At 37.9% G+C, this 72,089-nt stretch overlaps 1 protein-coding gene and 2 pseudogenes across 1 annotated transcript; all 3 read left to right on the top strand.

Annotated features, from left to right (window-relative positions):
• Positions 1 to 24,310: 24,310 nt before the first annotated feature.
• LOC138983929 (arylacetamide deacetylase-like) lies at positions 24,311 to 38,776 on the top strand. Its single transcript, XM_070383064.1, has 4 exons — positions 24,311 to 24,501; positions 30,135 to 30,437; positions 34,080 to 34,145; positions 37,227 to 38,776. Exons 1-4 carry the CDS (start codon positions 24,361 to 24,363, stop codon positions 37,236 to 37,238), a joined length of 522 nt encoding a protein of 173 aa, XP_070239165.1. The 5' UTR covers positions 24,311 to 24,360; the 3' UTR covers positions 37,239 to 38,776.
• Positions 38,777 to 46,031: 7,255 nt separating this feature from the next.
• On the top strand, positions 46,032 to 62,797 carry LOC102285982 (arylacetamide deacetylase-like; annotated as a pseudogene).
• On the top strand, positions 60,618 to 61,212 carry LOC102286837 (S-adenosylmethionine decarboxylase proenzyme pseudogene; annotated as a pseudogene).
• Positions 62,798 to 72,089: the final 9,292 nt, after the last annotated feature.

The following is a 72,089-nucleotide window of genomic DNA, read 5'->3' as shown; positions in this document are numbered from 1 at the left end:
TATTTTTGCTTTTATTTCCAATACTCTGGGAGGTGGGTCATAGAGGATTATGCTGTGATTTATGTCAGAGAGTGTTTTGCCTATGTTTCCCCCTAGGAGTTTTATAGTTTCTGGCACTCTTGTCAAAGATTAGTTGACTGTAGATACATGAGTTAATTTTTGGACTCTGTATTCTGTTCCATCGGCTTATATGTTTATTTTTAGGTAAGTATGGTGTTGATTTAGTTATAGTAGCTTTACAGTATATTTTGAAATCAGGAAGTCTGTTGCTTTCAGCCATTTTTTTTTTTTCTCAAGATTTCTTTGGCTAGTCTGGATCTTTTATTTTCCATGTGAATTTTAATATTTTTTTCTATATCTATAAGAAATGCCATGGGATTTTGATGGGAATATCATTGAATCTATAGATCACTTTGGGTAGTATGGACATTTGAACAATATTAAGTCTTTCAATCCATGAACAAAGGCTATCTTCCCATTTATTTGAGTCTTCCTTAATTTACTTCAGGAAAGTATTGCAGTTTTCAGTGCTGATTTTTTTTTCTTTCTTGGTTAAGTTTATTGCTAAATATTTTATTCTTTTTGATACTATTGTAGATGGAATTGTTTTCTTAATTTTCTTTTCAAATAGTTAAAATTTTTCATCTTTTTTATCTTATTGAAGTACAGTTGATTTACAGCATTGGGTTAATTTCTGATGTATAGCAAAGTTATTAAGTTATATGTATATATACATTTTTTTCTCATTTTATTTTCCATTAGGTAGTTCATTGTTAGTATGCAAAAAGATAACTTATTTTTATACAGTGATTTTGTATCCTGCAACCTTACTGAATTTGTTTAAGAGTTTTTTGGCAGAGTCTTTATCATTTGCTTAGAAGGTAACTATAGATATATGAAAAAATACCCAACATTACTAATCAAAGAAATGCAAATCAAAACCACAGTGAGATGTCACCTCACACATACTAGGATGACAAAACACAAGTGTTGGTGAGGATGAGTAAAAATTGGAACCAATGTACACTGTTAGTGAGAATGCAAAGTAGTGCAGCTTCTGTCAAAATAGTATGGAAATTCTAGAAAAAAAGTTAAAATAGAACTGCTTTATAACCCGGCATTCCACTCTTGGGTATATATTAAAATTCTTGAAGCCAGAATCTCAAAAAGATATCTGCACTTTTGTGTTCATTATAGTATTGTTCACAGTAGTCAAGATATAGGGACAACACAAATGTGCATCTACAGATAGATGGATAAAGAAAATAATGATACATATATAAATGGAATGTTATTCAGCCTTAAAAAAGGAGGAAATCTTACTGTTTGCAGTAATATGAGTGGCTCTGAGAGACATTATCTTAACTAATAAATCAGTGTTCAGTTCAGTTCAGTCACTCAGTCGTATCCGACTCTTTGGGACCCCATGGACTGCAGCATGTCAGGCCTCCCTGTCCATCACCAACTCCCAGAGTTTACTCAAACTCATGTCCATTGTATCAGTGATGCCATCCAACCATCTCATCCTCTGTCATCCCCTTCTCCTCCTGCCTTCACTCTTTCTCAGCATCAGGGTCTTTTCAAATGAGTCAGTTCTTCGTATCAAGTGGCCACAGTATTGGAGTTTCAGCTTTAGCATCAGTCCTTCAATGGATATTCAGGACAGATATCCTTTAGGATTGACTGGTTTGATCTTCCTGCAGTCCAAGGGAGAAGTCAAGAGTCTTCTCCAACACCACAGTTCAAAAGCATCAATTCTTCAATGCTCAGCTTTCTTTATTGTCTAACTTTCACATCCATACATGACTTTTGGAAAAAAACCATAGCTTTGACTAGACAGACCTTTGTTGGCAAAGTAATGTCTCTGCTTTCTAATATGCTGTCTAGGTTAGTAATAACTTTTCTTCCAAGGAGCAAGTGTCTTTTAATTTCATGGCTGCTGTCACAATCTGCAGTGATTTTGGAGCCCCCTAAAATAAAGTCTGTCACTGTTTCCCTATCTATTTGTCATGAAGTGATGGGACCAGATGCCATAATCTTAGTTTTCTGAATGTTGAGTTATAAGCCAACTTTTTCACTCTCCAGGACAAATACTGCATGAGTTCACTTATATGAATAAGCAGAAAATTGTCAATATTATAAAAATAGAGTATAGAATGATAGTTTTTAGAAATGGGGGCAGGGGAATTGAGAGGTATTGTTCAGTGGGTATAAAATTGCAGTTGTACAAGACAGATTAAATTCTAGAGATCTGTTGTGCAACAGTGTCTATAGTTTAAAATATGGTGTTGTGCACTTGATAGTTGTTTAAAGGGTAAATCTCATGTTAAAATATTCTTTACACACACACAGCAAAGGGCACAGCAAAATGACACAAGGAAGCTTTTGGTGGTAATTATTATGTTTATCACCTTGAGTGTGGTGATGGTATATGGTGTATGAATATGTCCAAAGTCATCAAATTGTATAAATATGTGCAAGTTTTTTTTTTATATCAACTGTCCCTCAATAAGGCTGTTAAAAGATGTATCCAACTTTACCACTGAATGCCCTGTTCTTTCCCCAAGACCTTTATCATTTCTCCTCAGCACCTTTTGAAGGCTTGGCTTGCATAATTTTTTATTTTTAATACTACTTGTTTTCCAAAAGGAAGAATATGACCCATGTGTACTGGTCAAAGTTGGACCACACAATTCATGTTTATGAGCAAGCTGTATTCCTTTATTTTAATTTTACTTGTTTATTTTTGTTTGTGCTGGGTCTTCATTTCTGTATATGGGCTTTGTCTAGTTGTGGTGAGCAGAGGCTGCTCTCTACCTGTGGTGCACGGGCTTCTTATTGAGGTGACTTCTCTTGTTGCAGAGCGTAGATTCTAGGGTGCACAAGCAAGGCATGTGGAATCTTGCTGGACCGGGGAATGAACCTGCATCCCCTGCTTTGGTAAGTGGATTCCTAGCCACTGGACCACCAGGGAAGTCCTACACTCTTTTAAGATCTTAAAGTTCTGCTTGGAAGGGCTAATTTGTACATTATCTCTTTTGTCTGTGAAATTATAAAAAGATTGTTTCATAAGGAACAAAGAAATAGGCTTTGACACTCACTGTTCTCTGTTTCTCTCCCATGTCCCTTTCTGCCCTATGTAAACATGACCTTTCCAATTCTTAAAACAAATTCTGAATGGCCCTACAATATCTTTAAATGACTTACATTAAAATGCTGAATTTCCAGGTACCTCAGTTCCTAAGTATGGGCAGCAGCATGGGGAAATAAAATGGGTATGGGTACAGACATAGCTGGGCTTAAATCTTGATTGTGTCCTTTTCTTACTTTAAAAACAATAATATTAGTGAGATAAACAGCAGTAATGACATTAACTACGATACTACATTTATTAAGGGCTACTTGTGTGTCAATAGGAGAAGGCAATGGCACCCCTCTCCAGTACTCTTGCCTGCAAAATCCCATGGACGGAAGAGCCCGGTGGGCTGAAGGCCATGGGGTCGCAAAGAGTCGGATACGACTGAGCGACTTCACTTTCACTTTTCACTTTCATGCATTGGAGAAGGAAATGGCAACCCACTCCAGTGTTCTTGCCTGGAGAATCCCAGGGACAGGGAAGCCTGGTGGGCTGCCGTCTCTGGGGTTGCACAGAGTCGGACACGACTGAAGCGACTTAGCAGCAGCAGCAGCAGCAGTGTGTCAATAACCTATGCTAAGCTCTTCTTTTACTGATATATATTATTTTTTATTTTATAGTTAATTTTCAATATTGTGCTAGTTTCAGGTGTACAGTAAAGTGATTCTGTTTTATATACATATATGTTTTCTCAGATTCTTTTCCATTATACGTTTTACATGGTACTGAATATAGTTCTCATGCTGTATAGTAAAGCCTTGTTATTTATTATGTATATATAGTGGTGTGTCTCTGTTAATCCCATACTTCTAATTTACCACCCCCCCTTTACCCTTTGGTAATCATATGTTTTGTGAATCTGTTTCTGTTTTGTAAATAAATTCCTTTATATTATTTTTTATATTCCACATGTAAGTGATCTATTTGTCTTTCTCTGTTTGACTTCACTCAGCATGTTAATCTCTTGGACCATCCATGTTGCTGCAAATGGCAACATTTCATTCTTTTTTTTATGACTAATATTCCACTGTATGTATGTATGTATGTATGTATGTATGCTATACCACATCTTCATTATCTGTTCATCTACCAACAGGTCATTTAGGTTGCTTCTTTGTCTTAACTATTATAAACAATGTGGCTATGAACGCTGGGGTGCATATGTCTTTTTTAAAATATAAATTTATTTATTTTAATTGGAGGCTGATTACTTTACAATATTGTATTGGTTTTGCCATACATCAACATGAATCTGCCACGGGTGTATACATGTTCCCCATCCTAAATGCCCCTCCTACCTCCCTCCCCATACCATACCTCTGGGTCATCCCAGTACACCAGCCCCGAGCATCCTGTATCATGCATCAAACCTGGACTGGCGATTCGTTTCACATATGATATCATACATGTTTCAATGCCATTCTCCCAAATCATCCCACCCTCTCCCTCTCCCACAGAGTCCAAAAGACTGTTCTATACATCTGTGCCTCTTTTGCTGTCTCACATACAGGGTTATCATTACCATCTTTCTAAATTCCATATATATGCATTAGTATACTGTATTGGAGTTTTTCTTTCTGGCTTCCTTCACTGTGTATAATAGGCTCTAGTTTCATCCACCTCATTAGAACTGATTCAAATGCATTCTTTTTAATGGCTGAGTAATACTCCATTGTGTATTTCTTATCCATTCATCTGCTGATGGACATCTAGGTTGCTTCCATGTCCTAGCTATTATAAACAGTGCTGCAATGAACACTGGGGTATCTGTCTCTTTCAGTTCTGGTTTCCTCGGTGTGTATGCCCAACAGTGGGATTGCTGGGTCATATGGCAGTTCTATTTCTAGTTTTTAAAGGAATCTCCACACTGTTCTCCACAGTGGCTGTACTAGTTTGCATTCCCACCAACAGTGTAATAGGGTTCCCTTTTCTCCACACCCTCTCCAGCAAGTATTGCTTGTAGACTTTTTGATAGCAGCCATTCTGACTGGCATGAAATGGTACCTCATTGTGGTTTTGATTTGCATTTCTCTGATAATGAGTGATGCTGAGCATCTTTTCATGTGTTTGTTAGCCATCTGTATGTCTTCTTTGGAGAAATGTCTGCTTAATTCTTTGGCCCATTTTTTGATTGGGTCATTTATTTTTCTGGAATTGAGCTGTAGGAGTTGCTTGTATATTTTTGATATTAGTTGTTTGTCAGCTGCTTCATTTGCTATTATTTTCTCCCATTCTGAAGGCTGTCTTTTCACCTTGCTTATAGTTTCCTTTGTTATGTAGAAGCTTTTAATTTTAATTAGATCCCATTTGTTATTTTTGCTTTTATTTCCAATATTCTGGGAGGTGGGTCATAGAGGATCCTGCTGTGATTTATGTAAGAGAGTGTTTTGCCTATGTTTTCCTCTAGGAGTTTTATATTTTCTGGTCTTACATTTAGATCTTTAATCCATTTTGAGTTTATTTTTGTGTATGGTGTTAGAAAGTATTCTAGTTTCATTCTTTTACAAGTGGTTGACCAGTTTTCCCAGCACCACTTGTTAAAGAGATTGTCTTTTCTCCATTGTATATTCTTGCCTCCTTTGTCAAAGATAAGGTGTACATAGGTGCATGGATTTATCTCTGGGCTTTCTATTTTGTTCCATTGATCTATATTTCTGTCTTTGTGCCAATACCATGCTGTCTTGATGACTGTGGCTTTGTAGTAGAGCCTGAAGTCAGATAGGTTGATTCCTCCAGTTCCATTCTTCTTTCTCAAGATTGCTTTGGCTATTTGAGGTTTTTTGTATTTCCATACAAGTTGTGAAATTATTTGTTCTAGCTCTGTGAAAAATACCGTTGGTAGCTTGATATTGTATTGAATTGATTGTATTGAATCTATAGATTGCTTTGATTAGTATACTCATTTTCACTATATTGATTCTTCTGATCCATGAACACGGTATATTTCTCCATCTATTAGTGTCCTCTTTGATTTCTTTCATCAGTGTTTTATAATTTTCTATATATACTTAGGAATATATCTACTAAAGAAACAAAAGACCTATATAGAAAACTATAAAACACTGATGAAAGAAATCAAAGTGAAGTCACTCCACACGACTGAGATATATTCCTAAGTATTTTATTCTTTTTGTTGCAATGGTGACTGGAATTGTTTCCTTAATTTCTCTTTTTATTTTCTCATTATTAGTGTATAGGAATTCAAGGTATTTGTGTGTTGATTTTATATCCTGCAACTTTACTATATTCATTGATTAGTAATTTTCTGGTGGAGTCTTTAGGATTTTCTATGTAGAGGATCATGTCATCTGCAAAGAGTGAGAGTTTACTTCTTCTTTTCCAATTTGGATTCCTTTTATTTCTTTTTCTGCTCTGATTGCTGTGGCCAAAACTTCCAAAACTATGTTGAGTAGTAATGGTGAAAGTGGGCACCCTTGTCTTGTTCCTGATTTTAGAGGAAATGCTTTCAATTTTTCGCCATTGAGGATAATGTTTGCTGTGAGTTTCTCATATATAGCTTTTATTATGTTGAGGTATGTTTCTTCTATTCCTGCTTTCTGGAGAGTTTTTATCATAAATGGATGTTGAAATTTGTCAAAGTCTTTCTCTGCATCTATTAAGATAATCCATGGCTTTTATTTTTCAATTTGTTAATGTGGTGTATTACATTGATTGATTTGCGGATATTGAAGAATGCCTGCAACTCTGGGATAAAGCCCACTTGGTCATGATGTATGATCTTTTTAAAGTGTTGTTGGATTCTGATTGCTAGAATTTTGTTCAGAATTTTTGCATCTATGTTCATCAGTGATATTGGCCTGTACTTTTCTTTCTTTCTTTCTTTCTTTCTTTTTTTTTTTTTGTGTGGCTTCTTTGTCAGGTTTTGGTATTAGGGTGATGGTGGCCTCATAGAATGAGTTTGGAAGTTTACCTTCCTCTGCAATTTTCTGGAAGAGTTTGAGTAGGATGGGTGTTAGCTCTTCTCTAAATTTTTGTTAGGATTCAGCTGTGAAGCCGTCTGGACCTGGGCTTTTGTTTGCTGGAAGATTTCTGATTACAATTTCAATTTATGTGCTTTTGATGAGTCTGTTAAGATTTTCTATTTCTTCCTGGTTCAGTTTTGGAAAGTTGTACTTTTCTCAGAATTTTTCCATTTCTTCCAAGTTGTCCATTTTATTGGTATATAATTGCTGATAGTAGTCTCTTATGATCCTTTGTATTTCTGTGTTGTCTGTTGTGATCTCTCTATTTTCATTTCTAATTTTATTTATTTGATTTTTCTCCCTTTGTTTTTTTGATGAGTCTGGCTAATGGTTTGTCAATTTTATTTATCCTCTCAAAGAACCAGCTTTTGGCTTTGTTGATTTTTGCTATGGTCTCTTTTGTTTCTTTTGCATTTATTTCTGCCCTAATTTTTAAGATTTATTTCCTTCTACTAACCCTGGGGTTCTTCATTTCTTCCTTTTCTAGTTGGTTTAGGTGTAGAGTTAGGTTATTTATTTGACTTTTTTCTTATTTCTTGAGGTATGCCTGTATTGCTATGAACCTTCCCCTTAGCACCACTTTTACAGTGTCCCATAGGTTTTGGGTTGTTGTGTTTTCATTTTCATTCGTTTCTATGCATATTTTGATTTCTTTTTTATTTTTTCTGTGATTTGTTGGTTATTCAGCAACGTGTTGTTCAGCCTCCATATGTTGGAATTTTTAATAGTTTTTCTCCTGTAATTGAGATCTAATCTTATTGCATTGTTGTTAGAAAAGATGCTTGGATGATTTTTTTTTTTTTTTTTTTTTTGAATTTACTAAGGCTAGCTCTATGGCTCAGGATGTGATCTCTCCTGAAGAAGATTCCGTGTACGCTTGAGAAAAAGGTGAAATTCATTGTTTTGGGGTGAAGTGTCCTATAGATATCAATTAGGTCTAACTGGTCTAGTGTATCATTTAAAGTTTGTGTTTACTTGTTAATTTTCTGTTTAGTTGATCTATCTATAGGTGTGAGTGAGGTATTAAAGTCTCCCACTATTATTGTGTTATTGTTAATTTCCCCTTTCATACTTGTTAGCATTTGTCTTACATATTGTGGTGCTCCTATGTTGGGTGCATATATATTTGTAATTGTTATATCTTCTTGGATTGATCCTTTGATCATTATGTAGTGTTCTCCTTTGTCTCTTTAAACAGCCTTTGTTTTAAAGTTTATTTTATCTGATATGAGTATTGCTACTCCTGCTTTCTTTTGGTCTCCATCTGCTTGGAATATCTTTTTCCAGCCCTTCACTTTCAGTCTGTATGTGTCCCTTGTTTTGACGTGGGTCTCTTGTAGACAACATATATAGGGGTCTTGTTTTTGTATCCATTCAGCCAGTCTTTGTCTTTTGGTTGGGGTATTCAACCCATTTATGTTTAAGGTAACTATTGATAAGTATGATCCCATTGCCATTTACTTTATTGTTTTGGGTTTGAGTTTATACACCCTTTTTGTGTTTCCTATCTAGAGAAGATCCTTTAGCATTTGTTGGAGAGCTGGTTTGGTGGTGCTGAATTCTCTCAGCTTTTGCTTTCCTGTAAAGCTTTTGATTTCTCCTTCATATTTGAACGAGATCCTTGCTGGGTAGTGTAATCTGGGCTATAGGTTATTTTCTTTCATCACTTTAAGTATGTCCTGCCTTTCCCTCCTAGCCTGAAGAGTTTCTATTGAAAGATCAGCTGTTATCCTTATGGGAATCCCCTTGTGTGTTATTTGTTGTTTTCCCCTTGCTGCTTTTAATATTTGTTCTTTGTGTTTGATCTTTGTTAATTTGAATAATATGTGTCTTGGGGTGTTTTGCCTTGGGTTTATCTTATTTGGGACTCTCTGGATTTCTTGGACTTGGGTGATTATTTCCTTCCGCATTTTCAGGAAGTTTTCAACTATTATCTCCTCTAATATTTTCTCATGGTCTTTCTTTTTGTTTTCTTCTTCTGGGACTCCTATGATTCGAATGTTGGGGGCATTTAACATTGTCCCAGAGGTCTCTGAGATTGTCCTCATTTCTTTTAATTCTTTTTTTTTTTTCCACCTCTCTGATTCATTTATTTCTACCATTCTATCTTCTACCTCACTAATACTACCTTCTGCTTCCATTATTCTACTCTTTGTTCCCTCCAGAGTGTTTTTGATCTCATGTATTGCATGATTCATTATATATTGACTCTTTTTTATTTCTTCTAGGTCCTTGTTAAACCTTTCTTGCATCTTCTCAATCCTTGCCTCTAGGCTATTTATCTGGGATTCCATTTTGTTTTTGAGATTTTGGATCATTTTCACTATCGTTATTTGGAATTCTTTATCAGGTAGATTCCCTATTTCTTCCTCTTTTGTTTGGTTTGGTGGGCATTTATTCTGTTCCTTTACCTGATGGGTATTCCTCTGTCTCTTCATCTTGTTTATATTGTGTGCTTGGGGCAGGCTTTCTGTATTCTGGCAGTTTGTGGAGTCTTTATTGTGGAGTTTCCTCACTGTGGGTGGGGTTGTACGGGTGGCTTGTCAAGGTTTCCTGGTTAGGGAAGCTTGTGTTGGTGTTCTGGTGGGTGGAGCTGATTTCTTCTCTCTGGAGTGCAATGAAGTGTCCAATAATGAGTTATGAGATGTCAATGGGTTTGGAGTGACTTTGGGAAGCTGGTATATTGAAGCTCAGGCCTGTGTTCCTCTGTTGCTGGAGAATTTGCATGGTATGTCTTGCTCTGGAACTTGTTGGCCCTTGGGTGGTGCTTGGTTTCATGGTTTCTCTTGAGAAACGTATATGCAGGTCAGAAGCAACAGTTAGAACTGGACGTGGAACAACAGGCTGGTTCCAAATAGGAAAAGGAGTATGTCAAGGCTGTATATTGTCACCCTGTTTATTTAACTTATAAGCAGAGTACATCTTGAGAAACGCTGGGCTGAAAGAAGCACAAGCTGGAATCAAGATTGCTTGGAGAAATATCAATAACCTCAGATATGCAGATGACATCACCCTTATGGAAGAAACTGAAGAGGAACTAAAAAGCCTCTTGATGAAAGTGAAAGTGGAGAGTGAAAAAGTTGGTTTAAAGCTCAACATTCAGAAAATGAAGATCATGGCATCTGGTCCCATCACTTCATGGGAAATAGATGGGGAAACAGTGGAAACAATGCCAGACTTTATTCTTTTGGACTCCAAAATCACTGCAGATGGTGACTTCAGCCCTGAAATTAAAAGACGCTTACTCCTTGGAAAGAAAGTTATGTCCAACCTAGATAGCATATTCAAAAGCAAAGACATTACTTTGCCAACAAAGGTCCGTCTAGTCAAGGCTATGGTTTTTCCAGTGGTCATGTATGGATGTGAGAGTTGGACTGTGAAGAAGGCTGAGCGCCAAAGAATTGATGCTTTTGAACTGTGGTGTTGGAGAAGACTCTTGAGAGTCCCTTGGACTGCAAGGAGATCCAACCAGTCCATTCTGAAGGAGATCAGCCCTGGGATATCTTTGGAAGGAATGATGCTAAAGCTGAAACTCCAGTACTTTGGCCATCTCATGTGAAGAGTTGACTCATTGGAAAGGACTCTGATAATTGGGAGGGATTGGGGGCAAGAGGAGAAGGGGACAACAGAGGATGAGATGGCTGGATGGCATCACTGACTCGAGGGACGTGAGTCTGAGTAAACTCCAGGAGTTGGTGATGGACAGGGAGGCCTGGCGTGCTGCGATTCATGGGGTTGCAAAGAGTCGGACGCGACTGAGCGACTGAACTGAACTGAACTGAACTGAATGGAGGCATTTGATGAGCTCCTGTCAATTAATGTTCCCTGTAGTCAGGAGTTCTCTGGTGTTCTCAGGATTTGGACTTAAGCCTCTTGCTTCTGGTTTTCAATCTTATTTTTACAGTAGCCTCAAGACTTCTCCATCTATACAGCACCATTTATAAAACATCTAGGTTAAAGATGAAAAGTTTCTCCACAGTGAGGAACACCCAGAGAGGTTCACAGAGTTACATGGAGAAGAAAAGAGGGAGGAGGGAGTTAGAGGTGACCCGAATGTGATGAGGTGGAATCAAAAGAGGAGAGAGCAAGCTAGCCAGTAATCATTTCCTTATGTGCAGTAATCACTTCCTTATGTGCACGTCAATGTCTGGACTGCTCAGAGATGTTCATGGAATTATACAGAGAAGAGAAGAGGGAGGAAGGAGACAGAGGTGGCCAGGAGGATAAAGGGGTGAATCAAAAGGAGAGAGAGAGATCCAGCCAGTAATCAGTTACCTAAGTGTTCTCCACAGTCTGGAACACACAAAGAGATTCACAGAGTTAGGTAGAGAAGAGAAGGGGGAAGGAGGAGATAGAAGCGACCTGGTGGAGAAAAAGGGGAGTCCAAAGGGGGAGAGAGCAGTCAAGCCAGTAATCTCACTCCCAAGTAAAAATGGGTACTGAATATTGGGTTCTTAAAGGTACAAAATTGATAACAAATACCAAAAAGCAAAGATTAAAAATCTAGAGTAGAGGTTGGATTTTCAAAAATACAATATTAAAGACAAAAAAGTCACAGAAATTATTATATATATATATATGAAATTTGCTTTAAAAAATCAGATCAGATCACATCAGTGGCTCAATCGTGTCCGACTCTTTGCAACCCCATGAATCGCAGCACGCCAGGCCTCCCTGTCCATCACGAACTTCCGGAGTTCACTCAGACTCACGTCCATCAAGTCAGTGAAGCCATCCAGCCATCTCATTCTCTGTTGTCCCCTTCTCCTCTTGCCCCCAATCCCTCCCAGCATCAGAGTCTTTTCCAATGGGTCAACTCTTCACATGAGGTGGCCAAAGTACTGGAGTTTCAGCTTTAGCATCATTCCTTCCAAAGAAATCCCAGGGCTAATCTCCTTCAGAATGGACTAGATGGATCTCCTTGCAGTCCAAGGGACTCTCAAGAGTCTTCTCCAACACCACAGTTCAAAATCATCAATTCTTCGGTGCTCATCCTTCTTCACAGTCCAACTCTCACATCCATACATGACCACAGGAAAAACCATAGCCTTGACTAGACGAACCTTTGTTGGCAAAGTAATGTCTTTGCTTTTGAATATGCTATCTAGGTTGGTCCTAACTTTCTTTCCAAGGAGTAAGCGTCTTTTAATTTCAGAGCTGAAGTCACCATCTGTAGTGATTTTGGGCCCAGAAAAATAAAGTCTGGCATTGTTTCCACTGTTTCCCCATCTATTTCCCATGAAGTGATGGGACCAGATGCCATGATCTTCGTTTTCTGAATGTTGAGCTTTAAACCTTCTTTTTCACTCTCCACTTCACTTTCATCAAGAGGCTCTTTAGTTCCTCTTCAGTTTCTTCCATAAGGGTGACGTCATCTGCATATCTGAGGTTATTGATATTTCTCCCGGCAAACTTGATTCCAGCTTGTGCTTCATTCAGCCCAGCGTTTCTCAAGATGTACTCTGCATATAAGTTAAATAAACAGGGTGACAATATACAGCCTTGACATACTCCTTTTCCTATTTGGAACCAGTCTGTTGTTCCATGTCCAGTTCTAACTGTTGCTTCCTGACCTGCATACAAATTTCTCAAGAGGCAGATCAGGTGGTCTGGTATTCCCATCTCTTTCAGAATTTTCCACAGTTTCTTGTGATCCACACAGTCAAAGGCTTTGGCATAGTCAATAAAGCAGAAATAGATGTTTTTCTGGAACTCTCTTGCTTTTTTGATAATACAGAGGATGTTGGCAATTTGATCTCTGGTTCCTCTGCCTTTTCTAAAACCAACTTGAACATCAGGAAGTTCACGGTTCACATATTGCTGAAGCCTGGCTTGGAGAATTTTGAGCATTACTTTACTAGTGTGTGAGATGAGTGCAATTGTGCAGTAGTTTGAGCATTCTTTGGCATTGCCTTTCTTTGGAATTGGAATGAAAACTGACCTTTTCCAGTCCAGTGGCCACTGCTGAGTTTTCCAAATTTGCTGGCATATTGAGTGCAGCACTTTCACAGCATCATCTTTCAGGATTTGGAATAGCTCAACTGCAATTCCATCACCTCCACTAGCTTTGTTCGTAGTGAAGCTTTCTAAGGCCCACTTGACTTCACATTCCAGGATGTCTGGCTCTAGGTGAGTGATCACACCATCGTGATTATCTGGGTCATGAAGATCTTTTTGTACAGTTCTTCTGTGTATCCTTGCCAACTCTTCTTAATATCTTCTGCTTCTGTTAGGTCCATACCATTTATGTCCTTTATCGAGCCCATCTTTGCACGAAATGTTCCTTTGGTATCTCTGGTTTTCTTGAAGAGATCTCTAGTCTGTCCCATTCTGTTGTTTTCCTCTATTTCTTTGCATTGATCACTGAAGAAGGCTTTCTTCTTGCTATTCTTTGGAACTTTGCATTCAGATGTTTATATCTTTCCTTTTCTCCTTTGCTTTTCGCTTCTCTTCTTTTCACAGCTATTTGTAAGGCCTTCCCAGACAGCTTTAAAAAACAAGGTCTCTCTTTTTTTTTCTTGCAAAGTAGAATAGGTTATAAAAATGAAAATTAAAGGAGTAGTAGAGGACTTAAACAATTTTTAAAAATTAAAAAAATAAAGAATGATAGTAAAAATAGTAGAAATATTTCTAGGACTTTCTCTGGTGTTGTGGGCAGTGTGGCGTCAGTTCAGTTTCAGATCGTTCCTTGATCCGGCTTATATTTCTCAAGATCTATAGGCCCCTTCCTATGTATTCGGTACTAACTACAGGGTTTTAATCTATTGCACCTGTCACGTCCAAGGAGGTTCGCTCTATTTTAGCTTCTTCTGTTTGCTGGTCTCTTCAGTGTCTAATTTCCACCCTGTCACAAGGGGGCGGTGGTGGACACTTTCTAGGCTCACTTGTTCCATCGTGCTGTGTGGAGGGAGGGACACTGCCAGCAGATAACACTGGCGTGTGCTCGCAGTGACTCGGCCACACTGGGTTTTCCCCCGCTCACAGTGTGTGTGCTTTCCCTGTCTACACTGCTTAGGCTCTAGGTTGCTCAGCCAGGAACTGTCTGATGCTGGCCCTGGGTTGTGTGCACTTCCCAGGTCTAAGCCGCTCAGGTTTGGGTACTCGGGTAGTCCTCAGAGGCGCAGACTCGTTTGGGCCTGCGTTTTGTGCCCTTCCCAGGTCCGAGCAGCTTAGGTGACCAGGTGTTTGGCGAGTGCAGTCGCTGTGACTTATTGCCTCCCCCAATTGCCTCCCCCGTCCCTGCCACTCGGTTTTCTGTGTGTACAACCGGCTTGGCTTCTCAGGCAGATGTTGACCATCCAGAATCCCAAGGAGTCTTAGTTAGCAACGAAGCCTGCTTGCAGTTTGGTAGATAATGGCTCTCTGGGGCCGTGATTGCCCCTTTCTGGCTCTGGCTGCCTGTCACTGGAGGGGGATGGTCTGTAGCTGGCTAGCCCTGCTCAGTCCTTTGTTCTGTGAGTGGGCCTGGCAGTGTCTTAGGTTAGGGCTTTTCGTGTGGTAGCTATCCCAAAGTCTGGTGTGCTAGCCCAAGTTAGTTCCCTCAGATTGCCCTCTGGGCATTCACGCCCAGCCCTTACTCTAAGCAATGCAGCCCTCTCCTCCCTGCCCAGCCCCCACTTGCTAGTGGCGGATGCAGGCATCTGTGCTACTTCTCTGCTGGGGGAGTTACCACTGGGCACGTAATCTGTGGGTTTTAATTATTTATTTATTTTTCCTCCCAATTATGTTGCCCTCTGTGGTTCCAAGGCTCATGACAGAATAGGCAGTGAGAGTGCTTCCTGGTGTTTGGAAACTTCTCTCTTTTTAAAGACTCCCTTCCTGGGATGGAGCTCCATCCCTACCTCTTTTGTCTCTCTTTTTGTCTTTTATATTTTTTCCTACCTCCCTTCGAAGACAATGGGCTGCTTTTCTCGGCACCTGATGTCCTCTGCCAGCATTCAAAAGTTGTTTTGTGGAATTTACTCAGTGTTCAAATGTTCTTTTGATGAATTTGTGGGGGAGAAAGTGATCTCCCTGTCCTATTCCTCTGCCATCTTAGGGCCGCCTGTCTTTTTGAATTAGAGTTTTTTTCTTTTCTAGATGTATTCCCAGGAGTGGGATTGCTGGATCATATGGTATCTCTATTTTTAGTTTTTTAAGGAACCTCCATGGGGCTTCCCTGATGGCTCAGTGGTAAAGAATCTGCCTGCCAATGCCTGGGTAAGGAAGATATTCTGGAGAAGGTAATGGCAACCCACCCCAGTATTTTTGCCTGAGAAATCCATGGGCAGAGAAGCCTGAAAGGCTACAGTTCATGGGGCTGCAAGAGTCAGCTACTACTTAGCTATTAAAACAACAACAACCAAGGAATGTCCATACTGTTTTCCGTAGTGGTTGCACAAATTTACATTCCCACGCAAACAGTGTAGAAGGGTTTCTTTTTCTCCACACACCTTGTAGCACTTATTATCTGTAGACTTTTTGATGATGTATGCCAAGCTTTCTAAGTTCATCACCTAATTTAACCCAAAAAATACCATGAAAGAGAAGTATTAGCACAGCTGTACTTTTGATGAAGTAATTATGTCAAGAATCTTTATTATGGTCATATAGCTAGTAATTATGTAAATTTCAGTTAACTCACCAGTAAAATGCTCAAAATAAAATTATAATGCAAGACTTTTGTTTCAGACACCAAACACATTCATTAGTGGGATAAAATGTAATGGAGGTTTTATTTGGTTCTCTAGGTCTTGGGTCCTGATTTTCCTTAGAACTCAAGTTCCCTATTTTCCTAACACAGTTGGGCAGGTCACAAAGTGACATTTGTAAGGAGCTCATCTTTCTGGAAATGATTCTTTCTGGTTGCTGATGTTAATATTCTTTCATCATATTGCTTCTGAATTTATCTTCACAGATTTACATTAAAAAACTCATTTCCAAATTTGTAATATTATATTAAAATAGAACTTACAGATGAAGAATTAAATTTTCATATATCTCTTTTCACTGAACAAGGTATAGGATTAAACTTATAGCTAACTATGAATTTCTGTTAACTGTGGAATATTACAGATGTTTTATTCTGATTTTTTAAATTAAATTTTGTTCACAATATACTCAAAACAAGTCAAAAAGAGGTTTTGTTTTGCTTAAAATATTATATTAATTATAATATAATACTTAAAGTATCATATTAATATTAGTTTCAGTTGCACAAAATTGTGATTTAATATTTTTATACAGTGGTGATCATTGATGATCATTGTGAAATGATCACCACAATAGTTTCAGTTTTGGTCTGTCACCTTGCAAAGTTAATGCAATATTATTGACAGTATTTTCCATGCTGTACATTGCATTCCATAACTTATTTATCTTATAACTGCAAGGGAAACAAAAGCAAAAATCAACAAATGAGACTGCATCACACTAAAATTTGTGTATCTTGAAGGAAACCATTGAATATGAGATGATAGAAATAAAATATTTGATAAGGGATTAATATACAAAGTATATTGAGAACCCACACAACTCAATAACAAAAAAACACAATCTGATTTTAAAATGGGCAAAGAATCTGAATAGACCTTTTTAAGCTTTTTATATTTAAGAACTTTTAAATTTCTTTCTTCCAAAACTGTGTATTTTTTTTTTTTTTTAACAATAGGATCGTCTAGAAAAACACTTAGAAACAAATTAAGGGACACTCATACTACTTTATGTGATTAGGAAACAAAAGGTTGCCCAACCTTAAGGATGTCTTTTTTTTCTTGTTGTCCAAACTTCCTTTGACAAATTTAGGGAAGACTTTCAAAATTTTATTTATGCAATAACATGTTCTTAAAAACATTTTATTCCTTAGAAGGAAAGTTATGACCAACTAGACAGCATATTATAAAGCAGAAACATTACTTTGCCAACAAAGGTCCGTCTAGTCAAGGCTATGGTTTTTCCAGTGGTCAGGTATGGATGTGAGAGTTGGACTATAAAGAAAGCTGAGCACCAAAGAGTTGATGCTTTTGAACTGTGGTGTTGAAGAAGAGTCTCGTGAGTATCTTGGACTGCAAGGAGATCCAACCAGTCCATCCTAAAGGAGATCAGTCCTGGGTCCTCATTGGAAGGATTGATGTTGAAGCTGAAACTCCAATACTTTGGCCACCTGATGCAAAGAGCTGACTCATTTAAAAAGACCCTGATGCTTGGAAAGATTGGGGGAAGGAGGAGAAGGGAACGACAGAGGATGAGATGGTTGGATGGCATCACTGACTCAGTGGACATGAGTTTGGGTAAACTCCGGAAGTTGGTGATGGACAGGGAGGCCTGGCGTGCTGTGGTTCATGGGGTCACAAAGAGTCAGACACAACTGAGAAACTGAACTGAAAAACATTTGACTGATACCTTTATACCACTTCCCATTTTCTGATCTCTTATCAAGATTTTTGCCTCCTGCTAGGTCTAAGTTAGACCTATTTAAATAAGAGTGTTTCCACAGAGGCAAGTCAGTATAAAGTAGCTATTCTTAACATGAGAGAAGGGACTGTGTCAGAACTAGTTAAGAGATTAAAATAAAAAAATCTTTATGGTCCTCCCCATCCCTACCCTCTTGCCTTCACCATTAAAATTTGATGCCCTACTCAAGAGATAACTTGAACTTCTCAGTTAAATATAATCCCCACTGTGAATCATCACTGATAATAGAATCCTATATCCCTTAACTATGTTGAGGCTGAATGAGGATAGAAAACCACTGAAGTTAAAGAAAGATAAGGAATTTTGTAGCCAAACATATTATATAGTTTTACACCATGATTCTTAGGAGAGTCAAGCACTAGGAATCATGACTATTTAACAAACCTCTTGTTTACTACCTGACCTTGACTAAAGTACTTATTCCTCGTTGATGCTCACTTTCCTTATTGGCAAAAATAATACATAACTCAGAGTAGCTGTAAAAATTGAATGAGAAAACTGTTGTAAAGCCCATAGCACAGAACCTGGCATGCTGATATGCATTCTTCAAGTGTTACTTTGATTTGTCTGGGTCTTAAAAAGTCATTTAATTCTGACTATTACTCTTCCCAAGTGAATACACACAGAAAAGTTTTTAAAAGAGAAGTTTATTACAAGACAAGAAAACCAGCTAGTTTTCTGAGGGGAAAATGCCAAAGTCCAAGTTTTTAAGTACTAGAAAGGAAGGGGATAATGTTTCATGGAGGTAATGGTGAAGTGAAAGTGTTAGTCGCTCAGTCGTGTCCAGCTCTTTGTGACCCCATAGACTGCAACCCACCAGGCTCTTCTGTCCATGGGATTCTCCAGGCAAGATTACTGGAGTGAATTGACATTCCCTTCTCCAGGGGATCATCCCGACCAAGGAATCGAACCGGGTCTCTGGCATTGCAGGCAGATTTTTTAGCATCTGAGCCATAATGGTAATTAATGATTAATTAATTATAGCTATTTATAGCTTACAGGGTAGGACAAATGAGTCCACAGATCTTGGTTAAAACATGTCTCATTGTTCTTTGATCTGGAATAAACTGCAGTTATGTTCAATAAGAATCTGACTTAGCAAGATTATTAAGGTCATGATGAGGATTAGCAGTACAATTGTGAAATGCAGCATTTAGCAAGTAATACTGCAAGTTGAAATTTTTCATTTTGCATCACCCTTCCCATGCAGGAATCCCTTTAGCAATGCAGAAGGATGTGCAATTTTTAGACAGTAAACACACACATATACACACATATACACACATGTGCACACACTCACATGCTTACACATAAGTTTCAACCAATAAAGATAATGCAATTAATCAGTAGCAAAAAAAAAAAAAAACCAGCTACAGTTGTATATTAACTGAAATAGAACTTAATGTATGAAAGAATAAATAATTACGTATAAGACTGAGAAATTTCCCCCCAAACTGGATTTACTACATCTCCTTCAGTGCTCTTTATTTTAAAAGAATTTCAGCTGAAAGTGTTACTTCCTCTAACTTACCAGCCTATCACCCTTTGTCAAACATGTGGCTTAATGCACATAAACCATTACAATTTGCACATTATTGTCCAGTTCTTATATTTATTTTGCTTTATAAAATATTCTGAAAACTTTTGAAGGGATTTCTTTAACCCAACTCCCCTCTTCAAAGCAGAGTGTTGACTTGAACATATCCCCCCTATAGATACGAGCTCTTTGGAACCAGAAAACAAGTATTTTTATCTTTGTATTCTCAGCACCTACCACCATGTAGATCACATAGAAGACAGCTGTATTGATGTTGGCTGCTACAATAAGATTTGGATGGGCTTGTTTAAAATTATCAGCACAGAAATAGAAAAGAAAACTGATCACAAGCAAGTCAAAGAATCAATGAGCAGTGTGTTAATTAATTATGTTTGAGGCTACACTTAGATTTTCCCCCTAGGATTTCTATATGAACTGTAGAAATATAAAATCATCACAGGAAGCTTTCTATGAAGAAAAAAGTTAAATTATTTAAATTGCTAATTCTCATTTGTGTTTTGTTTTGCTTTATTTGAACTGTTTTTAAAATAAATTTATTTTAATTGGAAGCTAATTACTTTACAATATTGTGGTGGTTTTTCCCATACATCTAAATGAATCAGTCATGGGAGCACATGTGTTCCACCATCCAAAACTCTCCTCCCACCTGCCTCTCTGCCCCATCCCTCTGGGTTGTTGCAGAGCACCAGCTTTGAGTGCCCTGCTTCATGCATCAAACTTGCACTGGTCATCTATTTTACATATGGTAATATACATGTTTCAATGTTAGTCTCTCATATTGTCTCACCCTCACCTTCTCCCACAGAGTCCAAAAGTCTGTACTTTACATCTGTGTCTTTTTTACTGTCTTGCATGTCGGGTCATTGTTACCATTTTTCTAAATTCCATATGTATGCATTAATATACTGTACTGGTGTTTCTCTTTCTGGCTGCCTTCACTCTGTATGATAGGCTCCAGTTTCATCCATCTCATTAGAACTGACTCAAATGTGTTCTTTTTTGTACCTGAGTAATATTCCATCGTGTATATGCACCACAACTTCCTTATCCATTCATCTGCCAGTGGACATCTAGGTTGCTTCCATGTCCTAGCTATTGTAAACAGTGCTGTGATGAACATTGGGGTACACATGTCTCTTTCAGTTCTGGTTTCCTCAGTGTGTACGCCCTGCAGTGGGATTGCTGGGTCGTATGGCAGTTCCAGAGAAGACTCTTGAGAGTCACTTGGACTGCAAGGAGATCCAACCAGTCCATCCAAAAGGAGACCAATCCTGGGTATTCACTGGAAGGACTGATGCTGAGGCTGAAACTCCAATACTTTGGCCACCTCACACGAAGAGTTGACTCATTGGAAAAGCCCCTGATGCTGGGAGGGATTGGGGCAGGAGGAGAAGGGGATGACAGAGGATGAGGTGGCTGGATGGCATCACCAACTTGATACACATGAGTTTGAGTGAACTCTGGGAATTGGTGATGGACAGGGAGGCCTGTCCATCGCGTGCTGCATTCATGGGGTCGCAAAGAGTCAGACACGACTGAGTGACTGAACTGAACTGAACTGATAGCAGTTCTATTTCCAGTTTTTTAAGGAATCTCCATACTGGTCTCCACAGTGGCTGTACTAGTTTGCATTCCCTCTACCAACAGTGTAGAGGGTTCCCTTTTCTCCACACCCTCTCCAGCATTTATTATTTGTAGACTTTTTGATGGCAGCCATTCTAACCAGTGTGAGATGGTACATCATTGTGGTTTTGATTTGCATTTCTCTGATAATGAGTGATGTTGAGCAATTTTTTAATGTGTATATTAGCCATCTGTATGTCTTCTTTGGAGAAATGTCTATTTAGTTCTTTGGTCCATTTTTTGATTGGGTCATTTATTTTTTCTGGAATTGAGCTACATGAGCTGTTTGCATACTTTTAAGATTAGTTGTTTGTCAGTTGCTTCATTTGCTATTATTTTCTTCCATTCTGAAGGCTGCCTTTTTACCTTGCTTATAGTTTCCTTTGTTGTGCAAAAACTTTTAAGTTTAATTAGGTCCCATTTGTTTATTTTTGTTTTTATTTCCATTACTCTGGGAAGTGGGTCATCATGGTCTTCCTGTGATTTATGTCAGATAGTTTCTGCCTATATTTTCCTCTAGGAGTTTTATAGTTTCTGGTCTTACATTTAGATCTTTAATCCATTTTGAGTTTATTTTTGTGTATGGTGTTAGAAAGTATTCTAGTTTCATTCTTTTACAAGTGGTTGACCAGTTTTCCCAGCACCACTTTTTAACTATGATCTTTTTTTCAAGATAAGCAGTAGACAGACTTGATATGTTGTCAAGTAACTGTAGTGTTGGTTATACTTTAGGCTTGATGCCCCCTATATCAATATCCTCTCAGTCTTCCCAAAGTAAATCTGTGTCCCAGATGAAACTGAGTATGGAAAGAGAAGCTAGTATTAGTACCTCCCCAGTGCCAAGTTAGAAAAGACAGATATAGGTAGGTAAAGAGGGATGCAAGTTCTGAAAATTCAAGAAATTATTCAAATAAAATTAAACAGTGACACTACATGGACATAACTAGCTCCTATGGATTTTCACTTCTTATTAGTTTCCATAGAGTCAAGGATAAAGACCTCAAAGCCTGCAGATTTAGGTTAAAATGATAGCTTTGGAAATGATAGCTAAAATGATAAATGATGTGACCTTGGGAAAGAAAATCTCTCATAGTATTAGTTCTTACATACCAGTGTTGATATGAGCACACAGTGATATATTTAAAATTATATTAAGTCATATAGTACTTTAAGCTTAGCATGAAATTTACTTGCTTCTCAAGAAAATTCTTAATGGAGTTTGAGGACCTGAACGCTTGGATCACTTAGCAGTCCAAACTACCTTTATTTTGTGATGTTACCATTTAAAAGATAGTTTCCAGGTCTTATGGATTGTAATTACTTCTCTCTGGGAGTGACACACATGACTTTCTTTTCAGTCCATTTGGCCAGCACTTCTTCCATAATTTCACTTCACTATAAGAGAAAAGAAGTAAAAATCACAGGGGCATGTGGATATTTAGTGAAGAGTTAACATCTCTAACACTGCTACTTGCTTTTTAAATTTTTGTTATTTTATTTACTTATTTGGCTGCATCCAGTCCTACTTGCAGCAAGTGGAATCTTCATTGCATCATGCGAACTTTCATTGCAGCTCACAGACTACTTGTAGCACATGGGTTTAGTTGCCTCATGGCTTATAGGAATCTTACTTCCTTAGCCAGGGATGGAACCTGTGTCGCCTGCATTGCAAGGCAGATTTTTAACCACTAGACCACCCAAGGAAGTCCTGCTACTTGTTTTTGTATGACCTACTTATTTGCTTATCTGCCATCTGAGATGAATTAAAGACTGGGACAAGTAAGGTATTAATGTGTACTCCTGGAGGCAAGCCAGGACAAAGTGAAACCAGAGCAGTCCTCCACGAGTACACATTAATACGAAGGTGAAAGAGGAGAGTGAAAAGCTGGCTTAAAACTCAACATTCAAAAAACTAAAAACACTGCATCTGGTCCTATCACTTCATGGCAAATAGATGGGAAAACAATGGAAACAACGAGAAACTTTATTTTCTTGGGCTCCAGAATCGCTGCAGATGATGACTGCAACCATGAAATCAAAAGACGCTTTCTCCTTGGAAGAAAATCTATGACAAACCTAGACAGAATATTAAAGAGCAGAGACATTACTTTGCCAACAAAGGTCCATCTAGTCAAAGCTATGGTTTTTCCAGTAGTCATGTATGGATGTGAAAGTTGGGCTATAAAGAAAGCTGAGGGCCGAAGAACTGATGCTTTTGAACTGTGGTGTTGGAGAAAACTCTTGAGAGCCCCTTGGACTGCAAGGAGATCCAACCAGTCCATCCAAAAGGAAACCAGTCCTGGGTATTCATTGGAAGGACTGATGCTGAGGCTGAAACTCCAATACTTTGGCCACCTCATGGGGCAGGAGGAGAAAGCGATAACAGAGGATGATATGGTTGGATGGCAGCACCAACTCAATGGACTTAAGTTTGAGCAAGCTCTGGGAGATGGTGAAGGACAGGGAAGCCTGGCCTGCTGCAGTCCATGGGGTCACAAAGAGATGGACACGACTGAGTGACTGAACAACAACAATGATGTTAAGATTTGTTTTAGTACATTGCCTGGGATACAGAGTAAATTCTCAAAAACTGTTAGCTATCTCCTTGATTTTATAATCAAGGAAAAAAAAAAAAAAACAAAGCCAGAACACAGACCTTTGTAAGAAGAACCTTCTCTGTGTTCTAATTTTGCTTGTTCAGTCATGTCCGACTCTTTGCAACCCCATGGACTATAGCCTGCCAGGCTCTTCTATCCATGGAATTTTCCAAGCCAGAATATTGGAGTGGGTAGCTGTTCCCTTCTCCATGGGATCTTCCCAAACAGGGATTGAACCCAGGTCTCTCATATTGCAGACTGATTCTTTACTGTCTGAACCACCAGCAAAGCCCCTAATTTTGCTAAAAGATCTCAAATCCAGGGGATTCCATGCTGAATGAATAAATGTAAACAGAAAACTGCAAAACTTGTATGAAGATTTAAAGTGCTGAAAACATTTTTCCTTTTTCCTTTCCTTTTTAAAAAAATCTGAATTGTGCCCTATGCTGAAGTTGTTTGAATATAAGGTTTTATGTTGCATTGGAAAAAATTGTATAACTTTAACCTATTTAGCATTTTTCACTAATAATTTTATTTGTATCAAGACAGTAAAAGTAATATAAGATACAAGTGACCATATCTATCATACTTCGTAAAAGCTCTCAATAGTTTAAACATATTTTTTCTCCCCCACTCTGAGATTTGTTATTTGAAGCATACACTGAGTTTCTTATATTTCCTGTGGCCTTTTCTCTAATGGTTAAAGTACTCCCCAACAAGTAATTGAGCAACAAATGTTTGTTTACTGACTGCCTAGCAATATTATAAGGCTGTTGTACTTGGCAGAACCTGCAGATAATATGAGTATGGATTTCACAGAGTTCTTTGTACTTTTTCTGAGTTAATTATTTCCCAGCAGCTTGCAGAATGACAATTGGACCAATGGAATTTGTGTCTAAGAAGTAAGATAACACTTTTTGATAAATCCAAAAACTGTTATGAAATTTCAACATTCAAATATTTCAGAAGTGTATTTGCTTTGCTGCCAAGTAGAATGTGCAGTTGGAAAACATGATGGGAAGAAAGACAATTTTGCTTCTGATCGTGGGGGTCCTTGGGGCATATTATGTTTACACACCTCTCCCGGGTAATATTGAGGAGTTGTGGAAATTAATGTGGGTAACAACGTGTTTGAAAACTATGACACATTTGGTAAGTATAAACTTTTATTGACTCTGAATGTTTAGAAGTTTAATCAGGAGAAAATAATTATCTTTATTATTTTTTAAATAATTTCTGCTGTTTTGGAAATTTTACTCAAAGTTTGCTTGCTGGTTTTAAGACCGTTTTAATATTTTATCTATTGCTTAATGCAGAGCCTGAACAGAATGAATATGGAGGGAGTAGTCAAGGAGTTTCCATTTTAAATACTAGAAGACAAAATAGACTGGCTAAGAAAGACAAAAAGTCTTATTGTGAGTTTCATGGCATGAGTGCTGCCAGAATGAAGTGTTTTGAACTTCAGAAATGGTAGAATTGAGCAACACTGATTAGTTACAGAATTCGATACAGTAACCTTGTATTCAGATGTGCAAATCCTTTCTTACTGAAATACCTGTGAACAAGTCAGCTGATATAAACCCAGGGGAAACAAGGAACATGGTTTCCAGTTGAAGGGTTTAGTTGCTGAGTGATAGGATCCCGCATGGCTGGCTCACTACCTCCTGTTCATGGGTGGTCCTCAAAGACTTGAGGTTCTTTTCTAATGAGTCTAATTACTTGGAAATAAAGCCATATAATTCGCTCCTTTGACTTTGTTGTGAATTGCCTCCCTGCAGCAAAAACAAAACAAAAATAATTCATAGACAGTCTGGGTATTAAACCCTTGGCTCAACATCTCTTGCATATATTTTTTTAGTTTCAGCACTTTTCTGGAGTTTAATGTAGCTCTGAATAAGTGTGATGCTTGTCTTATTTTTATTTTCTTATTAGTGATTTGGCCATTTTTAGTAATTTTATAGTACACGTTATTGGGTTTGGATCAGTTTTGGTGGAATATAGCTTCAAGTCATTTTTTAAAGTTATTCTTGGTTGATTTTGATTTATTGTTTTGATTTCTTTTATTATTTGGATTAATTATGTGTGTGTGTGAATACATTTATGTACACATGTAGTCCTTGTTTGCCTTTGGAAAAAATGTCATTTTCTCTATAGCACTTAATCTTCTCCAATTTTTTTTTGTTTACTTAAGGAAGTAAAATCATATCTCATGTACAAAAAATAAGTTTTTAAAAGTCACAGTAACAATTATTGCTTACCTAGAAATAGCTGTGTGTGTGTACTCAGTCACCTCCGACTCTGCGATTTCATGGACTGTAGCCCACCAGGATACTCTGTCCATGGAATTCTACAGGCAAGAATACTGAAGTGGGCTGCCATTTCCTATTTGAGAGGATCTTTTTGACCCAGGAGTCAAATCTGTGTCTCTTGCATCTCCTGCATTGCAAGCTAATTCTTTACCACTCTGCCGGGAAGCCTTAACCAGTTTAACTGCATTGATATATATAACTAGTGCAATTTTAAAGAAATACATAAAATTGAATGTAATAAAATATAGGTTGATGGTTACTGGAGAGGAAGAAGGGTGTGCAAGAGCATGGTGAATTCCCTGACCCTTAAACATATTTATTACATTTCACATTTCTGCCTTATATAGTTGTATATAAGGAATGGCACCCCCGCTCCAGTACTTTTGCCTGGAGAATCCCATGGGTAGAGGAACCTGGTAGGGTGCAGTCCATGGGGTCGCAAAGAGTCAGACACAACTGAGTGACTTCACTTTCACTTTTCACTTTCATGCATTGGAGAAGGAAATGGCAACCCACTCCAGTGTTCTTGCCTGGAGAATCCCAGGGATGGGGGAACCTGGTGGGCTGCCATCTATGGGTTCGCACAGAGTCGGACACGACTGAAGCGGCTTAGCAGCAGCATATGTGTTATATTTAATTATAAAATTATAAAGTATAATGTTTTAAACAGAAATAGATTCACAGATGAAGAAAACAGACTTATGGTTACCAGGGGGAAGAAAGGGGAGGAATAAATTGGGAGATTGAGATTGGTATAGAATACTACATATGAGATAGATAACTAATGAGGACCTACTATACAGCTCAGGGCATCCTACTTAATACTCTGAAAATGGCCTATATGGGAAAAGAGTCTAAAAAAGAGTGGAGATTATATATATTTATAACTGATTCACTTTGCTGTACAGCAGAAACAAAAACAATATTGTAAATCAACCATACTTCATTAAAATTTTTAAATAAAATATAGGTTTATTATTTTTTTAAATCTACAGGTCACGATTTTGGCTATCTGTAAAGTTTTCATTAATTGGTCAAGTATAAAATATTTTTGTATGTCTTCTCAGTTCAGTTCAGTTCAGTCACTCAGTCATGTCCGACTCCTTGTGACCCCATGAATTGCAGCATGCCAGGCCTCCCTGTCCATCACCAACTCCTGGAGTTCACTTGAACTCATGTCCATCGAGTCGGTGATGCCATCCAGCCATCTCATCTTCTGTCGTCCCCTTCTCCTCCTGTCCCCAATCCCAGTATCAGAGTCTTTTCCAATTGGTCAACTCTTCGCATGAGGTGGCCAAAGTATTGGAGTTTCAGCTTTAGCATCAGTCCTTCCAATGAACACCCAGGACTGATCTCCTTTAGAATGGACTAGTTGGATCTCCTTGCTGCTGCTACTGCTGCTAGGTTGCTTCAGTCGTGTCTGACTCTGTGCAACCCCATAGATGGCAGCCCACCAGGCTCCCCCATCCCTGGGATTCTCCAGGCAAAAACACTGGAATGGGTTGCCATTGGATCTCCTTAACTCACTCTAAATCAGTCACCTGTAAGCTACCTATTTAATAATTGTGCGTGTTTAGTCACTCAGTCACGTCTAACTCTTTGTGATCCCATTGACTGTAACCCGCCAGGCTCTCTCCATGGGATTTTCCAGGCAAGAATACTGGAGCAGGTTGCCATTTCCAACACCAAAGGATATTCATGACCCAGGGATGGAACCCACGTTCCCTTGTGTCTCTTGCATTGGCAGGCAGATTCTTTACTACTGCACCACCAGGGAAGCCATTTAATAATTATCACTCCTTTAACAATCTAACAGCATTCTTCATACTAGGTACCAAGATAAACGGAATGTGGTAATTTTACATGAAATAAAACACTGAACTGGTTATTTAAATTCAGAAATTATTTTTACATAAAATAATCTAGTAATGAACTTTTAAATATTTTATTCTACTAACTAGTTCTAATTCCTTTGATCTAAATAAAATAAAATAAACATTGTTGCCATTTGCTTTTGCAGGCCTGTGTGTGTGTGTGTGTGTGTGTGTACACTCACATATGCCTGTGTGTGTGTAAAATGTCATATTTATATCAAAGGAAAGAATGTCAGGGTCCTGTGATGTATTCAACTCTATATCAAGTTTTCAGAAATGAACTTCATCTAGCCATTATACTTTGAGCATCACCAGAGTACATATGGTTTCAATAATTACTGTTTATGACCTACACCAGTGGAGCTCAAATATTTCCTTGCATCAGAATCACCCGAAAGATGACAAAACACACATTGCTGGTTCCTCCCAACTTAATTTAGTGAGTCTGGGCTAGGATTAAGAATTTTCATTTCTAACAAATCCCTGGGTCATTTGAGTACTAGGCATCTAGAGACCACAGTTAGAGAAGCTAATCTATGAGACATTCTGGGCCATTTCAATGTGGGAACCATATAAATGTACATAGAAACATCTCCTAAAATGCAATGCTTAATATTGTGTGTGTGCTTGCTGAATCGCTTCGGTTGTGTCTGCCTCTGTGCAGCCTTATAAACTACAGCCTGCCAGGCTCCTCTCTTAATGGGATTCTCCAGGCAAGAATTCTGGAGTGGATTGCCATGCCCTCCTACAGGGGATCTTCCCACCCCAGGGATCAAACCTGGGTCTCCTGCCCTGCAGTTAGGTTCTTTACCATCTAAGCCATCAGGTAAGCCCCATGCTCAGTATTCAGTTCAGTTCATTTCAGTCGCTCAGTCATGTCTGACTCTTTGTGACCCCATGAATCACAGCACGCCAGGCCTCCCTGTCCATCACCAACTCCCGGAGTTCATTCAGACTCAAGTCCATCGAGTCGGTGATGCCATCCAGCCATCTCATCCTCAGTTGTTCCCTTTTCCTCCTGCCCCCAATCCCTCCCAGCATCAGAGTCTTTTCCAATGAGTCAACTCTTTGCACGAGGTGGCCAAAGTATTGGAGTTTCAGCTTTAGCATCATTCCTTCCAAAGAAATCCCAGGGCTGATCTCCTTCAGAATGGACTGGTTGGATCTCCTTGCAGTCCAAGGGACTCTCAAGAGTCTTCTCCAACACCACAGTTCAAAAGCATCAATTCTTCGGTGTTCAGCCTTCTTTACAGTCCAACTCTCACATCCATACATGACCACAGGAAAAAACATAGCCTTGACTAGATGGACCTTTGTTGGCAAAGTAATGTCTCTGTTTTGAATATGCTATCTACATTGGTCATACCTTTCCTTCCAAGGAGTAAGCGTCTTTTAATTTCATGGCTGCAGTCACCATCTGCAGTGATTTGGGAGCCCCCAAAAATAAAGTCTGACACTGTTTCCCCATCTATTTCCCATGAAGTGATGGGACCAGATGCCATGATCTTCATTTTCTGAATGTTGAGCTTTAAGCCAACTTTTGCATTCTCCTCTTTCACTTTCATCAGGAGGCTCTTTAGTTTCTCTTCACTTTCTGCCATAAGGGTGGTATCATCTGCTCAGTATTACTGGTTCCCAAATATTTTGGGTTATACATCCTATTGATGGAAAAATTTTAGTACACCCCAAATATATGCATATTAATTTATAGATACATTTGTCTTAATGCACTAATCTGAATATTTGAAACACTTAAACATTAAAATCAATTAGACTTTTACCTAGGATTTAGTTGTTTAGTGTCAGCATTGAATTAGAATTCCTAATGACATGATCTTCTCCTTAAATGTTACTGCCTGTTGATATCAGTTCAGTTCAGTCACTCAGTCTTGTCCGACTCTTTGTGACCCCATGGACTGCAGCCCACCAGGCTTCCCTGTCCATCACTAACTCCCAGAGCTTACTCAAACTCATGTCCATTGAGTCAGTGATTCCATCCAACCATCTCATCCTCTGTCATCCCCTTCTCTTCCTGCCTTCCTCTCCTCCCAGCATCAGGGTCTTTTCCAATGAGTCAGTTCTTTGCATCAGGTGGCCAAAGTATTGGAGTTTCAGTTTCAGCATCAGTCCTTCCAATGAATATTCAGGACTGATTTCATTTAGGATGGACTGGTTGGAGCTCCTTGCAGTCCAAGGGACTCTCTGTTAATGTAATAACATGTATATAAAAATTTTATTTAAAATATATCAATTTCCTCTGGTTGCCATTCTTAGCAGTAAGAGTATATATTTTGCTTTTTAATCACAGATTAGATGGCCTTTTTACCCATCCATAAGGAAAGTAGTGGGCTTCCCTGTTGGCTCAGATGGTACCACCTGCGATGCAGGAGACCTGGGTTCTATCACTGTTTATGTTCATAGTATTTAAGTAATACACCTAGTCTTAGATATAATTGAAAATTGGAATGTTCTTTGAGATATATTTCTTGTTTCCGATTATCTTTTTGAGATTCTGAATTTAACTCATATCAGTTATTGTTTTTAAATTTAAAATATATTTTTAAATGAAATTACTATTTAATCAACTTTAAATTATTTTCAGCTCATAGATGACCCAGATGTCAAGATCAAACTCAAGACCCAGTCTTTAATTTATCCTGCCCTTCAGTCTCTTGATCTGGATTTACCATCATATCGGGAAAACTCAAATTTTCTTGGTCTGACCAAATCATTCGTGGTCAGATTGTGGAGTGGATACTTTACCACGGACAGATCACTTAAAAAACCATGTTCTTCAATCAACATGTACCAGTGGAATCAAGCAATCTGTTCAAATTTGTTAATTGGAGTTCTTTGCTCCCTGAGAAGTTTAAGAAAGGGCATTTTTATAACAGTCCAACTTATGGTAATTCTAAGCTGGCAAAAGTATCCAGGGTTTCTAGATGTGAGGGCGGCTCCCTTGTTGGCTGATGACAACAAATTGCGTAATCTGCCCCTGACCTATGTCATCACCTGTCAGTATGATATATTAAGAGATGATGGAATCATGTATGTCACTAGACTCCAGAACACGGGAGTTAGGGTGACCCATAACCACACTGAGGATAGATTCCATGGAGCACTTGTTTATTGTGGGTTTAAAATCAGATATAGAATAGAAAATCAGTATATGAGTTGATTAAGTGAAAATTTATAGTAAAATATCTGAACAGTGGTTCATAAAAATATATAAACCTTAGAGTAGGAAACAAATTAGTGAGAAAAGGTTGTGTTTGCATTGATATTTGATTATCTGTGACCTTTCCAAGGTTCTCATAACCATTGTATTTTGTTTGTCTTTTTAACTCAGCAGATTCTTCTCTACCCCTTATTCTAAATGTTGTTTACTCATCTCTGTACCTTAACTAATATTTATATTCTATATTTTTTCTTGCTGCTGTTAGTCATTTCTTATAACTCTAATTTATAGCCCTAGTTTTTTTGTCTAATAGTATTACTATGGAGAAGAAAGCTTAAAGGAATACATCTGGTTTGTGAAATGCTAGAGCTTCAGTTGGCATGGATTTGGAGTCCTGAAATGCCGCCTTATAGGCAATCATATTTTCTTGCCAATTATTTTTTCAGAGTGTTAGCCTCAATACAACATCATGTGTTTATCACTGCAAAATTCACTTCTTAATGCAAACTTCTTCCTGTGCTCAGATACCAGAATCAGTGCCAATGATCTCATAGGCATTTTAGGAAAAAGCAGCTCTATTCTTTTGACAAATAAGGGGCATTTAAGTGGGAGGCAGTAACTCTACATGTAGCAATGATGAGTGAAGCCCAGGACATAGAGGAAATCACAAAACCAAACTGAAAATTTTGAGCTCTAAAGTTCTTGTGTCTATATGAAGTTAGTAGAGTGACAAACAAAATTGCTATGTTATTGGACTGTCTTAGTCAACTTGGGCTGCTGTAACAATAGAGTTGGTGGCTTACAAAACAATAGAAATTTATTGCTTACAGTTTGGGAGGTTCAGAGTGTCAATATGGTCAGATTCTGGTGAGAGCCCTCTTCTGCATTGCACACTGTGATTTCCGTGACAGAGAACATAGAGAGGAAGCAGGCTTTTCTATGACTCTTATAAGGGCACTCATTTCATTCATGAGGACTCCACTCTCATGAACTCATCTAATCCTAATTACTTCTCAAAGTCTTCACTTCACTTCCTAATACAATCACAGAGAAGGCAGGGTTTCAACATAAGAAACTTGGGGGACACATTCAGTCTATAGCATAGACTATAGCGAATAAACAGTAATGACCATATATTATGTAATGTTTGATAATTTTGGAGAAATACTGAGGGAGGCAGCTCAGGACTAGTATGGCATCTCCTCCCAACCATCAGAAGTCAAGGCTTCTTTCCATTCCTCCTCAGCTATTATCAGGCAGAAAGAGGTGCGGGTTAGGGGAATGGGAGAATCAGAAACTTTCATTTCTGTTTTTATCAAGAAAAACAATAGCATTTCTACAAGTCCTACCCAACATATGTCTCATTTTATGTTTCATTTTACAGAACTGTATTTCACGTGGACACACATAACTGTCAAGGTTGCTTAAGGAGTAATATCTTTTTTAACCTGGGCACAATGTCCTGAACAAAATTAGTATTTGTTTTTTTACGTAAATCCATGAGAGAGAATTGAGTAAACAACTGGTAGTTAGGTCACAAATTCTGTAGGAATAAATGGTTTAAATTACTTTTGGAAAATGCACAGAAATATTGTTGTAATGTATTACATGAGACAGAAATATAAATGAACCATACTTATGGTTCCAAATGGAGCACCATTGGGATACTTGTGTACTGTAATATTTGTGTCTCAGTTGAAGAGGACTTTTTTACTTGTATCTGTATGTCCCACTCTTTTACCTCCTTCAAACCACCTACCCATAAATCAAAACAATGTATGTTAATTACCAGGTAGGGATATAGTCTTAATTTGGAATATAAAGATATATTTAAATATGGACATAGCATATGACACAAAGTACTTTTTTAAAGCTATATAAATAATAATGATGCAACAAATTGATGTCAGTTGCATGTGTCTCAGATTTCCAGCCTAAAGTTATAGCAGACGGAGGGATCAATAACTAACAAAGCAACAGCAACAAAAGAATGATCTATTCTCAGCTTAAGTTTCTATTACAAAAGTCCATCTAGATCCCCACTTTTGGTTTTTACCAAGTACAATAGGATGAATAAGAGAACTGGTGTCCTGATGACGTCTTGGGCTTCGCTGATAGCTCAGTTGGTAAAGAACCTTCCTTCAATGCAGGAGACCCTGGTTCAATTCCTGGGTTGGGAAGATCACAGGGGAAGGGGTAACTGGCTATCATTAATTGATCTTTACCCCTCTCTACATCTGTCCTCACTCTCAATCACTTTCATTTTTCACCCCTTAATCTCTGTAACGTATTCCCTGTCCCTGATTCTCCCCTTTCCACAACCCCTTCTCAATTCCTATAATCTTTCCACTGAGTTCCCTGGAACTCTTGGATCATCATGAACGGATATCCATAAGATTTTATCTGTGCCTTCTATTAACTGTCATCTGAGATGTAGTACTTAATTGAGGACCAGGCTTATATTTTCCCTCCCACATTGATCAAACCATAAGTATCTTCCTTGTTCACTGATGCTACCAAACAATTCTCTCTCCCTACAGCCTCTCATATCATGGTAGTAGACTCTATCATCAGTTACGTTTCCATTATGCAGTCACCTGCCAACTTCTGCATGACTGACTCTAATGTCTCAAAGATTTCACCTTTAAAGTCACTGTCACTATCTCCACTATTACAATTGGGGATTTCAAAATCTATATAGATGATACAACTAACATTGTGAACTGTAAATTGTTTGACTTTCCTTCTCCCTGATAATGTTGGCTTTTACTCTGCATAAACCTTTTGCTCTTATGATCATGCCTTAGGCTTTGTTACTAACCGAAACTGCACCCTATAATCTCAGTATCAAATAGGCTATTAACTGACTGTAACCTGCTGTCATACCAGGTCACTCTCACTAATACTCCTAATTACCATGTACTTGAATTATATCAGCATTTTAAATTTCTTCATTCTGCACGTATTTTTCCTTCCTTATTCAGATTTAGTTCTTCAGTCAATCATTATGATCACTTTCTTGTATACACCCTGAGCTTCTATCTCTTGCTCTCTATTACATTTTCTCATCTGTCTTTTTTCTTGATCTCTTAGTGGAGTGTTTCCGCATTTGCGTGTTTTATTTATTTCTTTTTTTAACCCATGCTTTCTTCTCTGGTGATATCAGCTAGTCTCATGGCTTTCAATAATCTGTAAACTGAAATCCCAATTCACATCTCTGGTCTGAATCTTCTTAACTCCAGATTAGGTATACATATACATCTATATACGTACTTTACAATCCCAGTTGGATTTAAATAAATACCTCAAACTTAAAGTTATGGTCTTCTGTCAAATAATTGCTGATCTTCATCTTTCTCATTTCTGCAGATAGCAACTCCTTTTTTCCAGTTATTCAAGGCAAAAACAAACAAAAGCAGAGTAAAACCAAAACAGGTAAACAAAAATTCCCTATTATTTGTCTCTTTTTTTTCTGTCACAGATATCATTATTAAATCCTCTTAGCCAAAATATATCCTGTATCCAACCCTTTTTTTATTCTTATTTCCATTGCTAACATTCTGATCTAAATCACTATCAATTTTTGCTGGAAATAGTCCAATAGGATGATAATTTCTCTCTCCTTTTTCATTTTGAATCCTTAGAATCAATTTGCAAGATGTCAAACAGAATGATCTTTTTTAAAATGAAAGATCATGTTACTCCTCTTCTCATGGTCCCCCAAGAAGTTTTGTCTTCACTAGGGCAGTAGACAAGATGTCTGAAGAAAACTTTTAGGCACATATGCCTCAAACTGCTAAATGAAATGTGTAATTACTCTTTCTAAATTATGAATGGGAGAAGGCAATGGCAACCCGTTCCAGTGGGTTGAGGGGAAAAGTAGAGGAAAGTTCAGGGACAAAAGTGTTTATAAAGCACAAACCCAGAGATTCCTACTTGAGATTTCTCTGACATTGTAAGTGACATAGTAAGTAGCACATATCTTAGGTTATCAGGCTGCCTTCTGTGGCAGGAGCTATTTGTCCCATAGCCCAGGTACAGGAAAGCAATTTTCTTTTACAAGGTAGGTTTTGAATCTATAATCTGACTTGAAAGCATAGATTTTTATTATTCTTCTTCTAAGGCAAAGAGATCAGGAGATGACTGCCAATTAAAAGAGTTTCTCACAGGTGCCACGAGGAGGAGGCATGTCACACCATGCGGGTACCACACGTGGAAGCACCAGAGTTGATCAGGATGCAGAGAGAGCAGAGGGAAATATGGACCAGAGCTTTATTGTGGTTTCCATGGGAAAGAATATAGGCAAGGCAGGATAAGCAAGGTTAGGATTGGCTAATTTGAATAATTTCAGGGCACAGTTGGGTATAGGGGCTGTCTCTGGCTGGTACTTGGCCCTGTAGTGATTAGGTGATTAGATGATTAGGCCCTGGGGTGATTAAGATAAAGAGACTTCAAGGGAATGGATTCTGAACTGATTGGTTTGTATATGAAAAATGTGTTCACAGGCAAGTTGGTGGCTTATCTCTCTGTATTAGCTGACTCTGAGAGGGGTAGTCCCTCCATGACAAGAAAGACCTCAGATGTTGAAACACCAAAATACAGAGAAAAGGAAAAAAAAAATGCTTATTACAAGTCCCAAAGGATGCCACTGGATAACAACATTTCAGTTCTACCACAGACTCAGTATGCAATTGACCAAGTAGTGGACACCTCCAAAATCATCCTTGCAATGGCTACAAAAAGTTTTTTCCCCCCTTTTTTGGTTTGTTTGTTTACTTAGCTAGTTCAAGAGTTGAGTTTTTTTTTAATTTATTTTAGTTGGAGGATAATTACTTTACAATATTGTGATAGTTTTTCCCATACATCAAAATGAATCAGCCACAGGTATACATGTGTCCCATCCATCCTGAATCCCCCTCCCATCTCCTTCCCCACCCTATCCCTCTGGGTTGTCCCAGAGCACTGGCTTTGGGTGCCCTGCTTCGTGCATCGAACTGGCACTGGTCATCTAGTTTACATATGGTGATGTACCTGTTTCAATGTTATTCTCTTAAATCATCCCACCCTCACCTTCTCCCACTGAGTCCAAAAGTCTGTTCTTTATGTCTTGTCTCCTTTTCTACCCAGCATGTAGGATCATTGGTACTCTCTTTCTAAATTCCATATATAGGCATTAATATATAGTATTTATTTTTCTCTTTCTGACTTACTTCACTGTATATAGTAGGCTCCAGGTTTATCTACCTCATTAGAACTGACTCAAATGTGTTCCTTTTTATAGCTGAGTAATATTGAATTGTGTGTAAATAACCACAACTTTCTTATCCATTCATCTGCCGATGAACATCTATGTTGCTTCCATGTCCCAGCTATTGTAAATAGTGCTGCAATGAACATTGGGGTACATGTGACTCTTTCAATTCTGGCTTCTGCAGGGTATATGTCCAGCAGTGGGATTGCTGGGCCTCTATGTATCCTAATTGATAAGAAAAATACACCAGATAGAAATGAATGAACGTTCTGTGCTTAGTCGCTCAGTCGTATCCTACTGTTTGCGACTGCATTGACTGTAGCCCACCAGGCTCCTCTGTCCATGGGGATTCTCCAGGCAATAATACTGGAGTGGGTTACTGTGCCCTCCTCCAGGGGAATATTCTTGACCCAGGAATTAAGACAATGTCTCCTGTGTCTCCTGCATTGCAGGTGGATTCTTTACCGCTAAGCCACTGAGAAATTCCAACAGCAAAATAAATTGAATCTAAAATGTATTTTCAATACATATTACCATACCAGAAATTTAAAAATAATTCTGACTGATCAGAAAAAAAGCAGTGTTACTGGGATGATCTAAAAAGGAAACATTTCCGTATTCATTTTATGAGATAGTTACATCAAAACTAGAAGGATAGTAGGAAAGGAGAACCTACAGATTGAATTTACTTATGCATAACAAATGAAAAAACATACAAGCAAAGAGAATACATTAGCAGAGTATAAGAACAATATATCATAACTAAGAAGTGTTTATATTAATATTAGGAATAAAGGAATTATTCAGTATCTTTGTTAGTAGTATCTAAATATCTCAAAGAGAAATAAAAGTTCACATTCACTTTTTGACCTTTAAACAATATTCATGTAATAGTAATAGATTTATATGGCTAAACAAGTTATTATAATCCAAAATTAACTTCATGATAATATCAAGATTAAATAGAACTTATGAATATCATTACCTTTACTATATTTCTTTTTCTGTGTATATCCTATCCATCTCAATTAGATAAGAAAATAAAATTTAAAAATAAAAAAACTGGAAAAGACATAAATTATTATTGTTTCATATGACTTAGGTAATTTAAAATAACCAAATAAAAAGCTATTAAAATAGATATGCATACAGGTGTTTAGAAAATTAAAATTTAGAAAAGTTTATAAAATTAATGGAAAATTTTATACTTCATATAAACAAGAAAAGTTAGAAAATATTTACCAACATTATCCTTTCTTTTTCAGATTATTCCCTGAGCTATAAACCCTCTCTGTTTCATTTCCTCTTCCTCCCCAGTTCTCAACCAAAATGAGCAGTGTGCATATTTTATTAAGTCTCTTCATTTGAGTAAGTTCTATGATCTACTTAAAAAAGTGGAAGCAGTGACAGATTTTATTTTCTTGGGTTCCAAAATCACTGAGAACTGTCTCTGCAGCCATGAAATTAAAAGATGCTTGCTCCTTGGGAGGAAATCTATGACAAACCTAAACAGTGTATTAGAAAGCAGAGACGTCACTTTGCCGACAAAGGTCCATATAGTCGAAGCTATGGTTACTCCAGTAGTCATTACCGATGGTAAGAGTTGAACCATAAAGAAGGCTGAGTGCTGAATAATTAATTCTTTTGAATCATGGGGCTGGAGAAGACTCTTTAGAGTCCCTTGGACTACAAGGAGATCAAACCAGTTAATCCTAAAGGAAATCAATCCTGAATATTCATTAGCAGGACTGATGCTGCAGCTGAAGCTTCAATACTTTGGCCATCTGATGCAAAGAGCCAACTCATTGGGAAAGACCCTCATGCTGGGAAAGACAGAAGACAAAAGGAGGAGAAGGCAGCAGATGATAAGATGGTTAGATAGCATCACTATTTCAATGGACGTGAAATTGGGCAATTGCTGGGAAGTAGTAAAGGACAGGGAAACCTGATGTGCTTCAGTACATGGGGTTGCAAAGAATCAGACACAATTTAGCGACTGAACATCAGCAATAAACATCTACTATGACTCTTACAGAAGTTTCAACTTTGGGATATTCTTTCTCTTTTGAGGAAGTAGGTAATTTTTACTTCAGTCTCAGTCCCTTCATTTTATTCTCTCTTTTGTGTAGTTTTTTCATACATACTCTCACATTTCCCATTCTCTGTAAAGTTTTGACAAGAGCTTCTGAAATAATTCTGCTGTAATATAGAGCTTACTTTTCTATTCACAGGTAATTTGGAGTTTGAGATTGTGTAGTATTATTTGTTATACTCAATGAATTGTATGGTTTCCTGATGTTTGAAATTTACATGGTCACCATTATTCTTGACTACTTGGAAGATTAACAGTTGAAGATTAAAACCTAAAAGATGGCTTTAACAACATATCAAACTCAACTGAAGTGAATATTAGAACAATAGATAGGTATAAAGAAGTAGAGTACATCAAAGAGAGAGAAAGATATGGAAGATTTCAGAGAGAATTAAATGCACTAAGGCTAAAGAGAATAAATATTGGGGACCAATTTGCATTTTTGCCATTATGTGTGAGATATGGTTATGGCATATTTATTTTCCCATAGCTGTTCATAATTTTTCTCTATATATCTACTGTCACTGCTATTTTTATTATCAATTTGTAGCAATGTTATGTATTGTAAAGAAATTAATCTTCCATTGCTGAGTTGTCATTTTCTTTTGAGATGGTCATTTTATATTTTGACAAAATGTGAGTGCATTCTGCAAAATTTGAAAACTCTTAAGTATTCTTAAAAAATTTGCATGTATGATTCTATATTTGCAATCATAATTTTATGAAGGCTTGTTAGAAAAATATCTTAGTATTTTTATATTAATAATTGCATGTTAATAAAATTAATTTAAACTGTTTTTACTTTTAATTAATGTTTATACTAGAAAAAGTTTAATTACATAAATGGCATTTGTGGTTCATATAGTTCTAATAAGAAGGATATAGATTCTTCTTAACTCATTTTTATTACGGATACAGTTTATTAGAAAGTTTATTTTTACACATTTTCTCTTTAAATTGAGTTATAAATATATGTACATTTAAGTGCAGAGTGTGGGTATTTCAGGTAAGTTATCTTTGGCTCTGAAGAAACATTTGGGAGTATATTTTAAATGTTTGCTTACATATTTAGATATATTCCATATACATTTTACTATCCTATTTATAATTGAATATTTCATTATATGTGTAATTACAACTTATTATTAGAGAAGATACTAAAAAGAAAGCAAACAGTGAAAAGAGTTTTAAATTCTTTGCAAAAGAGGGGTTGTAATTCCTTGGCAGTTAAAGAAAGTTTTATTTATTGAACAAACATGTACTGTATTGCTGCTCTGCACCAGCCTCTGGGTTTGAGATTGGGCATGTGGCCACAAACAAGCTCTCAGAGTTAAGTCTCTGTTCAGGGAAAAAAGACTTAGAAAAGAAAGAAAAGATTTTTCATTGTTAATTTATAGAAATGCAAGTGATTTCTGTGTATTAATTTTATATCTTGTGACTTTACTAAATTCATCGATTGGCTCTAGTAATTTAGGATTTTCTAGGTATACTATCATGTCAGAAGGAGAAATTAAGACAACAATCCCATCCGCTACTGCAACGAAAAGAATAAAATATCTAGGAATAAACCTACCTAAGGAGACAAAAGACCTCTATGCAGAAAACTATAAGACACTGATGAAAGACATCAAAGATGACACAAACAGAAGAAGAGATATATTATGTTCTTGGATCAGAAGACTCGATATTGTCAAAATGAATATACTCCCCAAAGCAATCTGCAGATTCAATGTAATCCCTATCAAGTTACCAATGACATTTTTCACAGAACTAGAACAAAAAGTTTTTACAATTTGTTTGGAAACACTGAAGACCCCAAACAGCAAAAAACAATCTTGAGAAAGAAAAACAGAGCCAGAGGAATCAACCTGCCTGACTTCAAACTATACCACTGAAAGAGTTCACTGCTAGGCAGGTCTCCTAGGGAGGCCAGAGGTCTCCAGGCCACAGGAGGGAGAAAGCTGCAAGCGGCAGACCTTTTTTTTTTTCCTCTGTATTCCTTCGCTTCCACTTTAGTCAGGATTTAGGAGGCTCCTTTAATCCTGTATTACTATGATGACAATAGGTTCTACCTGAAAGTGACTTTTTTCCAACCTTGAGCTACTAACTGCCCCGCAAAACAACACATCTTACTCATGAAAAAAAAATATTTTTTAAGCTATGTTAATGAAACTATGTGTCTTGTTTGGAGTTCTGCTTTCTTTCAAGACTTATACAATATATCTCACCCAGAGATGTTTTGTCCACGCCCCTTGTGCAGATATGTATGTTGTAGGAGAGAAGCCTGATGCAACTCTCTCAGTCTTGAGGCGTTTCTTTTTTCTATTCTCAACAGCTTTCAGAAAAGTATATAATTCCCTGCTTAAAACTAGCAAGACGAGTAATCTTTCAACCCCCTTCTGATGTCTATGTCAGAAGCTTTTTCTGTCACTATTACTTTAATAAAATTTCTACAACACAATGCTCTGGGTGATTTAGACTGTCTTTGGTCCTGGAGTTAAAGCTTTTCCTTTAGAGACCACAAATTCAGTGGAACACCATACGCTTTTATCTATCATCTTGGGGGCTCGTCCAGGATTCCAAGACAAGGTGTAAGCTATCATCTTGGGGGCTAAGTTATAAAGTCTATCACTACAAAGCTATAGTCATCAAGATAGTATTTTTCTGGCACAAAAACATATATAGATCAATGGAACATGATAGAAATCCCAGAGATCAATACATGCACCTATGGGCACCTTATCTTTGATGAAGGAGGCAAGAAATATACAATGGAGAAAAAACAGCCTCTTCAATAAATGGTCCTGGGGGAACTGGATATCTGTGTGTAAAAGAATAAAATTAGAACACTTCCTAACACTTTACATGAAAATAAACTCTAAATGAATTAAAGATCTAAATGTAAGACCAGAAACTATAAAACTCTTAGAGGAAAACAGGCAGAACATGTTGATATAAATCACAGCAAGATCCTCTTTGACCCACCTCCTAGAGTAATGGAAATAAAAACAAAACAAATGGGACCTAATTTAACTTAAATCTTTTGCACAGCAAAGGAAACTATAAACAAGATGAAAAGGTAACCATCAGAATGGGAGAAATTAATTGCAAATGAAGCAACTGACAAAGAATTAAACTCCAAAATAAACATGCAGATCAATATCAGAAAAACAACCCAATCAAAAAATGGGCAGAAAACCTAAACAAACATTTTGCCAAAGAAGATAAACAAATGGCCAATAAACACATGAAAAGATTTTCAACATTGCTCATTACTAGAGAATGCAAGTCAAATGAGGTATTACCTCATACCAGTCAGAATGACCATCAAAAAATCTATAAACAATAAATGCTGGAGAAGATGTGGAGAAAAGGAAACTATATTGCACAGCTGGTGGGGATATAAATTGATATAGCCACTATGGAGAACAGTATGGAGATTCCTTAAAAAGCTAGGAATAAAGCTACCATGTGATCCAACAATTCCACTATTGGGCATACATCCTGAGAAAACCATAATGTTTCAAAAAGAAACATACACCCCAATGTTCATTGCAGCACTATTTACAGTAGCTAGGACATGGAAGCAACCTAAATGTCCATTGACAGATGAATGGATAAAGAAGTTATAGTACATATATACAGTGGAATACTACTCAGCCATAAAAAGATATGAATTTGAGTCAGTTGTAGTGAGGTGGATGAACCTAGAGCCCATTATACAGAGTGAAGTAAGTCAGAGAGAAAACCAAATATTGTATATTAATGCATATATATGGAATCTAGAAAAATGGAGCTGATGAACCTATTTGGTAGCACAGTGGTAAAGAATCTTCCTGCCAGTTCAGGAGATGTAAGAGATGTGGGTTTGATCCCTGGGTCAGGAAGATCCCCTAGGGTAGGAAATGGCAACCTGCTCCAGTATTCTTGCCTGGAAAATCCCATGGACAGAGGAGCATGACGGGCTACAGTCCATGGGGTTAGCACAGCACAAAGAAAGGAACCTATTTCCAGAGAAGGACTGGAGATGTGTAGAAAATGGACTTGTGGATACAGTGGGGGAAGGAGAGGATGGCATAAGTTGAGAGAGTAGCACTGACATATATATACATTACCATGTGTATAATAGATAGCTTGTGGGAAGCTGCTATATAACACATAAGTCACAGCAAGATCCTCTTTGACCCACCTCCTAGAATATGGACAGAGGAGCATGATGGGCTACAGTCCATTGAAAAATAATTAAAGTACTTTGATAGAGTTGAATTTGTAAAGGTATGGATGCACAGATTAGAGTTCAGCCTGTTTTGATGCTCTTTTCAGAGAAGCATAGATACTACCTCATATTGTAAACCCACTGCACTCATCACGTTTCCTAAGCCGCAAAACTGAGAGAATTGCAAAGAACAGTGATAGCACTCACTATTTCATCTTCATGCAAGCATTCCAGGTCTTGGCACTCAGAGGTTGCAGCCTGACATAAATTAAAATCCTGACTGTGGGAAAGATGTCTCCCAAGATTTTTTATGCTCCTTTATCTACAGGCATGTGGGCCAGTCCACGGAGGAAGTAGTTGATTTGTCCACTTCCTAACTCACAGTTCTCTCCTGCTTTCCATCATACAACCCATGGCCCTGCCAGGTTGAGACACTACTTTGCAATATTGCCTTATTTCAAGTGACTTATGTGTATGTGTCATAATTTATGTCATGTTCACTTGTGTCTTTCTGAAGCAGTAAATATTGCTTTAGCTAAATCCCTTTGGTCCATCAACAACTAATGAGAGCCTATTTGATAAACAGATTGCTTGAGGTCAAGGCATTGTTCCTAGATGGAGTGAGAAGATCAAGGGGAGTAAATGCAACCACTTTCTTCGTGGTGTTCTCTCTCCATGAGATTTTTTACAATATCCACAATATTTCAGAGCAGATTACTGAATCCTTGTAAAAAAAGATTGGTATTAATAAAAACAAAAATAAACCTGAGATCAATTTGGTGAGAATCACATACAGTTTCCTCAAATCACAACCATTATCTAAGCATGTGAAAAACTCCTTAATTTGCTATTGGAAACCTATTTAAATTGTAGCACTTAATTAGGTCACAGAAAAACAAGAGCCTGGAGTTAGTTAAATTCCAAAAGCTTTTCCACAAACATTTTGGAAACTTGCTCATGGCTAAAAATTTGGAAATCATGCGCATCTCCTGCCTTGCTGAATATAAGTGAAAATGAATATCAGAAAAAAGTCAAGAATTTAGTTCATTGACAATCTCTTCTGTGAGTATTTTTACAGTGTTGTGTATGATGCTCTGCTGTGCCATTATTTTAATCTCCTTTTTCTGTTTTATAATGTACTGATAGATCAGTGTAAGGGAAGCATGTCCTTTTCCTAGCGCTTAACATTGCTTCCTAGCATACTTGCCTTGGGCACAGTGCTTGTCTATACTCAGTGTTTTCTCCCAGATAAGGAGGAAGATTTTCCCCATCAGCTCACTTTTGAGAGCCTGACATGCTTGACTCTTACAGAGTGTGCATTATCTGGAAGAGAGAGAGTGATCCAGGTGGAGAGTAGGGAGAAAAACCAACATATTCGTGTAAAACCTATACTCCTTTAATTCATAGAATTCTGATTAGAATTCTTTTTCTCTACTTTTCAGGGGATTAATAATTCTTCAACAGTCAAGAAGAAGATTTTAACTCTCATAGTTGATTATGCCTTTATTCTACTATACTTTCTGCTCTGGTTATTCTTGGCCTTTTCTATGTTGCCACCCACTTTGCTAGAGCTGTGGTTGTTTAGGGTTCATGCATTAAATTGCTGTGCTTCATATTTCAATCCAGCAATTTAGGCAGCACCAAGGAGTAAATTGTTTTGAATAGAGGATGAGTGAAGTGATATCTATCTGGGCATGATTTTTTTTTTTTTGGCCATACCTCATGGCTTGGGGGATCCTATTTCCTGATGAGGAGTTGAACCCAGATGCCCTGCAGTGAAAGCACAGCATCCTAACCACTGGACAGCCAGGAAATTCCCTGGGCATGAATTTAGATTGTATTCCTTTCTTACTGTAATTTTTAAATAATATGTATATTGATAATAACAGTAATGATAACATTGCAATTTAATGAAGACCTCCAAGATGCCAAAATTTATGCTTAGATCTCTATACTTTAATTCAAACAACAGCCCTATTATATAACTGACAGGCTTTTATTATAAATGAAATTATTGCATAAAGAATAACCTTACCTTAGACCATACAAGTAGCAATTGTGTCAGTTTCAATGACCTTATTTTTAAGATTATAAACATGATATGCTTATTATATTTTAAAAGTAAATACCTTTATTACGTAGGTTATGATGTAACTTAGCTTTCTCTACTTGATCCATACTCAGAAACTTCAACTTCTTACTCTATAGCATATAATTGTGAAAGGATTCCCTCCCTTAATTAAAACATCCATCACCCACACATTTACCTTTTTTTTTGGTGAGAACATTTAAGTTCTCTCAGCTAACTTCAATTGTATAAGTGCCAACGATAGCATCTTGTTAGCACATTATATCTTTAGACCTTATTGATTTTATATTCATCCTACTGTGAACGTCTCTACCATTTTACCAGCTTCGCCCTATTTCCTCCACCCACGTCAGTCCCTGGAAACCACTTTCCTGTCTTCAATTTGTCTTAAAAAAAAAAAAACAGATTCTACATATAAGTGGTAACAGTTGACTCACTGGAAAAGACTCTGATGCTGGGAGGGATTGAGGGCAGGAGGAGAAGGGGACGACAGAGGATGAGATGGCTGGATGGCATCACTGACTCAATGGACATGAGTCTGAGTGAAATCTGGGAGTTGGTGATGGACAGGGAGGCCTGGCATGCTGCAATTCATGGGGTTGCAAAGAGTCGGATGCGACTGAGCAAATGAACTGAACTGAACTGAACTGATGCAGTATCTGTCTTTTTCTCTCTGGCTTATTTTACTCAGCATGATGCATTCCAGATTCATCCATGTTTTGTAGATGATAGGATCTCCTTTTGTAAAGGCTAAATATGTGTATTATTTTACATTTCTTGATCCATTTATTTGTTGACACTTAGGTTGTGTAGAGTCCTCTCTTGTGTTGTTGGAAGAGGGTGTTGGCTATGACCAGTATGTTCTCTTGAGAAAACTCTGTTAGCCTTTGTGCTGCTTAATTTTGTACTCCAAAGCCAAACTTGCCTGTTACTCCAGGTACCTCTTGACTTCCTACTTTTGCATTCCATTCCACTATGATGAAAAGTACATTTTGGGGATGTTAGTTCTAGAAGGTCTTGTAGGTCTTCAAAGAACTGTTCAACTTCAGCTTTTTCGGGATTAGTGGTTGGGGCATAGACTTGGATTACTGTGATACTGATTGGTTTGCCTTGGAAATGAACAGAGATCATTCTGTCATTTTTGAGATTGCACCCAAGTACTGCATTTCAGACTCTTTTGTTGAATACGAGGGATACTCCATTTCTTCTAAGGGATTCTTGCCAACAGTAGTACATATAGTGGTCATCTGAATTAAATTCACACATCCCAGCCCATTTTAGTTCACTGATTCCTAAAATGTCTATGTTCACTCTTTCCATCTCCTGTTTGACCACTTGCAATTTACTTTGATTCATGGACCTAACATTCCCCTTTCCTATGCAATATTGTTTTTTTACAGCATTGGACTTTACTTCTGTCATCAGTCGCATCGACAACTGGGCATTGTTTTCACTTTGGCTCCATCTCTTCATTCTTTCTGGAGTTACTTCTCCACTCTTCTCCAGTAATGTACTGGGCACCTACTGACCTGGGGAGTTTATCTTTCAGTGTTGTATTGTTTTCTCTTTTCATTCTGTTTCTTCTTCTCAAAGCAAGCATACTGAAGTGCTTTGCCATTATCTTCTCCAGTAGACCACATTTTGTCAAAACTCTCCACTATGACCCACCCATCATGGTTGGCCCTACACACATGGTTCATAGCTTCATTGAGTTAGACAGGGATGTTGTCTATGTGATGAATTTGGTTAGTTTTCTATGATTCAGATCATGAACTCCTTATTGCAAAATTCAACTTAAATTAAAGAAAGTAGGGAATACCACTAGACAATTCAGGTATGACCTAAAACAAATCTCTTAGGATTATACAGTGGAAGTAACAAATAGATCCAAGGGATTAGATTTGATAGACAAAGTTCCAGAAGAACTATGGCTGGAGGTTCATGACATGGTGCAGAAGGCAGTGATAAAAACCATCCTAAGAAAAAGAAGTGCAAAAAGGCAAAATGATTGTCTGAGGAGGCCTTACAAATAGCTGAGATAAGAAAGGGAGCTAAAGGCAAAGGAGAAAGGAAAGATATACCCATCTGAATGCAGAGTTCCAAAGAATAGCAAGGAGAGACAAGAAAGCCTTCTAAGTGATCAATGCAAAGAAATAGAGGGAAACATTAAACTGGGAAACACTAGAGATCTCTTCAAGAACAGTAGAGATAACAAGGGAACATTTCATGCAAAGATGGGCACAATAAAGGACAGAAATATTACGGACCTAACAGAAGCAGAAGATACTAAGAAGAGGTGGCAAGAATACACAGAAAAACTATACAAAAAAGATCTTCATGATCCAGATTACCAGGATGGTGTGATTACTCACCTAGAGCCTGACATCCTGGAATGCAAAGTCAAATGGGCCTTTGGAAGCATAGCTATGAACAAAGCTAGTGGAAGTGGGGGAATTCCAGTTGAGCTATTTCAAATCCTAAAAGATAATGCTGTGAAAGTGCTGCAACAAAATTGCCAGCAAATTTGGAAAACTCCACAGTGGCCACAGGACTGGAAAATGTCAGTTTTAATTCCAATTCCTAAAAAAGACAATGCCAAAGAATGTAAAAACTACCCCTCCATTGCAGTCATCTCACACACTGGCAAAGTAATGCTCAAAATTCTCCAAGTGTGGCTTCAACAGTATATGAACTGAGATCTTCCAGATGTTCAAGCTGGATTTAGAAAAGGAAGAGGAACCAGAGATCAAATTGCTGCTATCTGCTGGATCATAGAAAAGCAAGAGAGTTCCAGAAAAATATCTACTTCTGCTTTATTGACTATGCCAAAGCCTTTGACTGTTTGGACAACAAACTGTGGAAAATTCTTCAAGAGATGGGTCTACCAGACCAGCTTACTTGCCTCCTGAGAAATCTGTATGCAGGTCGAGAAGCAACAGTTAGAACCTGACATGGAACAACAGACTGGTCCAAATTGGGAAAGGAGTATATAAAGGCTGTATATTGTCACCCTGCTTATTTAACTTATATGCAGAGTACATCATGCAAAATGCCAGGCTGGATGAAGTACAAGCTGGAATCAAGATTGCCGGAGGAAATACCAATAACCTCAGATATGCAGAATACATCATCTTATGGCAGAAAGTGAAGAGGAACTGAAGAGCCTCTCGATGAAAGTGAAAGAGGAGAGTGCAAAAGCTGGTTTAAAACTCAACATTCAAAAATCCCTAATATCAAAACCAGACAAAGATGCCACAAAAAAAGAAAACTATAGGCCAATATCACTGAATAACTTAGATACAAAAATCCTCAACAAAATTCTAGCAGACAGAATCCAACAACATATTAAAAAAGATCATACTTCATGACCAAGTGGGCTTCATCCCAGGGATGTAAGGATTCTTCAATATTCACAAATCAATCAATGTGATACACCACATTAACAAATTAAAAGATAAAAGCCAGATGATTATCTCAACAGATGCAGGGAAAGCCTTTGGCAAAATTCAGCATCCATTTATGATTAAAAAACAAAAACAAAAAAACAGAAAGCTGGCATAGAGGGAGTATCTCAATATAATGAAAACCATATATGATAAAATGACAGCAAACATTATCTTCAATGTTGAAAAATTGAAAGCATTTCCCTTAAAATCAGGAACAAAACAAGGGTGCCCACTCTCACCACTACTATTCAACATAGTTTTGGAAGTTTTGGCCACAGCAATCAGAGAAGAAAAAGAAATAAAAGGAATCCAGATTGGAAAAGAAGTAATATGCTCACTGTGTGCAGATGACATGATCCTCTACATAGAAAACCCTAAAGACACCACCAGAAAATTACTAGAGCTAATCAATGAATATAGTAAAGTTTCAGGATATAAAATTAATATATGATATCCCTTGTGTTCCTATACACTAACAATGAGAAAGAGGAAAGAGAAATTAAGGAGACAATTCCATTCACCATTGTGATGAAAAGAATAAAATATTTAGAAATAAATCTACCTAAAGAAACAAAAGACCTGTACATAGAAAACTATCAAACACTGGCAAAAGAAATCAAAGATGACACAAATAGATGGATAAATATACCATTTTCATGGGCCAGAAGAATCAATATAGTGAAAATGAGCACACTACCCAAAGCAATCTATAGATTCAATGCAATCTTTATCAAGCTACCATCGGTATTTTTCACAGAACTAGAACAAATAATTTCACAATTAGTATGGAAATACAAAAAAACCTCAAATAGTCAAAGCAATCTTGAGAAAGAAGAATGAAACTGGAGGATTCAACCTGCCTGACTTCAGACTGTATTGCAAAGCTACAGTCATCAAGACAGTATGGTACTGGCACAAAGACAGAAATATAGATCAATGGAACAAAATAGAAAGCCCATAGATAAATCCATGCACCTATGGACCCCTTATCTTTGACAAAGGAGGCAAAAATACACAATGGAGAAAAGACAATTTCTTTAACAAGTGGTGCTGGGAAAACTGGTCAACCACCTGTAAAAGCAAAAATAAACTAATGGAACCTAATTAAACTTATATGCTTTTGCATAATGAAGGAAACTATAAACAAGGTGAAAAGACAGCCTTCAGAATGGGAGAAAATAATAGCACATGAAGAAACTGACAAATAATTAATTTCCAAAATATACAAGAAGCTTATGCAGTTCAATACCAGAAAAATAAATGACCCAATTAAAAAAAAAAATGGGCCAAAGAACTAAACAGACATTTCTCCAAAGAAGACATATGGATAGCTAACAAACACAAGAAAAGATGCTCAACATCACTCATTATTGGCGAAACACAAATCAAAACCACAATGAGGTACCATCTCACACCGTTCAGAATCAGTTCAGTTCAGTTCAGTCGCTCAGTTGTGTCCGATTCTTTGCAACCCCATGAACCACAGCATGCCAGGCCTCCCTGTCCATCACCAACTCCTGCAGTCTACCCAAACTCATGTCCATCGAGTCAGTGATGCCATCCAGCAATCTCATCCTCTGCCGTCCCCTTCTCCTCCTGCCCTCAACCTTTCCCATCATCAGGGTCTTTTCAAATGAGTCAGCTCTTCACACCAGGTGGCCAAAGTATTGGCATTTCAGCTTCAGAATCAGTCCTTCCAATGAACACCCAGGACTGTTCTCCTTTAGGATAGACTGGTTGGATCTCCTTGCAGTCCAAGGGACTCTCAAGAGTCTTCTTAACTGGTCAGAATGGCTACCATCAAAAAGTCTACAAACAATAAATGCTAGAGAGAGTGTGGAGAAAAGGGAACCCTCCTACACTGTTGGTGGAAATGAAAACTAGTATAGCCATTGAGGAGACCAGTATGGAAATTCCTTTAAAAACTTGAAATAGAACTGCCATACAAACCAGCAATCCCACTGCTGTCAATCCCATTGAGGAAACCAGAACTGAAAGAGACACATGTACCCCAGTGTTCATCGCAGCACTGTTTACAATAGCTAGGACATAGAAGCAACCTAGATGTTCATTGGCAGACAAATTAATAAGAAAGCTGTGGTACATATACACGATGGAATATTACTCAGCTATTAAAAAGAACACATTTGAATCAGTTCTAATGAGATGGATGAAACTGGAGCCTGTTATACAGAGTGAAGTAAGTCAGAAAGAGAAACACCAAAACAGTATATTAATGCATACATATGGAATTTATAAAGATGGTAACGATGACCCTATATGCGAGACAGCAAAAGAGACACAGATATAAAGAACAGACTTTTGGACTCTTTGGGAAAAGGCGAGGGTGGGATGATTTGAGAGAATAGCATTGAAACATGTATATTACCATATATGAAACAGATCACCAGTCCAAGTTCAATGCATGAAACAGGGCACTCAAAGCCAGTGCTCTGGGACAAGCCTGAGGGATAGGATGGGGAGGGAGGTGGGAAGGGGGTTCATGATGGGGGACACATGTACACCCATGGCACATTCATGTCAATGAATGGCAAAAATCACTACAATGTTGTAAAGTAATGCCCCCAATTAAAATAAATAAATTAATTTTAAAAAGAACAAGAAACTAAAATCATGGTATCAGGTCCCATCACTTCATGGCAAATTGATGGGGAAACAATGGAAACAGTGACAGACTTTATTTTCAGAGGCTCCAAAATCACTGCAGATGGTGACTGCAGCCATGAAATTAAAAGACACTTGCTCCTTAGAAGAAAAGCTATGATAAACATAGACAGCATATTAAAAAGCAGAGACATTACTTTACCGACAAAGGTAGTCAAAGCTATGGTTTTTTCAGTAGTCATGTATGGATGTGAGTGTTGGACCATAAAGAAAATTGACGTTGAAGAATTGATGCTTTAAACTTTCATGTTGAAGACTCTTGAGAGTCCCTTGGACTGCAAGGAGTTCAAACCTAAAGGAAATCAGTGCTGAATATTTACTGGAAGGACTGATGCTAAAGCTGAAACTCCAATACTTTTGCCACCTGATTGGAAGAACTGACTCATTGGAAAAGACCCTGATGCTGGGAAAGATTGAAGGCAGGAGAAGAAGTGAACGACAGAGGATGAGATGGTTTGTTGGCATCACTAACTCAATGGACATGAGTTTGAGTTGGTGATGGAAAAGGAAGCCTGGCGTGCTGCAGTCCATGGGGTCACAAAGAGTCAGAGACGACTGAGCCACTGAACTGAACTGAGGTTGTGTAACAAAAAAAGCAGCCCAAGTTAGCTTTATCCTGTTTCTACCAAAATACTCTGTTGTTTCCTAAAGACAACAGAACTACAAGTCATGCAGCCAAAACATGCACAATAGAGAAATTTTTTACCTCAAGGCAACGGCACCACACTCCAGTACTCTTGCCTGGAAAATCCCATGGACAGAGGAGCCTGGTAGGCTGCAGTCCATGGCGTCGTGAAGAGTCGGACACGACCGAGTGACTTCACTTTCACTTTTCACTTTCATACATTGGAGAAGGAAATGGCAACCCACTCCAGTATTCTTGCCTGGAGAATCCCAGGGGAGCCTGGTGGGCTGCCGTCTATGGGGTCGCACAGAGTCGGACACAACTGAAGCGACTTAGCAGCAGCAGCAGCAACAACAACTGTAACTAAAATTCCCTGACTCCCCCCCACCTCCACACACACACACACACACACACACACACACACACACCCACACCCACCCAAATCAAAGAATTGGGATGTGACTGGAACCTGAATGTTAGAATCCTTTCAGATGCATAGAGTCCATTTTCCAAAAAGATTCAGTGCTGAAGCCCCTTTACCATCCTTACCATAAATGGTCACATTCTAAAACCTAATCAAAACCTGCCCCATAAGCATTTGTGCATATAAGCTTGTTCCCTCTGGCCTTTTAAATTTTGCCCTGAACCCTGAATTGTGCAGACAGATTTGAAGCCCACCTATGTCCTTGCCCTTCAACCTGACAATAGAGCTTTTTCTTTTCTCAGAAGCCATTACCATAGTATTGGTTTCTATGCAGGTTGGGCAGCAAATCCTTTCTTGGTAACAGTCATGTCCATACTTGCCTACTGTAAATAATGCTGCAATAAATATGGTTATACAGATATCCTAACATTGGTCTTGGCAATGATTTTTTGGATTTGACACCTAAATAAGTGCAGCAATAATAATAATAACAATAAAAGTGAGACTACATCAAACTAAAAAGTTTCTGCACAACAAAGGAAACCATCAACAAAATGAAAAGGCAACCTGTGAAATGGGAGAAAATATTTGCAGATGACTCTCCAATAAAGAGTTAATATCCAAAATACACAAATAACTCATGCAACTCAATTAAAAAAAAAAGCTTTCTTTTGAAAGGAAAGTATTTGATTAGGCATTTTTCAAAGGGAGCATAAAAATTGTTAATGGAAATAATCAACAATCTACAATAGGAATAGAAAAGAGTTTTACTTGAGCCAAACTGAGAATATAGCTTGGAAAAGCTATATCTCAACTCTGTATTTCGAGAAGCACTTGAATTATGCTCCACCACAGTATAAAATGGGAGAGACTTGTATAGGAAATACCACAAAGTTACAAAATTCTTTGTCAAGAATTAGGATTGGGAAGCAGGAATTAGGATTGAAATAGCGGACCTGGCTGTCAAGAAGTAAGGGTGCCAAAAAAAAAAAAAAAAAAAAAAAAAGAATTGAATTGAGTCTGAAATGGTTGCATAATTACAAGTGGAGACCTTGAGATCATAGGGTTGAAGCTGGCAGCTGCTAATGAAAGCGAGTAGAATCTTTTCGGGCCATCTCAGCTATCCAACTCCATGTGTTCCCTCTCTCTTAAAGTATAAGCCTTTGCTTCAGACCTCACCTGAGTGTCAAACATCTCCCTCAAAATTAATAATTAGGAAACTGTGACCATATAGCAAGAAAGAATAGTCATTGGGCCAAGGAACTAGAAACACCTTTTGTTGTTTTGTTTTTATGTGCATTTGTTGTTTATGTGCATTTGCTTGACAATGTTGTGTTAGTTTCTGCTGTCCAGCTAAATGATACAGACTCTAGGTTTGTCATAGGAAAGATTAGAGACCTCTTCAAGAAAATTAGAGATACTAACAGAACATTTCATGCAAAGATGGGCTCGATAAAAGACAGAAATGGTGTGGACCTAACAGAAGCAGAAGATATTAGGAAGAGGTGGCAAGAATACACAGAAGAACTGTACAAAAAAGAGCTTCACAACCCAGATAATCATGATGGTGTGATCACTCACCTAGAGCCAGACATCCTGGAATGTGAAGTCAAGTGGGCCTTAGAAAGCATCACTATGAACAAAGCTAGTGGAGGTGATGGAATTCCAGTTGAGCTATTCCAAATTCTGAAAGATGATGCTGTGAAAGTGCTGCACTCAATATGCCAGCCAATTTGGAAAACTCAGCAGTGGCCACAGGACTGGAAAAGGTCAGTTTTGATTCCAATCCCAAAGAAAGGCAATGCCAAAGAATTGCACTCATCATCAAACTACCGCACAATTGCACTCATCTCACATGCTAATAAAGTAATGCTCAAAATTCTCCAAGCCAGGCTTCAGCAATACATGGACCATGAACTTCCAGATGTTCAAGCAGGCTTTAGAAAAAGCAAAGGGACCAGAGATCAAATTGCCAACATCTGCTGGATCATCAAAAAAGCAAGAGAGTTCCAGAAAAACATCTATTTCTGCTTTATTGACTATGCCAAAGCCTTTGACTGTGTGGATCACTAGAAACTGTGGAAAATTCTGAAAGAGATGGGAATACCAGACCACCTGACCTGCCTCTTGAGAAATCTGTATGCAGGTCAGGAAGCAACAGTTAGAACTGGACATGGAACAATAGACTGGTTCCCAATAGGAAAAGGAGTACGTCAAGGCTGTGTATTGTCACCCTACTTATTTAACTTCTATGCAGAGTACATCATGAGAAACGCTGGGCTGAATGAAGCACAAGCTGGAATCAAGTTTGCCGGGAGAAATATCAATAACCTCAGATATGCAGATGACACCACCCTTATGGCAGAAAGTGAACAATAACTAAAGAGCCTCTTGATGAAAGTGAAAGAGAAGAGTGAAAAACTTGGCTTAAAGCTCAACATTCAGAAAACTAAGATCATGGCATCTGTTCCCATCACTTCATGGCAAATAGATGGGAAAACAGTTGTAACAGTGGGAGACTTTACTTTTCTGGGCTCCAAAATCACTGCAGATGGTGACTGCAGCCATGAAATTAAAAGACGCTTCCTCCTTGGAAGGAAAGGTATGACCAACCTAGACAGCATATTAAAAAGGATGTCCTTTTATAACTTAAGTCTTTCTTTTGGCTCTGAGAATAATGTTTGCTTAGTTCTCCTGGTCATTGACTGTATTTAATACAAAATTATATATTTCATATTAATACTCCTATTGGATGACTGTATAAGTAAAGAATTACTGTCACTTATGGGAAATCATCATATGGTAATAAGGCATCTGGGTTTGTATATCTTCTGGTGGTATCACGACAGATTTTCTGAAAGATTGCAACTAAAACTTTTGGTGTCATATTGAATATTAATGTGCACTCTTGGATCAAAAACACCTTTTGCATTTAGAATAGATGTGTGTGTCTGTTTTATTTTAGGCCCTGTGTGCTGAAATACTGGGGATAAACCAATTTATGGATTCATGGCATTCTTTTCAGGCTTTCAAAGCATTTCACCAATATCAGATGAAAATGTAACTGTGAAAGATACAACATTTAACAACATTCCTGTCCATATATATGTATGCTAATGGAAACCAAAATCATTAAGAAGGGGATTGTTTTTTATCCATGGTGGTAGTTGCTGTTTGGGTAGTAGTGATAAGGGTGATATTTTGGAAGATTCACTTCATATAATATAAATTATTACTCTCATACTATGATCTATAAGTTAAATATCATGTTTCTGCTTCTGAGACTCATTTCATTCAAACAACATGAATTAATGGAGTTTTTGAAATCTCATTCTAAATAAATGTTTATTAACATTTGGATTTTAAAACATTTCTGTTACAAAAATTATGAGAGTTTCTGATCCTACCACTCACTAATAGAACTTATGAATTTTCCAGAATGAAGATGAAGCTCCTTAGAAAATAAAATCATTTCTTTGTCTTTTGAGCTTACTAACATATTGCTGCAAATATCTTATTTATCTTTCAAGACTCAAATGATTATACTTCAAGTATGCTTTCCCAATGGCACCATATAGAGGTCAAAAAATGTTCAGTTTTTTAAGTTAAATGTTAAAGTATAGTCTGCTTTCTTGAAATCATCTCCTGCTTAAGAGCATACAACTAAATAATGAGTTATGTTTTCTTTCTTATTTTTCCCTCAGCAACATTTCTATCCCTTTCCCAGATCAAAATGTATTCAGAAAAGTAGTTTTGTTTTTATGTTAAAAAGACTTTTAGGAAATTTTTTTTAAGGAAAGATATCACAATGGATAGGACTGTGGATTAAAAGTGAAAGTGAAGTTGCTCAGTCGTGTCTGACTCTTAGCGACCCCATGGACTACAGGCCACCAGGCCCTCCGTCCATGGGATTTTCCAGGCAAGAGTACTGGAGTGGGGTACCATTGAGCAAAATTCTATTCCAGGCCCAAGGTCCAAGGTACTGAGAGTGTGGTTTGCAAAGGAAAGACATGCCACTGTGCCCTGCTGGGTCTATACCCTGTGGTGGAGCAGTTACCAAAGAAATCCAAACAGTCCTTCTAATGTTGGAACCCTGAGCAGTGCCCCAGTTCCCTAGGTCTGAAGGGAGCTTGATTGCCAGTGTTATAGGTTGCGTGACTTAGGGAGTGTTGGCATGAAACTATTAGTATTTTCAAATGGTGCAAGAAGAGATGACAGCCACACTGTAGGACTAAAAATGGTCAGAGATACAAGAGAAACCTAGAAACAAGAGAATACCAGGAAAGAGGATGGAGTTGGCAATACCTAATGCTAAAGGCGTCCTGAAAAGTTAAAGAATACCTCATGGACAATTTTATTGATTGCATGAGGGCAGAAATTATATAATGATGCTATGATAAATGAATAGTGAAAGAGATCTGAGGGCAAAGCTCTGCCAGCACACAAAAGGAGGAACAAGTCTTCCTAGGAGAGGGAAGAAGACTTCAGTGGAGAGGTTGTAAGTTAGTTGTAGGTATGTGGAGTTGATTGTATGAAAAGTAATTAAGGAAGTGCTGAAGGCAATGGCACCCCACTCCAGAGCTCTTGCCTGGAGAATCCCATGGACGGAGGAGCCCGATAGGCTTCGGTCCATGGGGTCGATAGGAGTCGGACACGACTGAGCGACTTCGTTTTCACTTTTCACTTTCATGCATTGGAGAAGGAAATGGCAACCCACTCCAGTGATCTTGCCTGGAGAATCCCAGGGGTGGGGAGCCTGGTGGGCTGCCCTCGATGGGGTCGCACAGAGTCGGACACGAATGAAGCGACTTAGCAGCAACTAAAAGATTACAATGAATAGGCAGTATTATTAACTGCTGCTGATATAGTGTGTTTCTAAAGTAAAAATTTTTTACCATGGCTAATTTGTCTTTCAAGTGGGCCCAAATGCTGAAAGCTTTGTTCCTCAAACTATTTTGCTAGATTTGTACTTTATATGAGTGCTAATTCCCGAGACACACACACACATTCTCATGGAAAATATTTATACAAATTTGTAGTCTCTAGTCTACTAAAATCCTTTCTAAATTCTACCCAGAACCCTTGGGAGGTTTAATGAGAGATTTCTCCCCTATATCTCAACACTGCTGCCCACTCACACTATTTTATTTTCTTTTGTAATTTTGTTGTTGACCTGTATCTGTGCCTGTATACCTCATTGATGTGAGCACCTTAAAGTCAAAGAACATATCTCTACATATTTGCATTCCCAGCCTCTAACTACATGTCAGTTGCATTAAAGGCAGGTAAACAAAGCTAATTTGGACTAGGCAATTGAAAATTTTCTCAAATGGAAAAGAAAGCTGATTAGGGGCAAATGAAAGGATCACCAAAGAGAATGATTCACATTCTATTGAGATGTGAATATGTGCATTGATCAACATGAAACTAGGGTTAGTTTTTTTTCTTTTTCCTTTTGTTAGTATTTCACAATAAAGGGAAGAAATTTACAATATTGCCAGTAAACTTTATTCTTAACAGTACCATTTTTCAGTTGTTATTAGTAATCCATTATATTTTCTTTTATTTCAGATTATTATACCTATGACCTTCTGTCAAGATGGACAGCAGACAGATTGATACAGTTGTCACATCAACCAAGTCAGAGCTGTGTTCATTTGATTTTAGGCCCCGTGCCTAACATATCAACATACAGTCAGCTATATAGAGTGTCTTTTATGGCAAAAATTAATCCATGCCCCTGATCAGACTGACTATAAATAGAGAAACCTAATGTCAGAGGCCGTCCAGTCCAGCATTGGAGAGAAAAGACATACACATATTTCAAAAAGGAACAAACACCAGAAAGTTAAAAAGTTGTTCAAGGCTGCAGAATCACAGGAACTTAACTACTGGCTCTGGTTTTTTCCCCTATAATTAGTAGGGTACTAAGGAGGTGGACTTTGGGGCCAGAGGACTGGGATTGAATGTAGAGTCTGCAAATTGGTAATTGTGTGATATTTTAAAGGATGAGAACTCTAAATATTACTAATTTGCAAAATTCATCATTTATATGGGGATTAAATGTTGTAATACCTGTTACAGTGCTTGGAATGGTGGCTAGAAGATAGTAATCCATTGAATAAAGCAACTATTACCATGTTAACTATGAAAGGTAAGACACAACCTATCTTAAAGTCCTTTTTAGAGCACTCTTTAGAAAGAGTAAGAAAAAGGTTTAAATTTTCTGTAGAATATACTCTCTGTGAGAAGCTACTTAAAGCTTAGAAAATAAAGAACTAATGGACTAATGCAATTAAGATTATGTAAAATTTGAATAATTTTATAAAGTTGGAAAAATAACTGTGGAGAAACAAGTAATAATAATGACTGATTTTTTAAGAAATAGTATGGGAATTACCAAAACTAGTCATTCTGTAAATATTTGTTGCTAGCAAAAGATGGAGAAGGAAATGGCAACCCACTCCAGTACTCTTGCCTGGAAAATCCCACAGACAGAGGAGCCTGGTAGGCTGCAGTCCATGAGGTCATGAAGAGTCAGACACGACTGAGCAACTTCACTTTCACTTTTCACTTTCATTCACTGGAGAAGGAAATGGCAACCCACTCCAGTATTCTTGCCTGGAGAATCCCAGGGACAGGGGAGCCTGGTGGGCTGCCATCTATGGGGTCGCACAGAGTTGGACACAACTGAAGTGACTTAGCAGCAGCAGCAGCAGCAAAAGATAGCAGCTAGAAAGTTTTCCTCAAAATTGAACCAAATTGATCAAACTCTAAATTTTTATTATAAAAATGATATTCAGAGATTGCCAGTCACATTTTATGATTAGGAAAAATACATTTTTCAACAAATATGCTGTTGATAAAAACAAAATTTTACTTTTGATTGTGGATCAGAAGTGCCTGCCTTAGTTTAGTATATGACTAAGAATCAATGGTTATAGTACAGGGAACTCTACTCAATATTCTATATATTCTTTTGTAATAACCTATATGGCAAAATTATCTGAAAAAGAATGGACATATGTACAACTGAACCACTTTACTATACACTTGAAACTAATACGTAAATCAACTATGTGCGTGCTAAGTCACTTTAGTCATGTCTGAGTCTTTGTGACCCCAAGGACTGTAGCCAGGCTCCTCTGTCCATGTGATTCTCCAGGCAAGAATACTTGAGTGGGTTGCCTTGCCCTTCTCTGGGGGATCTTCCTGACCCAGGGATCAAACCTGTGTGTCTTATGTCTCCTGCATTGGCAGACAGGTCCTTTACTACTAGCACCACCTGGAGCACCCCAATAGAAAATAAAAATTAAATTAAAAAATTTTAATGGTAAATAAATCAGTGATTGTTTTTCTGTCTACAGCTACAGACTAGCCCCAAAGTGCCATTTTCCAGTTCAGTTTGAAGATGTGTACATTGCATTGAAATGTTTTTTACACCCCCAAATTCTTGAAAGATGTGTAAATCCTGGAAGAATTGGTATCTCTGGAGACAGTACTAGAGGGAATTTAGCTGCAAGAGTGACCCAGCAGGTAAGATGCCCAGCATTTTCACTTAATAGGTGTTCTTTTATCTTTTATTAAAATTTTTGATTCTTACTTCTAAATTATAAATACAATGTCAGTATTTTTTCCTTTACTTATTTTGAGGAACACTGAGGTGAACAATTTTATACTTTAATACTTTTGCAAAATGCTGATATAATTTCCTGTATAGTATATAAGCATTTTTAAGAAAGAAAATCAATAAATTACAGCAATAACTATAATTAGGAAATCAAAGTATTTTATTTAATCTGAGTATATTCATAATATATATTCAGAATATTATATATTATAATATACTATAATATGTGTATGTATCTTACTAGAAGCAAATATAGGTCATCACTGAGAGAAGGCAACCTGATCCTAGGTCTCAATTTATTCCAAAAATTAATTTTTCATTTCAATAATCAATAGAAAGCTGAAGGTAAGCAGGTATATAGACAAAGATGAAAGTAAGAACTAGTTACAGGGGGAAAAAATCACCCAGATTCAGATATCATTATCCTTAGAAAAAATGTCTTAGTAGAATCTGTTTAGTAGAAATAAAAATATATTTTAAAACTTAGAAATATGCTCATGGAAGAAGCTGTAAATTATGGATTATTCAAAAAATAAAGAAATAAAAAATATGTGCAAAAAAAAAAAAGAAATAAAACTTAAATATACAAAAATATTAACCTTCAAAGTTAAGCATTTAATATAGACTTTAAGATTACTTGTAGAGCGATTTTAGATTCATGGCAAAATTGAGAAGAAGACAAAAATTTCCAAACTACCCTCTGCCACACATACATAGCCACCTTCCTTATCAACATCCCCACCCAGAGTGATTCATTTGTTTCAGTTGACGAACTTATATTTACACATTATCATCATCCAAAGTTCATCGTTCACTCTTGGTTTTACAATGTAGATATTTGTTATTATATTGACTGCAATACAATATAGAAATTGGAAGACAGACCAGAAAAATTGTAATACTGAACAGCTAGATTAAAAGAAAATACAAAATGAAAATAGACATGTAAGCATATGGAGGAAAAGACTAATATGAATATATCTTTCTAATCTGAGGACAAAATGAGGACATACATTTACAAATAAAATTAAAGAGAATTCACTACCCAGCCTACTGTCGCTTTGGATTTTAAAGAGGATGATTTCAGGCAGAAGAACATTAACCCCAGATGGAGGACCAAAAAGACAGGAAGGGGCTCTCCCAGTGTGGTCCAATGTTAGCTAACACTTGCTGTGCTCTTTCTCACGGGGAAACAGTGGACTACAAGAGACAGCTGTATCTGCCTCTATTCCCAACAAGCTCATGTTCGGGTTCCCACACCAAAAAAAAAGCCAGGAAATTTTTATTAATCCTTTTTTTTTTTAAAGTTAATATAAAGCTATGGCAAAAATGAACCTGAACTTTACTAACACAGCTGGAACAATCTGCAGTGGCGGCGTCATCTGTGGGAAAAGAGATTTAATGTAGTTGATTTTCTGTGGTTGTTGGTGGGTCACTAGTCTCACGGTTATGGAAGCTGCACATTTTTTGGAGGAAAACCAAGAAACTGCTGGAAGTTTGCTTCTCCATGCAGCAGTCCAACACAAACCAAGCATCTGGGGATCTTCTTACCATACCAAAATCAGAGTGGGTCATATTTTTGAAGACTGCAATATTCAATCATGTAACAGAAACTGACAAGCAGGAAGCTTATGTACTCAGTGAGAGTAGTATGTTTGTCGCTAACAGACCGTTCCATTTTGAAGACATATGGTACCATCCTCTGGCTGAAAGCACTGATTCCCTTGTTGAAATTTGCTAGGGATTACAGTGGATGTAGCTTAATTTAAAGCTTCTTTTATTCTCATAAGAATTTCATGAAGTTGTCTCACCAAGGGGACACCCCACAGGAATTTCCAGGCAAAAATAGACTTTTTAAATGCAGTTTTCCCAAATGGAACAGCATATTGTATGGGACACATGAATTCTGACTGTTGGTACTTTGTACACTTTGGATTTCCCAGAGAGTTGGGTCATCAATCAGCCAGATCAAACCCTGGAAGTTCTGATGAGTGAGCTTGACCCAGCAGTCAATTTAAAGAAGGAAATCATATGGTTATGTTAATAAGTGTGAACTGTTTACAGATAATACTCAGCATCTATAAATACAAAACAAATAGGAAATGGTGAATGGAAGAGAATTTCCTAACTTTGAAAAAAAGTATGTAAACAAAAACACTTAGAAGAAACATCATTCTTATTGGGTAGTTATTAAGTTTTCTCTTGAAAATTGGATGCACACTACCACTACCAAATTGTATCTGAAGTCCTGGTCAGTACTCTGAATGATGAGTGAGCGATACTATTTTTCAGTGTGATAATCAGTTTGCCTTCTCTTAAATAGGCCAGCACTTCAGGCATGTCCAAGACAAAGTTGGTAGTGTTTGGAAAAACAACCTTATGAAAGTCTGAAAATTTTAATTTATCCAAACATTACTGTGCAACAAAAAAGAAAAAAACATGGGTTACTAGATACATGTCTTATGACGGGTAGAATAATCATTTTGTCGCAATGTGCTCAGAAGCACATTGCAGGAAAATTAGCCTAGAAGAAAATGATAAAATTTTACTGTTCTTGGAAAGATAAGGACTAGACCTAGAAAAGATAGAGCAGTGCTGAAAAAAATTAAAAATTAAAAGTTTCACACTGTTTATAATCTTCCAAGATCAAACATCTCTTCAGTATGAGAGCTATCTCCTTCCCATCACAATGTTTGATGACATACCTAGATACTTAAAAGAGTCTTAAAAATGAAAAAGAGGATCAAACACCTGCAGGTTACATAAGTATGCAATTCATATTATAATAAAAGATACTTTAACAAGGTTTATGAAGAGAGTACTGATTATTTTTGTTTTGAAAATTTAAATTTATATTTAGTTTATGGGCATCTACTACTAAAATTTACTTGATATTAATATTTTTATTCTTTTACCAACTGTGTAAATATGTTATATATTTAAGGATTTTTAAATTTAAGAGTGCCTTTTTTGCATTGTGTTTTTTTTCCATTAAAATGACTTATACAATCAACATATCCTAATATTTTTCAGCTCTTAGACGATCCAAATGTCAAGATCAAACTCAAGGTTTGATCTTTAATATATCTTGTTCTTCAGAATTTTCATTTCAATTTACCATCATATTGAGAAAACGCACCTTAACCAGTTCTGTCGAAATCATTCATGGTCAGATTCTGGAGTGAATATATTACTACAGATAGATCAGTTAAGAAAGCAATGCTTTCCAAACAACTCATTCCTCTGGAAGCAAGCAATCTGTTCAAATTTAATTGGAGTTCTTGGCTCTCTGAGACGTTTAAGAAAGGTCACATTTATAAGACTCCAATTCATGGTAGTTCAGAGCTGGCTAAAAAATATCCAGGGATTCTAGATGTGACACTTCACCTTCACTAGCTGATAACCACCAGTTGTGTGGTCTACCTCTGACTTACTTATGTCACCACTTGTCAATATAATGTCTTAAGAGATTATGGCCTCATGTATGTTACTCAACTTCAGAACTCTGGAGTTCAAGTGGTCCATAACCACATAGAGGGTGCATTCCATGGAATACTTTCTTTTCTTTTTACTAAGGTTGGTTACACTGCATCAATCAGTATATTAATTGGCTACATGAAAACCTGTAGTAAAAATCTGATCAATATAAAAAATGTAAACCCTAGCGTTGTAGGAAAAGCCTGCAAAGAATTCACATTAAGAATGTGTGTTTTATAGATCAGTCTTCCTAAATCCACATGCATGTAATTGTTGTTATTGTCAATGAATGTTTTTATACATTAGTCTCAGAGTGGATTCACTCACTTTTGTTTCTCAGAATATATTATTTTCTTTTTCTGTTATCTTTTATTTTTTAGGCCGTGCCACATGGCATGGGGGATTTAGTTCCCTTAGTCCCAACCAGGGATCGAACACGCATCCCCTGCATTAAAATTGTGGAGTGTTATCCACTGGACTGCCAGGGAAATGAAGTGAAGTTGCTCAGTCATGTCCAACTCTTTGCAACCCCATGGACTGTAGCCTACAAGGCTCCTCTGTCCGTGGAATTTTCCAGGCAAGAGTACTGGAGTGGGTTGCCATTTCCTTCTCCAGTCTGTTATTTTTATCATTTTTAAAAGGCTAGGTTTCTTACATTCCTTTCATTTTCCTTGCTTGATAAATGTTATTTCAGCTAGAAGAAATATGTGCTAGTTTATTACAAAGGATTTACTCAGCATGATTTCAGGTCCTTGGAGAAGATCCATTTATTGCTAGCATGAATGAAGTTGTTGCTGCTGTTGCTATTTAGTCACTAAGTCATGTCTGACTCTTGTGACCCCATGGATGGTAGCCTGCCAGACTCCTCTGACCATGGGGTTTCCAAGGAAAAAATTCTGGAGTGGGTTGCCATTTCCTTCTCCAGGGGATCATCCTGACCCAGGAATCGAACCTCCATCTCCTACATTGTCAAGCAGATTCTTCACCCTGAGCAACCAGGGAAGCCCAAACACTGTCATTGGATTTCCCTTCGCTGGTGGTCAAGTGGTTAAGAATCTGCCTGCCAATGCAGGGAACACGAGTTCGTCCCTGGTCCTGGATGATTCCACATGCTGCCAAGAAACTAAGCTTGTACACTAAAACTATTGAGCCCAAAACAGCAAAGTTAGCTGAGGATGTTTATATAAAACAAGCAAAATCATTGCTAAATAAATGAATGTTTATGAATCTGACAAGAACAGTGGCCCAGAAGCATAATTTATGTATTATTTTTATGTATATTCTCTAAAATTTTTACCTCAGCTCAGTCACTCAGTCGTGTCCAACTCTTTGTGACCCCCATGGACTGCCACATGCCAGGCTTCCCTGTCCATCACCAACTGCCAGAGCTTACTCAAACTTATGTCCATGGAACTGGTGATGCCATCCAACCATCTTATCCTCTGTCATCCCCTTCTTCTCCCACCTTCACTCTTTCCAAGCATCAGGGTCTTTTCCAATGAGTCAGTTCTTTGCATCAGGCGGCCAAAGTATTGGAGCTTCAGCATTGGTCCTTCCAGTGAATATTCAGGACTGATTTCCTTTACGTTTCACTGACTGGATCTCCTTGCAGTCCAAGGAACTCAAGGGTCTTCCCCAACACCACAGTTCAAAAGCATCAATTCCTCGGCACTCAGCTTTCTTTATACTCCAAATCTCATATCCATTACTACTAGAAAAACCATAGCTTTGACTAGATGGACCTTTCTTGGCAAGTATGTCTCTGCTTTTTCACATACTGTCTAGGTTGGTCATAACTTTTCTTCCAAGGAGCAAGTATCCTTTAATTTCATGGCTGCAGTTACCATCTGCAGTGATTTTGGGGTCCAAAAAAGTCTGTCACTGTTTCCATTGTTTCCCCAACTATTTGCCATGAAGTGATGGGAAAAGATTCCATGATCTTAGTTTTCTGAATGTTGGCTTTTAAGCCAACTTTTTCACTCTCTTTCACTTTCATCAAGAGGCTCTTTAGTTATTGTTCACTTTCTGCCATGAGGATAATGTCATCTGAATATCTGAGGTTATTGATATTTTTCCCGGCAATCTTGATTCCAGCTTGTGCTTCATCCGGCCTGGCATTGCACATGATGTACTCTCATGTAAGTTAGATAAGCAAGGTGACTATATACAGCCTTGACATACTCCTTCCCTAATTTGAAACCAGTCTGTTGTTCCATGTCCATGTTCATGTTGCTTCTTGACCTACATACAGATTTCTCAGGAGGCAGATAAGATGGTCTGGTATTCCCACCTCTTGAAGGATTTTCCACAGTTTTTTGTGGTCCACACAGTCAAAGGCTTTGGTGTACTCAATAAAGCAGAAGCACATGTTTTTCTGGAACTCTCTTGCTTTCTCTATGATCCAACGAATGTTTGCAATTTGATCTCTGGTTCCTCTGCCTTTTCTAAATCCAGCTTGAACATCTGGAAGTTCCTGGTTCATGTACTCTCGAAGCCTGGCTTGGAGGATTTTGAGCATTACTGTTCTAGCATGTGAGATGAGTGTAATTGTGTGGTAGTTTGAACATTATACCAGAAGCAGAAGATATTAAGAACAGGTGTCAAGAATACACAGAAGAACTATACAAAAAAGATACTGACCCAGATAATCACAATGATATGATCACTCACCTAGGCCAGACATCCTGGATTGTGAAGACAAGTGGGTCTTAAGAAGCATCTCTACGAGCAAAGCTAGAGAAGGTGATGGAATTCCGGTTGATCTATTTAAAATCCTGAAAGATGATGCCGTGACAATGCTGTACTCAATATGCCAGCAAATTTGGAACACTCAGCACTGGCCACAGGACTGGGAAAGGTCAGTTTTCATTCCAGTCCCAAAGAAAGGCAATGCCAAAAAATGCTCAAACTACCACACAATTGCACTCATCTCACATGCTAGTAAAGTAATGCTCAAAATTCTCCAAGCCAGGCTTCAACAGTACATGAACCGTGAAATTCTAGATGTTCAAAAACTGGTTTTAGAAAAAGAGGAACTAGAGATCAAATTGCAAACATTCATTGGATCATTGAAAAATCAAGAGAGTTCCAGAAAAACATCTATTTCTGCTTTATTGACTACTCCAAAGCCTTTGACTGTGTGGATCACAACAAATTGTGGAAAATTCTGAAAGAGATGGGAATACCAGATCATCTGACCCGCCTCTTGAAAAATCTGTATGCAGCTCATGAAGCGACAGTTAGAACTGGACATGGAACAACACACTGGTTCCAAATAGGAAAAGGAGTATTTCAAGGCTGTATATTGTCACCCTGCTTATTTAACTTCTATGCGGAGTACATCATGAGAAACACTGGGCTGGAGGAAGCACAAGCTGGAATCTAGATTGCCAGGAGAAATATCAATAACCTCGGATATGCAGATGACACCACCCATATGGCATAAAGCGAAGAATAACTAAAGAGCCTCTTGATGAAAGTGAAAAAGGAGAGTGAAAAGTTGACTTAAAGCTCAACATTCAGAAAACTAAGATCATGGCATCCAGTCCCATCACTTCATGGCAAATAGATGGGAAACAGTGGAAAGAGAAAGAGACTTTATTTTGGGGGGCTCCAAAATCACTGCAGATGGTAACTGCAGCCATGAAATTAAAAGACACTTGCTCCTTGGAAGATAAGTTATGACCAATCTAGATGGCATATTAAAAAGCAGAGACATTGCTTTACCAACAAAGATCTGTCTAGTCAAGGCTATAGCTTTTTCAGCAGTCTGTGAGAGCTGGACTATAAAGAAAGCTGACCACCAAAGAATTGATACTTTTGAACTGTGGTGTTGGAGAAGACCTTTGAGAGTCCCTTGGACTGCGAGGAGATCAAACCAGTCCATTCTAAAGGAAATCAGTGCTGAATATTCATTGGAAGAACTGATGCGGAAGCTGAAACTCCAATACTTTGGCCACCTGATGCGAAGAACTGACTCATTTGAAAAGACCCTGATGCTGGGAAAGACTGAAGGCAGGAGAGAAGGGGACAACAGAGGATGAGATGGTTGGATGGCATCTCTGACTCAATGGGCATGAGTTTGAGTAAACTCTGGGCGTTGGTGATGGACATGGAGGCCTGACATGCTGTAATCCATGGGGTCGCAAAGAGTCGTACACGACTGAGTGACTGAACTGAACTGAAGTGATTTCATATTCCCTGGTTCCCTGGTGGCTCAGATGGTAAAGAGTCAGCCTGCAGTGCAGGAGAATGGGGTTCATTCCCTGTGTTGGAAAGATCCTCTGGAGAAGGAAATAGCAACACACTCCAGTATTCTTGCCTGGAAAATCCCGTGGACAGAGGAGCCTGACAGGCTACCATCCATGGGGTCACAAAGTGTCAGACACGACTGAGGGACTTCACTTTCTTCTTTTCTTCTTATTTTGTATTTAAGGCTGTTACAAATTGCAATAATTTATTTGTAATTTTCATTTTCTTATTATTGATATCAGGAATATAGAAGCACAATTGCTTTTATATATATATAGATCTTATATCTCAATACCTTGTTTTAATTTGCTTAGTAGTTCTAAAACTTCTCAATGAAATATTTATGACTTTCTATGTAGATAATCCTGCCATCTGTGAATAATTATCCTTAAAAATCTACTTACTTTTTATACATCTTTCTTGTCTTATTGCACTGCCGAAGACCTCCAGTATAACGTTAGGGAAAGAAAGAGTGGCGAGAAAGGATATTTTTTTTTGTTTTTTCCAGTGTTCAGATTTTAATTATTTGATATCAAGTCTACTATTTAAGTGTTTGATATTAGGTCTGTACTTTGGAGTTGCTTTTTACCAGTGTGTATATTCTCTTCTCCTTCAAGTTTCACTGGGACAAGAAAATAATTGCTGAATTTTGTCTAATATGGATGCTACATAAATTGATATGATTGTAAGCTTTTTTCCCCCTTTATTCAGTTTATCTGGTTGTTTAATCTGCAAGGTTAATTTTTGTACTCCAGAGATGAAGTCCATAATGGCATACAATACTTTATTACTTTCTTTTACTTTTTATTACTTTTTCTTTCTTTCTTTGTTAAGAACAGATTTTTATTCCAATTAGAGACTCTTAATTGTGCTCCATAAGCATCAGGGTACATGAAAGTCAGTAAATGACTTTGTAAATAAAACTCCTCATTTTTATCAACTGCCATCATGACTCCTCTGCTCTCTGCTGAAGAAGAGAAAGCATCAATGCAAAGTTCTGTCAGGTGGGGTAGAAATGCACAACAAAGAACACAGCACAAAGTCCTTTCATGTGTGAATTCCCCCCCAGCCCACAAGACCAACACTGTATCATCCCGCTCAATCTATTACCAAGCCTATTATATTGATAAAGGTCTTTGAGAACCTTTGTTAGCAGGGCAGGAATAGAGAATGCACACGTGGACACAGAGGAAGGGAGGGAAGGGTGAGACAAAGTGGGAGAATAGCACTGACATACACTTGTGGGAACCTCCTGTATAGCACAGGGAACTTAGCTTGGTCACTACTTAGCTTGTAGTGTCCTAGAGGGGTCAGATGAGGGTGGGTGGTAGGGAAATTCAAGAGGGAGAGGACATATGTATACGTATAGATGATTCACTTAGTTTTACAACAGAAATTAACACAATGTTGTAAAGCAATTATACTCCAATTTTCAAAAGGTAATGATTTGGAAAATGTGAACATGTAGCAACTAAGAATAGCTATTGGGCCAGAAACTAGTAACACTTTAGAAAATAGATCAGCCATACAGCAGGGATATAGAACATGATAACATGCCTCCCAGAACATGATAACCCTGTCTGAAACACATTTCTAAGTTGCTTTTTTAAAAATATGTGTGTATTTATTTGATTGCACCAGGGTTAAGAAACAGCACATAAGCTCTAGTTCCCTGACTATACTGAACCTAGGTGCCCAGCGTTGGGAGCACAGAGTCTTAGACCATGGACCCCGGGAAAGTTCCTCCTAAATTGTTTTTACAGACACCAGACTCCAACACTAGGAAACTGTTAACCACAAGTACATAAACCTCAGACTGGTTGGTACCATAAGGTTGATGATGTTGATCCAAGTATCTCCCTTAGCCAGCAACCAATCAGAAAAAAGATCCAAAGTCTTATCAGGCACCCTGCAACCCACCACTAATGTTGCCTTTAAAAACCCTTCCCTGAAAGTCATTGGGGATTTCACGTATTCTGAGCACTGACTGCTCATTCTCCTTGCTTCAGTTCAGTTCAGTCACTCAGTCATGTCCCACTCTTTGTGACCCCATGGACTGTAGCACACCAGGCTTCTCTGTCCATCACCAACTTCTGGGACTTATTCAAACTCATGTCCATTGTGTCAGTGATGAAATCCAACCATCTCATCCTCTGTCATCCCTTTTTCCTCCCACCTTCAATCTTTCCCAGCATCAGGGTCTTTTCAAATGAGTCAGTTCTTCGCATCAGGTGACCAGAGTATTGGAGCTTCAACTTCAACATCAGTCCGCCCAATGAACATTCAGGGCTGATTTCATTTAGGATGGTTTGATCTCCTTGCAGTCCAAGGGACTCTCAAGAGTCTTCTCCAACAACACAGTTCAAAAGCATCAATTCTTCTTTACTCAGCTTTCTTTATAGTCCAACTCTCATATCCTTACATGACTACTGGAAAAATCACAACCTTGACTAGGTGGATCTTTGTTGGTCAAGTAATGTCTCTGCTTTTTAATGTGCTATCTAGATTGGTCATAACTTTTCTTCCAAGGAGCAAGCGTCTTTTAAGGCAAACCATTCAATATCACACTAATCCAAGTCTATGCCCCAGCCAGTAATGCTGAAGAAGCAGAAATTGAATGGTTATATGAAGACCTATAAGACCTTTTAGAACTAACACCCCCCCCCCCAAAAAAAAAGATGTCCTTTTCATTACAGGGGACTGAAATGCAAAAGTAGGAAGTCAAGAAACACCTGGACTAACAACCAAATCTGGCCTTGGAGTACAGAATGAAGCTGGGCAAAGGCCAACAGAATTTTTCCAAGAGAACTCACTGGTCAAAGCAAACACCCTCTTCCAACAACAAAAGAGAAGGCTCTACACATGGACTTCATCAGATGATCAACACTGAAACCAGATTGATTATATTCTTTGCAACCAAAGATGGAGAAGCTCTATAGAGTCAGTGAAAACAAGACTGGGAGCTGACTGTGGCTCAGATCATGAACTCCTTATTGTAAAATTCAGGCTTAAATTGAAGAAAGTAGGGAAAACCACTAGACCATTCAGGTATGACCTAAATTAAATCCCTTACCATTATACAGTAGAAGTGACAAATAGATTCAAGGGACTAGATCTGATAGAGTGCCTGATGAACTATGGATTGGAGGTTTGTGACATTGTACAGGAGACAGGGATCAAGACCATCTCCAAGAAAAGGAAGTGCAAAAAAACAAAATGGCTCTCTGAGGAGGCCTTACAAATAGCTTTGAAAAGAAGAGAAGTGAAAAATAAAGGAAAAAAGGAACAATATACCCATTTGAATGCAGAGTTCCCAAGAATAGCAAGGAGAGATAAGAAAGTCTTCCTCAGTGATCATTGCAAAGAAATAGAGGAAAACAATAGAAAGAGAAAGAGTAGAGATCTCCTTGCTTGGCACCATGCAATAAATGCTGTACTTTCCTTTACCACAATCCGGGGTCAGTTGATTGACTTTGCTATGTGTTGGGTAAGCAGACCCCAATCTATGTTCACTAACACTAGAAGATGATGTTCTGAGGATGACCGATGTTGTCCTTTAATTTTATGTAGTTCAGAAAGTTCAACTTTTCAATGATGCAGGAACATGTCCAAAACCACATGTATGATGGCCACCCGGCCCCATTTCAGATGCCTGAACCACAGTTTTATATCTTGTCAAAACAAAGAACAGACATCAAACATGACTCTTACATTCCTTCAAGGTTTCAAAAGAGACAGAATAGCATGTACATAGTAAGACAGCACAACATTTGTAAAGAAAACCTCATGTTCAGTAGTACTAGCATTAGCGAAATAGGAAGGGGAGCATTTATCTCTACCTTCAAATTTGGACATCCTAAACAATCTGGTGACTGCATTCTTTTTTTAAATTGGTTAAAACAGATGGATGTTTGACAGGCCATAAGACAGATTGTTCTATTTGGCAGAAAGTTCAAGCCAAACCATGTATAATCCAGGGTGACTTCCGCATATCACAGTATATGAAAATTTCTTCCATCAAAATGATCACCAAGTACATGAAAAGGTACTCAATATGACTAATCGTCAGGGAAATAACAATTCAATTAGTGAGATATCACCGCACACCAGTTTGGAGGGTGATTTTTTAAAAAACCAAGAGAGAAAGGTGAAGATGTTGAGAAAAGGGAAACCCGATCCCATGTTAGAAGGAATGTAAACTGGTTCCTCCACCAAGAAAAATGTTATGCATTTTATTCAAGAATTTATTTCTAATTAGTAGCATGTTAATGCAGAAGTTTAGTTTTCATGTATCTGTTTTAATCTGAGAAAGGTTTGCCTTCGATAGGCAAGATATTTCTCACAAATTTTATTACTTATACTATTACTAAATTCACCTGAATGTCTTTAAAATTAAAGTATGTATTTTAAGGGAGAAACTGTTAAACAAAGCAAGAAGAAAGAGACAGTGACAGATAGAGAAGTGTAATAGTTGATCTTTAAACATTTCACCCTGAGTCTTAACCTGCTCTTTCATCCTGTCCAATGCCTTCTCCCTGTTGTCAAGTAATAAAACAACTATAAGAAAATTTGTTTCTTTTTGTTTTAACACTGAGTTAAGCGCCAGGCGGAGAACACATACCAGGTAAGAAATTCAGTTAGTCATTTTCAGAGGAGGAAAAGCAGATGTTTTTAAGAACTAAAGAGTGAAAGGGCATACTCCACAATGATTATGGGCATTAAGAACTGAAATGCAGCTGTTTATGTGGTACTGATGACTCTGGCGTGCTGCGATTCATGGGGTCGCAAGAGTCGGACACGACTGTGCGACTGATCTGATCTGATGACCCCATAGGTCAGTATACAAGGCCCCTTGATCAATTGTCAGGAAAGAATTTCTAGTTAAATTCAGGTCAGTCAGTCAGTCAGTTCAGTCGCTCTGTCATGTCTGACTCTTTGTGACCCCATGAATTGCAGCATGCCAGGCCTCCTTGTCAATCACCAACTCCCGGAGTTCACTCAAACTCACGTCCATGGAGTTGGTGATGCCATCCAGCCATCTGATCCCCTGTGCTCCCCTTCTCCTCCTGCCCCCAATCCCTCCCATCATCAGAGTCTTTTCCAATGAGTCAATTCTTCACATCAGGTGGCCAAAATATTGGAGTTACAGCTTTAGCATCAGTCCTTCCAATGAACACACAGGACTGATCTCCT

Source organism: Bos mutus, chromosome 1, assembly GCF_027580195.1.
Source record: "Bos mutus isolate GX-2022 chromosome 1, NWIPB_WYAK_1.1, whole genome shotgun sequence".
Taxonomy (NCBI): Eukaryota; Metazoa; Chordata; class Mammalia; order Artiodactyla; family Bovidae; genus Bos; species Bos mutus.
This window is presented reverse-complemented; position numbering and strand designations above follow the sequence as displayed.

Coding starts and splice junctions, on each gene's coding strand:
- LOC138983929 (XM_070383064.1), top strand. CDS start 24,361: ATGATGGGAAGAAAGACAATTTTGCTTCTGATCGTGGGGGTCCTTGGG. Junction 24,502..30,134: donor TGAAAACTATGACACATTTG/GTAAGTATAAAC, acceptor AATTATTTTCAG/CTCATAGATGACCCAGATGT. Junction 30,438..34,079: donor TTATAACAGTCCAACTTATG/GTAATTCTAAGC, acceptor TCATTTCTGCAG/ATAGCAACTCCTTTTTTCCA.